This window comes from Arachis hypogaea, chromosome 13 (genome assembly GCF_003086295.3).
Source record: "Arachis hypogaea cultivar Tifrunner chromosome 13, arahy.Tifrunner.gnm2.J5K5, whole genome shotgun sequence".
Taxonomy (NCBI): domain Eukaryota; kingdom Viridiplantae; phylum Streptophyta; class Magnoliopsida; order Fabales; family Fabaceae; genus Arachis; species Arachis hypogaea.
Genome location: NC_092048.1, coordinates 135,902,129 through 135,963,076, shown reverse-complemented (window position 1 = coordinate 135,963,076; position 60,948 = coordinate 135,902,129). Strand labels below are relative to the sequence as shown.

The window sequence follows — 60,948 nt, the reverse complement described above, 5'->3', positions numbered from 1 at the left end:
TCTGTGTGCAAAGCATCTTGTAAGTCTTGATATAGTTCAACTCGAAGTTTCTGTTGTCTTTATCGAACCCATCTTAACTTGTCTGTTTTTATTTTCACATAGTTATCAACAACATATTGTTGAAGAAATCGTTCCGCTCGTAAAACTGTTGAGTAATAATCGAGACCAATCTATGAATTTTGAGAATATTAAAAAATGATTAAAAATTATAAAATGATGTATTGATTTAAATTATGATCTAAAACAGTCTATAAATTATATAGTAAATATGAGTTTATACATAGAGCATATAACTATAATATGTCTAGCATGATACTTAGTTTATATTTTGAGTTTGAGTATTCATATTACATCCATACGTTCGAAATGGAAAAAAATATGATATTGTAGTGGATGCATATACTAATTCGAGTATGCATATAGCTAGAATCATTATTAAAAAAAATTAAAAAAATATTATATCTTCGTAATTCATCGCGTATATATCCTTATTTTTATTATTATTTTATTTGCACCAGACCAAAAAATGGCTAACCGAAATCTAATTAGTTTCGGGCCATATTCAAAAGCTGGATTTGGATGCAAAATTTGAATAACTGCTGTTTAAAAGCTTTAAAGGTAAATTTTTTGAATTTTTGATTTATAAAAAATAATAATATTAATATTTAGTGTAATTTTTAAAATTAAATTATAATTTTTTAAGAAGTTATTTAAAAATTTATAAAGAAGTTAAAAAAATAACTTCTCTCATAATACTATTATTTTTTATCATATTTCTATAAAAATAAGTATTTTTAGAGTTAAAAATTCAAAAACAAGATAATTTATTTATAAATTACTTTTAATATAATTATTTATTATTTAAATTATTTTGTCAAAAGAAGTTTAATTAAGTTATTTATCCAAACTAGACCTAAAAACCGATGAATCGACTTAACTAAAAATCGGACAATTTTTCATTTTTCTGCACAGTAATTTTTTTTTTTGTTGTTTACTTGCTTCTGTAATTTCCTAATTTCCGTCCCTTCCTAAGATGTTTGGATGTCCAGTTACGAAAATCCAAACAATACAATAATCTGTGTGTGTGTTCTACTTTGAGATGAAAAAAATTTAGAAATAAAAATAAAATATGTGGTCAAATTAGAGGTTTTATTAGTGTTGAGGTAAATGGATTTCCACCATCTTAATGGATTATAATAAATAATAATTTTAGGTAATATCAAAATTAACAACACAGTTTGTCATTTTAAGTCGTTTCGTTTGTCAATTCAGCATTATTTTTTATTAATAGAGATGTGAGCAGTTCATGTTTAGTTATTCAGTAGTGCTACGTTACCAATTTTTTATCTGCCAAAATCTGCCAACTTGAGTTGGGCTGGACATGAAGCCCATCTACTAAATAAAGCCACATCTAAGTTAATCATGGTTTAATCCTAATTTATCACGTGTTGGTAATAGTTGGCAGATTCTCTTTTGGTAACGTATACTTTTCCTTAGTTATTTTTGTCAAATTTATACGTTTTTTGTCTTTTATGTCTTTTAAAATTATTTTATAGGTGGACCAAGAATAAATATGAAAGAACATTTAAAGATAGAAGTTCATACTTTATTCTTTAAAGTGAAATTCAAATTTTAGAGGATCTAAATCTATTTTTATCAGTATCAGAATTTTTTTAGGGATTTAGATCCTCTAAAGTTTGAATTTTACTTTAGAGAGTAAAGTATGATCTTCTATCCTTAAATAGTTTTTCTTTTATATTTATTGTTGGTCCCACTTATGAAATTAATGGTGAAAGATCACACTTTATTCTCTAAAGTAAAATTCAAACTTTAGAAGATCTAAATCATTTTTTTAGTATTGATTTAATAATTAACTCTTATTATTATTATTATTATTATTATTATTATTATTATTATTATTATTATTATTATTATTATTATTATTATTATTATTATTAAATGTTAGTCATCTTGCACATTTTTGGTCTTCTCATGGTTCCCATGTTGAATACTTTGAAGATAATAAGTCATCACACTAATGGACTTTGAAAAGATTGTTGAATAAAAATGGATGAAAAGTGGTATAATAATTAATGTGTAAAATAATTAATATATATATGGATAATACTTGAAGTAAAACGATTTCTAAATATGTTTATTAGATTCAGTGACATTTATTTTTTATAATATTCTACTCAAACAAAATATAAATATAAAATATTAAATAAACTTGTTATTATTCTAAACCATTTCCATTATTATTATTATAAATGCAAATTTTGTAGCAGGTCCTCACAAGTCACAACAACAAAAATTCTTCTTCTTCTTCGTAAAATCAAGCAATGGCTGGTGTTGTTGGAAGGCTTGAAGCAGAAATTGAGGTGAAATCAAATGCAGACAAGTTCTGGAATGCTATCAGGGATTTTGCAACCATACTCCCTAAGGTCTCACCATCTGTTTACAAAAGCATTCACATTATTCAGGGTGATGCCAAGGTGCCTGGCTCCATCATCAAATATACTTTAGACATGGGTATGTAACGCTTTTTCTTCTTAAATTCATTTTCATATATTTACATAACAAAGAATATTTTGCTGATTAATTAAGTTCTTATTAATCAGTTAAAAATAATCATTTTTATTTACATCATAATATATAATTAGAACCATATATAGTTATATACCACTAGGGCTGTTCAGGTGTCCTGCTCCAGATTCGATCTTAAATATATATCTCGGATCTATCTTTTAGATCCTAACTCAATGAAACCTAAACATTTGAGAGCTACAATTATATCGATTACAAACCGAGTGAAAATTGGGTATTTAAAAATTTAATAATAATTTATAAAAAAACTTATTTATGATGCATTTATTTATAAAGAAGAAACTTGTTACCGAAAAGTTGATATTTATACTTGAACTTGAATTTGTCCATAAAATTTAATTTGATACTTTTTTGATCTATTTTCTAATTTAATAAGTGTGATTAAAAATAAAACAATAAGTTTATAATTAATATAACATAATATTAAAATTAATTTAAAACATAAATATTTTTTTTTAGTTCCTTTATAGTGCATATGGATTAGGTGAAGCTGAGTTCGCCTTGACCCGGATCCGATCCGAAATAATGATCGAATTTATTTTTGAGACCCTTACTCAACCTTAAATGCGGTGAAATCACATCCAATTAGCCCTTAAAATTTTCAGGACAGGCCGGGCCGTTCAGAGCAGGCCGGGCCATGTGCACCCTTATATACAACATTTTTTAGATAAGTATTAATCAAAATAAGCAATAAAAATGAGTACCCATAATAACTATGAAATAAGACTATATATATATTTGTATTTTTCATAAATAATTTTTTTTTCCAGGCAATGAAGTTGTGACAGTCACAGAAAGGATTGAAGATGTTGATGATGGAAAGAGGACATTAATTTATAGTGTGATTGATGGTGACCTCCTTAAGTACTTTAAGAGTAATTACAAGGGATACATTAATGTAACACCAAAGGGGGATGATAATGGAAGCATTGTGAAATGGTCCTCTGAATATGAAAAGGTTAGCCAAGAAGTTCCTGAACCTATTTTCATCAAAGAATTTGCAACCAAGATGTTCCCAAAGATTGATGATTATCTTCTAAGCGCATAAATTTATAATGCGTTTTATATATGCAACTGTAAGAATAATGTTGCATTTTCATATATGCATGTAAAATACTGTGTTGATTTACATTATCTTATTTAGAAGAATAAAAGGTTTATTATCCTCTATGTTATGTCTTATGATTATTAGAGAAATTTATTGAGTCATCATAGTTAATATTAATAATCTCTCTTTAGCTTTGATCTGAGTTTGAATAACCCAATCAATCAATTAGAAGAGTAAAATAATATCTGTAAATCACAAGAATTTTTACAAAAATTCCATTTTGCTATTTCACCATTTTCTCCCCTAAACTACCAAATCCTTTAGTCTTTTCCAGTCCCAAAAGCAAAAAGATTGAAAAGAGAAGATTAACCATTGAATCAAATGTTCTTTGACCACACATATGTGTATGATTAATCCTTTTAATTATTTATTAATGATTGCAAGGGAACATTAAAACCATAAATTTTCACTATAAACGAATTAATTTCAAAAAAAAAAAAAGTTTCCACTCTCCAAAATCTATTTCTCAATGATACATATAACTTATCCAACCAAATTAGCGGCTAAAAGATTTGTGGTGGTTTAACGTGACAAATTTGATTCAAATCCAACGTTGATTTGTTTGAATTAGAATTTTGCCTGATTCACACATTTTTCTGGCAGAATAGACTGATAATATTGTTTAAGCAATTAATGGTTAATTCTAAGCAAGAAAAAATGAAGTTAAAAAATTTACTCTAATTGGCTATATATGATTATCCGAATTCTGGTTATGATGATTAATATTAGTTATGATAAATTAATAATTTTTGTTCAATAATTATAAAATATGTCATAGAAGATAATAAATTCTTTATTTATTAAGAGGAAGTCGGTTAGAATTCACCTAAAATTAAATATGATACGACATAATGTGTGATACAATATCTATTCACATATCCATTAGATGGTTCTTTCTTTTTTTTACAAATTTAATTGGTTTAGTTTATTATTCATAATGACCTGAACTAGAACTTAAATAGTTCGGCAAAGCACATTAAACTAGCTAAGCATATAACCGCTAAAGGGCAAAGCAATATTGGTTATTACTACTGCATGTGTAAAATCAAATCATGTTAATAAAGTTTGACAAATATCATTTTCTTATTTTGATTATTACATTTGAATGAATTTCTTTTTAAAAAGAATTGTTCAACAAGCTAGAGATTATTATTATTCATTATGGTTGAAATATAAATTACATAAAATAAAAGTTCCTCTAGTACATACTCAAGATACTTGATTCATAGTCATTCTTTTTAACGATTATTTAAACTCTTTGTTCTTCTATAAAATAATCCTGGTGATATGATTTGCAATGAATAGTTTTAGTACATCACTTAATAATTAATTAATCTCGCAAGCTAGAATTAAGAATTTCAACATAATTATTATTAATTTGTGATGACATGGTGTATCTATGTGAGTGTATATATAAATCTAAAGTCAAACCTCTTACAAAAAATAAAAAATGTTTGGTCATATTGAAATCCTTTGGAAAACTGAAACATCTCATATTTAGCGTTGAAAAAATAATTTATAGAAGAACAAAAATTTACTTGGTGCTATATACATTAAAAAATATTTATTTGAAAAATCTTCTATGGGTACTTTTTATAATAATTTATATTTTTTATAAATAATTGTACAAGTGACATAGTTTTGTATGATTAATTTTTATATTTAACCCTATAAATTATAGTAACTAACCTTATCGCCCGGCTGCTAGCTCTTCAATTATGCGTCACATTATGTTCTGAATCCATGCATTTTTTCTCTTTATATATTTGCAACATTTTTGTACCATAATTCAATGTAAGCTATGGCTGCTAGCGTTGGAAAGCTTGAGGCAGAAACTGAGGTAAAGTCCAATGCAGACAAGTTTTGGGGTGCTATTAGGGATTTTGTAACCATATTCCCTAAGGCCTCACCAACTGATTACAAAAGCATTCAAATTCTTGAGGGTGATGGCAAGGTTGTTGGCTCTGTCTACACAACAATTTCAGGAGATCAAGGTCCGTAAAGTTTTATTTTTCTTAGATTCATTTTTTACAAATAAATACTTATATTATTTCTTAAAAAATTTTAAATTGGATGTATTAGTTGTTAATAAATTTTTATTCTTTATATACCCATGTTGTTTCTTAAAAAAATTTAAATTGAACGTTTTGATTCTCAATAAGTCTTTAAAAATTATCCGAGTCGATTAGCTTAGTCTCTTCATTACATTGTTTTGAAGGAAATTAATTTGTTTTACATAATTATTTTATAATAAAATTTATTATGAACTTATTTATCTAATATCCATATTAAAAATTTAATTAAGGTATCCGTCCACGGATATCCACAAAAAATTTATTTAAATACTCTTATATTTATATATAAATCATAAAATTTATTTAAATACTCTTATATTTATATATAAATCATATAAGTAATCCTGATTCATTTTATTTTAATTTATATGCTAAAAAATTTATATATATGTTATTATGTTAAATTTGTGTTTGTCTATTTAAATTGTGTTTGATTTGATATATTTGATTAAATTGTATTAGATTTTATTATAGTTTGTATTGTGTTATTTTTTTATTTTTTAAAATTTAATATTCATGAATATCTTCGAATATCTCCATCCTTCGCAGAAAGAAATAAGTGATAAAATAGAAATGAAAACAAAAAAATATTTTATTAAAGAGTGATTCGTTCTCAATAGTTTGTACTAAATAAAAATTTATTAAAAGATCGAAGTATTTGATATGAAATTCTTTAAAATATATTTTCTTCTATTTAAACAGTGGATGTAAAAAGAATAATTATCTAGGCTTTTTTCCTCTTGAAGGAAATGAAGCTGTGAAGACGGTGACAGAGAAGATTGAAAGTGTTGATGATGAAAAGAGGACAATAATTTATAGTGTGATTGCTGGGGATCTTCTCAAGTACTATAAGCGTTACAAAGGATATGTGAATGTAACACCAAAGGGAGATGATAATGGAAGCTTGGTGAAATGGTGCTGTGAGTATGAAAAGGCTAGTCAAGACGTTCCTGAACCTAATTTCATGGGAGAAGCTGCAATCAACACCTTCCTAAAAGTTGATCACTACATTCTAAACGCATAATCCTTTAATTTGAAGGGCTTCTAGTTCTATGCATTCTAGTAGTTGGGTTATACATTATTAACATTAATGATGAATGATTAATGAAATACTACTAATATAAAAATAAGAAAAATGCTAAGAGTATATATATATATATATATATATATAATACATCATGTTTTCTCACATTTCATTTGTTCGGTGGGAGGATGAATGAAATGTGTCTGATAAATAAATTTTGTTTTGTAAATTATTTGTTTTAAAATAAATAAAATAGAAAAGAGTTTGAAATATAAACAATGGATTCTAAAAGGTACATGGAGCTCCAAGCAAGAGATTTGAATAATTTCTTCTCTGTGAATTATTCATATTGAAAAAAATTGAAAGAAAGTTAGAGGAGTAAAAAGCGTTTATAGTAAAGAGTAGAAGCTCTCATAATTTTTTTTTTTAGTGAAGACTTGCTTGTTTATTAAAAATTAAAAATGTATGAGGGATTTAGCACCATTATAATAATGCATAAAAGTATGAAATTAAAATTGCATGCCCATTATTATAGCAACGTATACACCTTACCTCCTTCAGTAAAACAAGCAAATAAATTAAAGGACATGCATGGCCACAAATAAAGCTACTTTATTTACAATTTATGGTGATTTATTTTCCCTTTATATTTATATGAGAGTATAGAATCACTGGCACTAGCTCATAGATTTTTTTAAAGGGTTTTGTTATGTAGATAATAAATTTTATAAACAATGTGAATAATAAGTTTTAGAATTGATCCAATAAAGTAAAAAACACACTTCATTTCAAATTACCTCCTAAATTTTAATATTAGAATAATCATATGCACACCTAATGAATTTAACATCTAGCCATTGTTAACTGTGCATGAGTAAATCAAATCAAAAGAAATAACCATCCAATTAAAAAAATAAACATAATTATCTGCATACCTATTAAATTGAACATCTGACATATTCATTATTCATATTGTTTAGTATTCTCATTGTCTACCTATACTTTTTCTTTTTAAAAAGTCTATGAAATTCGTTAGACTGGTTCGTCAAAATATTTTTTTTTAAAATAATTTATTCTTAGTTTAGACTTTCAATTATTCATTTGTATTAAATATAAAATAAAACTAAAAAAAATCAATAGTCAAGACTATCTAAAATTATAATTTTTTTATTCAGAAAAAAATCTATTTATGGACTGTAATTTGTAAGTATAGTTATAATATGTATGTGATTAACGGTTGTTATATAAATGAATTAAATTATATACTTTACAAACTATAAATTATAAATTTTAAAATGCATTTAATGTCGATTTAAATTTTTTAAGTTTATTATTTCATGTTGTAATTCACGAAATAATTTTTAAATAAGTTTGTGGACTTATCGAACTTTTAAACAAACCGAATTTGAACTTAAAAAAAGTCTATAAAAAATAACAGATTTAAATTTGAATCATTTACTTATAAGATAAATCAGATTCAACACAATTAAAACGCGATTCTACTCGACTTATTTTCATCCTAGCTACAACCTACCAAGTTTGTGAAAAAAAGATAATTTAATTTTACAAATATCAAGGTGAAAACAAAATAGGTATAGAAGACATTTTTTATTTGCTATGATATGTCAATTTGGAGTTCGGAAGTCTTCCCATTCTTCTCGATTTCCTAAATTTAATAAGGTTGGCAATCCACCTTAAGCAGCGCCAAAGTGTACGTAAATCAAATCAAAAGTAAATAAAGTTTGGGAAAAATCATTTTCTTATTTTTGTTAGTATATTTGAACGAAAATGTTTAAACTTATTTGCTCAAATTTACTGTAGCGACTAAGTTTCTGTATTAATTTTATCTATGAATTTTTAATTACACCATTTTAGTTCTTAAGATTGAATTCCAAACTCTATAAAAGTCCTCAAACCCATTTCCAGTCTGAGTCAGTAAATTGAAGTGCTGATCTGGTAAGTTACTGCCACGATGGATGTGAAAATGACTATATGACATGGACATGTGGTGACCATGCTCTAATGTAGTCTCTACCCCATTTATAAACTCTAAACCTAATGTGAACTCCTTCTTCATCTTCTTCTTCTTCCGACTATAGTACTGCTCGCAACGAACTTGTGACAAATGATGGGTGATGCTAGTCACACAGTAGGGAGTTCGAGCCGCTCCTTTTTAACCGGAAACTGGACAAGAACATCAGTACGAACTAGGCCTGAAAAGGTGTCGGAATAGTGTGGATGTTGCCCCATTCTTAGGTGGTCAGGGACTGAAACGTATCCTAACAAGCCGCTTTTGTGGGTGTCCTAATTATAATATAAGTAGGTTAAGCTCATTTATGTATGGTTGCTGTGTCTGTGTTCTGAATTGGTATGACCATTTTCTAGATTATTGCAGACCAGCAGAAAGAGATGGTGCAGATTATTTGTTTGGGCAGATTCTAAACAAGAAGATGTGGCTTGGAAAGCGAATAATGAGGAGGGTGAACTGAAAATGAACTTGGCTTGGAGGCTAGAAAAACTGGAAGCAATTGTGAGAACTTAGAACGTGTTAATCCAAGTCATGTGTTTAGTGTTGTTAGTAATTATTTTTGTGTTAATATTGTTGTTCAAAGTTTAAACATGACATGGATCATATAAGTGTATTCCTGATTATAACTTCATGAATGAAAAAATTTGGACATAATTGGATGAAAAGGTTTGACCTATTGTATTCTAGCATTTGATGTGAATACTTACAAAATAAAAATTAAAGACAAGACAACCATATGGTCAATAATTAAAGCACTGTCATATATATAATTGATCAAAATATCATAGTATGTATATCTTTAAAGTCTTGAGTGTTTTTCACATTACCAAATTGACAAAACAAACATAACAACAACAAACAAACATCTTTATCTATGACCATTGTCATAACAGTTCTCCAAAATAAAAATAGACTTACATTTAGAAATAACTAGCTAACATCATCCATTATATATTTATAAGAAATATTATCATTTTTTTTCTTGGTGACTTAAGTCTCGGAATTGGTACAAACTTCAACATGTTTGTCAATCTTAACGCTGTAGCTGAACTGGCTCCCTACATTGGATCCAAGTTTGCAAAAGTTGCTGGAGGAGATGATCTTCTTCTAGTTGCCAGTTTTGTAGATCTTGTTGGAAGCATCTAATTTGATTTAGGTAACTACAGCAATGTAAGGCCATAAGTAAATAAATAAATAATGATACACATGAGCACTGTAAGCAAAAAGTAAATAAATAAACTATGATACACATGAATGTTATATAAAGTAATTAAGATAGTTGGAGAAGATGTGGTCCCACCTTTTAAGTGTCTTCAGGTTTAGAGTATGTTGGCTGAGAGAGATCAATTTTAGCAGGTTGGACTTCGATTTCAACCTTATGGCTAGAATCAAACCCTACAACAGATATGTAATAGCATAGCCATATTGAGTGAAAACATAAAATACACATAATAACCCTTGTAATTTAATTCCGTGCATTATAATAGACCCTGACTTTTAAAAAAATGCACCATAACAGTCCTTGACTTGATCATCACCACAACTTCTTTCCCTTATAGAATCTCTGGTGTTGACACTTCATACTCAATGAATACATCCACAAGACAATTGTTTTTCTTAGCAAAGAAACACATATCCCTTAACTTCCCATCATTATTTAATCTCCTGAGTCCAACCTCTAGACTCCTACCCGAAACAAGCCACACATTCTTTCATCTTGTTGTACCCAAGTTCTTTATGGTAATTTTTAATATAAAAAACATCTAATGTATCTTCATCAATATCACCCAAATAATTTTTCGTATCAGGAGAATAAACCATCTTTTTTTCTTCATTTTTTTCAAAGCTACTCCCGTGATAGAACATAATGTCAATTAGATTTTTTATCTGCATCAGAAATAAAAATTGTACAAGTTAACTCAATGACCATGGTCAAAACCTGAAAAATCAATAAATTGTATTTCATGTCTGGTAAAAAAAATTGCCCCTGTTTCATTAAGCAAAAACAGAATATTTTTAAAACACATATTCTAACAGAACAATATATGAAACCCTAAACCTTTATCAACGATGAAAACACTTCCACCATAAATAAACAGAAGGTCAATTAAACCCTTGAAAATCAACCTATAATTGCCAAAAAACAAAAAATAATGGCATTGTGTACTCACCTCAATAACAACAACAATGGTATTTCTTCAATAAAAGCACTGTGAACTCCACGGCGACACTAGTAATTCCGCGAAACTGTCGAATTCGCAAACCCTAAACCACCACACTAAGCCTTTACCATTGTCAGAGGAAGAGGGAGTCTAAACATTCAGTGTTGGAGAAAGAAAAGAGAAGACTGTGAGTGATCAAAATACATATGCCTCCAACGTTTTGTTTTGTTCATTCATGTAAAACGGTGATGTTTTACTCTCCTTAGGCGCTAAAACCCTAAACAACGTTGTTTGGCACATCCACTGAGGTACAGAGACTTGCCAGATTAGCATTCTGATTTGTTGACTCAGATCAGAAATGGGTTTGAGAACTTTTATGGGGTCTGGAGTTCAATTTCAAGGACCAAAAATGGTACAATTGAAAACTCAAGGATGAAATTGGTGCAGGAGCCCAATCTAAAGGACTATTTTAAAGATTTAGTCCATCTGTATTTCTTTAACACCAAGTATGTACATTACTACATTTGATTAATTTAGATTGAATAAATATTAAATACTTTGGACTTATTAATTGAAAAAATAAATAAAAATTATCTAAACAGTAGTAGTTTTTTAAATTTTATTAGATTAAAATATTATGAAAAATTAATAGTTTCTTAAATTTTAATAATTATTATATAATTTTTTTATTAATATAACAATATAGTATAAATTATTTGTATAGTTTAGAATGTCTTATTTTTTATTCTCTTAGTGACATAAAATTATCAAATATCTACTTTTTTTAAATGAGAAAATAAAACGTGAAACATTTTTATTAATTATGATTTTATTTTTTTAAAAATTTATTTGTATATAATTTTTTAATTATGTTATATTTTTTATAATTATGTAAAATTTAATTATTTTAGTTTATTTATTAAGTATATTTTAATAAAAATTAATCATAATAACTATAAATACAACGGCTATTAAATGCATTCTCTCTCGTGAAATGAATATATTAAATGCATTATTTATTATATACTATTTAGACTTTTCTACTTAAATAAATTAAACAGGTTTCAAAATTACTCAAATCTCTTAAAGCAATTTTTAAAACGTAAATACCCTAATTCTAATAATATATAAATCGTGTTAGGAGAATGTGGGTTATCATTTATGTAATATTAGGAGTGAACGCGGATCAGATCGGATATATATGACCAAAATTTCGATATGATCCGCACTAAAATCATCGAATTGGATCTAATATCTGCAGTTTTTAAGTTTGGATCCGATATGATCCGATCCGCACAGATATATCTACAAAATACAAAAATATTTTTTAAAACTTATTTTTATTAAAAAATATTAATAAAATCTTTTTCTACTCTTTTAAATATGTTTACTCTTAAAATAATATTAAACATATTTTTTTTAAATAATAAAATTAAAATAATACAACATATATGATAATTATTAGTTAAAATAAAACATAAGAAGAATATTTACTTATTTATTTATTTATTTTTGCGAATATGCGGATCGGATATGCAGATACCTATATAAAATTTGCAATCCAATCCTATAAATGTGCGGATCGGATCCAATAGTCTTGCGGATCGGATCTATGTCTGCAATTTTCGGACCGAATTCAGATAAATACCGCAGATATGTGGACCATGAACACTCCTATGTAATATGTTAACCACTACAATCCAAGACGATTTATGAATGAATGGCTTTTGAGGAATAATACATAAATGATAAATCGTCCCAGGATGGTCAACTTTACCAATTGTATGTAAATCGTTCCAAGATGGGAGGATCTTGTGCTGGGGTTACAGTTGACAAATAAATTGTGGCAGGATGCTAGGGTTACAACTTACACATAAATAGTGGCAGGATCTTGTGTTTTTGCCTGAAACCACGTAAATTCTCCCAGTAGTCTGGGACGATTTACATACAATTGGTAAAGTTGGCCATCTTGGGATGATTTATGTGTTTTTTCTTAGAAGTCATTTATGCAAAAATCGTTTTGAGATATAGTGATTAACATACTATATAAGTCACATTCCTCTGTCACGATTTATATATTATTAAGATTAGGGTATTCACGTTTCAAAAATTGTTTAGGGGATTTAAGTAATTTTAGAACTTGTTTAATTTATTTAAGTAAAAAAAATCTACTATTTATTAGTTACATTTAATCTCAACCATTTAAATTAAGGGTTTAACTAATATGTGTTTTAGGACATATAATAAGCTAATTTACCACTAATAAAAAATTTTAAATATTTTTATTTAACAAATATAAAATAAATATATTAAAAATTTAAATTTTTTATTTTTTTAATAAAAAAATTTTTAATTTGTAAATTATCCATACAATATGTAAAACATCCAAATGTGTCCGTACTTGGACGTGCCATTATCCATAAAAAAAAATTGAAACTAATATTTTATTCATAAAAAATGAATATCTTATGATAAAAATATTCAAAAAAATCTAAAAAACCAACTAGAATATAAACTAACTAAACCAACAGCGTTATAATAATCGCCGATAAAAAATCTTTTTAATTGTCACATTTGAACCTTTTCCATTGTTATATATGTGCAAATCTTTTAGTAGGTTCTCATAAGTCACAACAATTCTCTCCCCTGGCACTCGCTCTCTCTCTCTTATTTTTCTTCTTGAGTTGATATAAGCAATGGCTGGTGTTGTTGGAAAGCTTGAGGCAGAAATGGAGGTGAAATCAAATGCAGACAAGTTCTGGAGTGCTATCAAGGATTTTGCAACCATATTCCCAAACACTTCACCATCTATTTACAAAGGCACACAGATTATTCAGTGTGATGGCAAGGCTCCGGGCTCCCTCATGAAAGTAACTTTAGACATAGGCATGTAATGTCTTCCTTTTTTTAATTAATTTTCATATATTTACATAACAAAGAATATTTTGCTTATTAACTTCTTATAATCAGTCAAACTTAATTATTTTATTTACATCATAATATATAATCATACGCTTAGAACCATATATATAAGCAATAAAATGAGTATCCATAAGTATGGAATATGACTAAGAGATTATGTTATTTGTATTTTGGTTTAATTACTGTCTGTCCCTATAGTTTTACTGAATTTTCAATTAGGTCTTTGTACCTTTTTCTTTTCGATTAAATAATTCCTATAACATATCAGATTTTGTAATTAAGTCTCTACTGTGACAAAAATAATGAAATTAACAGAATATTTCGTTAAACAAACCGAATATGCCTAACACTTTACTGAATATTCTGTATAGTTTAATAGAATATTCTGTTAATTTCAATATTTTTGTCACGGTAGGAACTTATTTACAAAATTTGATGTAATATAAGAGCCTCATTAAAAAAAATTATAGAGACCTAATTGCAGTAAAATTATAAGGATCGACAGAATAATTAAATCTTGTATTTTTCATCAATAATTCTCTTTTTTTTTTTCTCTTTTCAGGCCATGAACTTGATGTGAAGACAGTTACAGAAAGGATTGAAGATTTTGATGATGCAAAGAGGACAATAATTTATAGTGTGATTGACGGTGACCTCCTTAAGTACTTGAAAAGTTACAAGGGATATATTAGTGTAACACCAAAGGGGGATGATAATGGAAGCATTGTGAAATGGTCGTGCGAGTATGAAAAGGCTAGCCAAGAGGTTCCTGAACCTATTTTAATAAAAGAATTTGCTTACAAGATCTTCCCAAATGTTGATGACTATCTTCTTAGCAAATAAATTTATAACGGGTTATATATATATGCAACAATAATGTGATGTGTTCGTGTAAGAATAATGTTGCATTTACATATATCATATATGCGTGTGAAATATTGTGTTGATTTACATCTCATTCATCTAATAGGATCGTCGAAAATAATTATGTAGATGAATGGAATGAAATGTGATACGGTATAATATCTAATACAATATCTATTTACATAATCATGTGTCTTTTTTTTTTAAAGAAATATAAATTTAAATTATCATGAAAAATATTAAAATTAAATAAAAAATTATTTAAAATCTAAAAAATATATCCAAAATTTAGAAAAAGACTTTGTGTTGCATAACCGCGATAGTCACTCTCTCGTGTACTATCAACCATGAAAGATGTGTTGTTTCTGCCGATAGACGACTAATGTGTGGGCGATGGGACGAAGAGGAAGCAGAAGCCGACAGACAATTTGGTGCACGGGTGATGGGCGACGTGCCACACGACGGACAGTGATGACTTCTACAGAGCGGATTTGACAAAGAAAAAGAAGAAGAGAAAGAAAAAGAAGAAAAAGAGGAGAAAGAAAAAGACAAATTTGTGCAACACAAATATTAAAAAGTTTTTTGAAATTTAAAAGGTTAGCCCAAATTAGCTGCATATATAATTGGTTATTTATATATATTTTTTGAACTCCGCTAGAAAGATAATGAGGAATCTTGACCATGTGTACAATGTGTTTTAAATTTGGCCCAATACGAAGAAAAAAACCCAAAAATAATCATCCAGCATTTGTTAACAGTATATAATTAAACTGAATCAAACAAAATAACCATCCAATTAAGAATTAAAATAACCATCTACATAACTAGTAAATCGAACATCCAGCATCTAAATCAAAATACAACGACAGCAACAACCTGGACACGAAGTCCTCGATCCTCTTTATCAACCTCTTCACGAAATCTCCTCCCTTTGGAATCGTCAATCCGAACACGAATGCGCCAAAGATCGAGTAGATCCCGATCAGATCCGTCATGAATCCCGATATCATCACTCCAACGAGAGTTGCTGTGTAGCTGTGGCAACAACGGCACGTCCAACGGGTGTTGGGTAGGCAAGGATGTGGCTGCAAATGGATCCATCTCCGCTACGGATGAACCCCATGTATTAATTTCGGTTCACCGTGTTCATGGTTGAGGGTTTAGGGTTTAGGGGTCTAGGATTTAGGATTCAGGGTTCATGATTTTAGGGGTTTAGGATTTACAGTAGGGTTCAGGGTTTAGGGTTTAGGGTTTAGGGTTTAGCATTCAGGATTCGTTCACTCAGTACTATACAATTGTATTGTGTTCGGTTCACCAGAGTACTATGTTCGGTTCACCATGAGTACTGTGTTCGGTTCATTCTGCACTATTCAAAACTCTTCTTCCTCATCTTCTACTGCTTCTTCACCAGAGAGAGAAGGAGAAAAAGACAAAAAAAATATAGCAGCAACAACAACAAAAGAATGACGATAAGGAGAAAACACGTGAAGAAGAAGGAACGCGAAAAAGGAGGAGAAGGAGGAATGCGAAGAAGAAGGTGAAGAAGAAGAAGACACCCCGTGCGTAAACGAGCGTGAGAAGAAGAAGACGAAGAAGAAGCGCGGGAGAAGAAGAAGACGAAGCGTGGGGGAGAAGAAGCGTTGGGCAAGAGCGATTTCGTGTGTGTTGGGCACGTGCATTTCATGTTTTATTTAATGGTATTGGATTTTTTTGGTGTTGGGCCAACTTAATTACATGGTTACATGAATGTGTAGCATCCCCGATAAATTAAACCAACAGATTTTGTTAAAAAAATATGAGAAAGTTTGGGAAGCTAATGTATTTTGTGTACAACGTATATAATGGGTTTAAAAAGGAAAGTATTTTAAAAATTAAAAATCAGATTCTTAATTAATTATTTAATAATTATTTAAATTCAGATTTTAAAATTTAAAAAGTAGGATTAATAGTTAAATTCATTTACACTAAATATGCTAATCTCATAATAACGGTCGGATCCCCTCCTTCTCGTGACACCGCACCTTCACCTTTGTCATTCCACCCCCTCCACGCTGACCGTGCCGCCACCGCTGTCGGAGGAGACTGCCGACACCACCGAAGCCAACCCTCGTGAACTGAACATAGTACTCATGGTAAAACAATTGTATAGTATTGAGTGAACGAAATATAATCCATTATATAAAATCAAATTTAAATAACTCTGCCTACAATTTACATATTATCAATTCAATTCAATACACCTCCGTCCATTTAATTCAATTCAAATTAGCAGTTGCATTCTATTCAATTCGATTCAAAATTGAATAATCCAAACTTTGTCAGTTTGATTCGTTTTAGAAGAGTAATCCAAATCACTCTCCAGATTTGAAGTTGAGTCATTTATTGTTTCGATTCAGAAATGCAGATCAAAGAAGAAAACGAAGAAGAATAGGAAGAAGATAAATGCAACGTAACCAGATCGAAATAAGAAAACGAGAAGATGAACGCGACCAGAGGAGAACGACGAAGGCAATGCAAATCAATAAAGAAGAACGCGAGCAGAGAAGAAAAAGAAGAAGAAAAAGGAGGATGAGGTTTACGTTGCAGCAGAAGATTTACGTTGAGCAAAACTTTAGGTTACAATACGTTATATGTAGCGCGTGTATGACAAACGAGTGAGAAGTGAAGGATGCGCGTGTGAAAAAAATTACTTGATTAACATGTAAAAAATATATGAATGCAGAATTTTTCTATTAATTTATTAGACATAATGACCTGAACTAACACTTAATTAGATCAGCAAAGTACATTAACTAGCTAAACACGTAACAGCTAGAAATCAAATAATTATTATTGTATGCGTGATGAATGATGACTGATGACCTGGTATCGTACGTGAGTGTATATATAATATATGTAAAGTCAAGCCTCTAATAAAAATGTTTGGCCATACTTAACTCCTTTGGAAAAATGAAACATCTCATATTTTGCGTTGACCAAATAATTTATAGAAGTACAAAATTTTCGTGGGACTATATACAGTCAAAATAGAATAAATATCCTACTCGATTCCTGACAATTGTTTCGAAAGAACAACGAAGTTTCAAAAAAAAAATATTCAACTCAGTTTCTGATATTTAATTTTGGGATTGATTAGTCTCTGTTCTAAAAAAAACAACATTAATTTTTTTTGGCACAAAGACTAATCAGTCCTATAAAAATAAATTTCAGAAGCCGGATTGAATATTTATTTTTCTCAAGAACCTCGTTGTCTTTTGAAGTAATTGTCAGAGACTATTTTGAATTTTTCTAATAAAAATATTTGATTTATTTGACAAATATATATAAGAGGTGAGTAACTTGATCAGAGAAATGGTCTTCTATGGATTACTTTTATAATAATTTAAGCTTTGGTTTTTTTTTATAAATAATTGTATAAGCTAAGTGAGATATAGGCTGCACACGAATATGATCGAATCGGATATAGTTTATAGTGGTCTGCACTATATTCATCGGATCAGATCGGATACAATATTCGCATTTTTTTAAGTTGGATCCGATCCGATCCAATCAGCATATTTGCATATCAGATCGGATCGGATTGGATATCATGTATATTCGCATAATTTAAAAAAATTGTTATAAGGCCTTTTTTTGTTCTAGAAATCTATTTTTTCACCTGTTTAAGTCTATTTACTCTTAAAATATTATCGATAAAAGTTCTTTTGAATAACAAAAGAAAAATAATAACACAAGATCTAAGTTTAATTATTTAAGTTAAAGTACAACATAAAAAATTAAAAATAAGATATCATAAAATTCATAAAACAATACACTAAAATTCATATCACATTAAGATTTACTTTCTTAAACTATACTATTTATATGAGACGTGCGGATATACGGATCTGCGGATCGAATCCGCAAATATCACTGTCAAATCCGATCCGATAGCTCTGCGGATTGGATAATATCCGTAAAATTCGGATCGGATGCGGATAATTACCGTAGATATGCGGATATTATCCAATCCATGTACAGCCCTATGAGATAGCTTTGTATGATTAATTTTTATATTTAATCCTATAAATTATAGTAATTAACCTTGTCGTCCCGCAGCCAGGGGTGACAACGGGACGGGTAGGGCTGGATTTTTGCTCTACCTGACCTCATCCCGTCTTACAATAACCCGTTCGGCTCCTACCCGCGAGTAGTAAATGGTTGAACCCTAACCCGCGAGAGCGGGTACCCGCCCCGCCCTTATAATTATTAAAATCTAATAAATAAAATTAAATTTCAAAATTTATATAAACATCATCAAATATATAACATAAATTAAAGTAAAACTTTAAATATGATACAATATTATCAATCATTTTTTTAATTATTTTATATATATATATATATATATATATATATATATATATATATATATATATATATATATATATATATATATATATATATATATATATATACCGGAGCAGGTAGGGGTGGGTAATACCTAAAACCCGCCCCGAGCGGATAAAGACGGAGTGGGTACTCGCAAGTTCGGATGGTGTTGCCATTCCTACTCGCAGCTAGGTCTTCCATGATGTGTCACACTATGATTTGGCAAAATAATTAACGATTTTCAATTATCAACTTCGCATCAACACAGCTATATTGAAACTTATCCTAATGTTATTGGAACTAAAACTACTTTGACTTCTTGTATTAGCTAGTGATTGCAATACTATATTTGGAACACTTGAAGCGTTTCCATTATTAATTATATATAAGTGCAAAATTGTTGCAGGTTCTCATCATAAGTCACAACAATTCTGTCTCTTAATATAAGGAATGGCTGGTGTTGTTGGAAAGCTTGAGGCAGAAATTGAGGTGAAGTCAAAAGCAGACAAGTTCTGGAGTGCTATCAGAAATTTTGCAACCATATTCCCTAAGGCCTCACCATCTCGTTACAAAAGCATTCACATTATTCAGGGTGATGGCAAGGCTCCTGGCTCCTCCATGAAAGTAACTTTAGACACAGGTATGTAATGTTTTCTTTTTTTTTTTAATTCGTTTCGATATATATACATATACATAACAACGAATATTTTGCTAATTAAGTTCTTATAATCAGTTAAAAAAATAATTATTTTTGTTTACATGATAATATATAATTATACCGCTTGTATAAAAACTTTTTACATCCTGACCACAAAGAATTTAAGTTCATTTTCTTACATTATTATTATTATTATTATTATTATTATTATTATTATTATTATTATTATTATTATTATTGTTGTTACATGTCAATGAAATATATATAGGAGGCTCAAGAGCATTGGAACCATATATATATATATATATATATATATATATATATATATATACATTACCTTTTCTAGACAAGTATTAATCAAAATAAGCAATAAATTAGAATGAGTATCCATAAGCATGTAATAATTAAGACTAAGAGATTATGTTATTTGTATTTTTCATCAATAATTTTCTTTTTTTTTCCCCTCTCTCTCTCTTCTCTCTCTCTTGAGGCCATGAACTTGTGAACACAGCAACAGAAAGGATTGAAGATGTTGATGATGAAAAGAGGACATTGATTTATAGTGTGATTGATGGTGACCTTCTTAAGTACTTGAAAAGTTACAAGGGATATATTAGTGTAACACCAAAGGGGGATGATAATGGAAGCATTGTGAAATGGGTGTGTGATTATGAAACGGTTAGCCAAGAAGTTCCTGAACCTACTTTTATCAAAGAATTTGCAACCAAGATCTTCCCAGAGGTTGATGACTATCTTCTAAAAGCATAAATTTTTAATGGGTTTTATGCAACAATAATGTGATGTGTTCGTGTAAGAATAATGTTGCATTTACATATATCATATATGCGTGTGAAATACTGCGTTGATTTACATCTTATTCACCTAATTAATAGGATTATTGTCAAGAATAATTATGCAGATGAATGGAATGTAATGAAATGTAATAATACGATACAATATCTAATACAATATCTATTACATAACCATGAGATGGTTCTGTCCCTTTTTTTTTTTCAATTTTGTTAGATAACTAACTAATGATGCAGTGAACTATAATCAACTAATAAAAAAAAGTCCATTAAAAAAATAGGGACTAATTAAATTTTTTTAAATTGTGAATAATAAATTTGTCTTTTGAACATATAGTTTAGAGATTGGAAATAATATTTATTCGTAATTTTGTATCTATCACTTATAAATATATGATAGATTATAGACTAGGATTATGCCAATAAATTACAAATCTAATTTATTAAGGATGAAGTCTAACCTTAATCTAAAATAAAAGCATTAGAGATTTTGTAACCATATTCCCCAAGGTAAATGCATTGAGATTCTTCAGGGTGATGGTAAGATGGTTCAAGAGGTCGCAATGAGTAGGATAAGATAAGGTTTGGAGTCAACTCTAATCCTATCTGCGCGGGTTGAAATTTTTATATAAATTCAATTCTATTTTATCCGCAAGTTGAGAATATCCTAATCCTAACCCTACCCGTTCTTAATTTGGGATATCCAATCTTACTTGCAGGTTATATAAAAGATACAACATTATTATAGAATTTGATGATAATTTAAAAAAGAATTGACTTTTATGTAAAAAAAATGTATTAAATTATCAATTAATTATCTTTTTTTAGTGACTAAGAATTTTTTGTATTTAATCAAAGATATTTGGTTTAATATCCACTTGAAACAAATATATATATATATGATACGGATTGGTCGGATAAGATTGAGATTCAACATGTATCCTATCCAACCCGTACAAAAACTCTACCCACTGCGGATCAAATTGACAACCCTACACGATCGGAGGAGATTAAATTAAGTACCCGCCGGTAGGATGCATATTATCACCTAGATGGTTGGCTCTGATTACAAAATAATTTTAGGAGGCGAGGGTCCTTTTTTCCGTTAGTTATTTGATATGATTATTTAAGCAGTAGATATAAAAAATAATTAAATTATTAATGTGATACTACATAATTATCTACGGTGAGTGACAGAAGATTGAAGGTGTTGATGATGCCAAGAGGACAATAATTTATAGCGTGATTGATGGGGATCTTCTTATATTATGTACTATTAAGTATAAGCGTTACAACATATTACAAGTGAAATACATTGTCGACTCACATCTCATTCATCCACTGTGATCTATAAATTTAATTCAATGTATGAAATGTAAATTTGATCAAGAACATCATGTGGCAACTATCAACTTATACACCTTACCGAAATACAAGACATATCCACAATTTTAATATATATTATGATTATGATTATGACTAAAAATAATAAGTTAAAATTGTCTATGAAACCACTCTACTTCTATGCTGTCAACTGCTTCCAAAACAGAGAACATTAAATTGCTTCATCACGGTGTTGCTTATTTCAAATAATTGTCAAATGAAAAGAACAAGAAAATTCAGAAGCCATATCTATTTGCTGTTTTTCTGTACATTAGGCCTCACAACAGCACATCACCTATGAGATGTTGGGGGCATGGGGTATGCCACAGGACCCATGTTCATTGGAGCCCCGGGAACCGGAGCTCGGACACCATAAGCCATGTGTGCCGGGGGAGTAAGATTCACTGGCGTGCCAACTGCAGACACAAGGGGTCCTCCTCCTATCGGTTGTCCAATGGTTGGAGCACCAAACAGTCCTACAGTTGGAGGACCGGTTGGGGTTGGAGGGCCTTGTTTTGGTGACTTTCCGGTGGAGTTTCCAGCTGAACCATTCGTTTGACCGGTGATTGGTCCTTGAGGTGCCGACACGTCTCCATTGTTTACACTGGTGATATCGTGTATGCTTGATCGCCTTCGATCTTTGTTCATTGAGTTCAAACGAATGAAATATTTTTGGGCGTGGCTTGCTACTTGTGTAGGAGTTCTTGTCACCACAAAATTTCTCGATATACTTCGCCAGTCACCCTTTCCATACTTCTCCAATCCAAGAAGAAATAACCTGTTCAACCAAAATTGATGATGTTCAAAGAATAAAGATTAGACAAGCGAATGTTAGCATATGGAATAAGAGGAATAAAAATCAGCAACCACTACTCGAGATCAATTGCAGCTTTAATAGAACCGAAACAATCCATTGGTACAATAAGGGAGTTATTTGAGCGGTGGACCGGTAGGTATAAGCGGAAACAAGATCAGAAGAAATGGCTGCCGGGGTTCTTTGCAGTGATTTGGAACATTTGGATGGAACGCAATGCGAGAATCTTTAATAATCAGGAAACAAGTATGGAGTTTGTCATCAAGAAGACCGTGCTGAGTTACGACGAATGGACCAAGAGTGATTCATTTGGTGGTTGATGGCGTTGCCGGGAGCAGCAGGAATTTTATGGCTTTTATGAATTGGCTATGTATGTCTTTTGTTGCTCCACGTTAGTGTGTTGAGCTTATTTTCATTCAAAAAAAAATCCATCACAATTTTGAAGAATATAAGAACGCAATGACATTATAGAAGTGAGAGAATGAATTTCTCTGAAGGAGGGGATGCAGCCTCATTAGCAATTTAGTAAGCAGAAGAATGACAACATAACCAACTTAGCTATTAGATTTTGGATTTAGTCTGATGACCCACTTTATGGTCCCTACATGTATTCGATATTTCCGTCTGGTTTCTACACCCAAATAATTTTTGGTTTATGCCCCCAAGAATGTAACTTCGGCATTGGCATACATAAACTTCAATTAATGTCTCCCTAATATATGTCGGTATTTTCCTCCAAGGATTGGTTTTGGAACAAAGTACTGATGACTAATGAGGCTATCATATCACTATCTTAAAGATCATTGGTTTTGCTGTTAGAACTTAAAATCCTCAAGACTCAATACAAGCAAAATTTCTTAACCTCAGCTGCAGAATCTGCTATCTAAGGTTGTAAAAGATGCTGGGTTGTGGGTGACAGTACTTTATTATTGAGCCACAACTAATAAACCATAAACCGGATAACAGATATTTGACACGGAAACATTTCATTGATCACTAAATAGGTAAATTTTAAGCATGAAACCTATTTTTTGGTTGTACCATACTAAGGGCTAGAATAGAATTTCTTGCTTCATGAGAATGTTACAAAACTGTTCCTCCTTATAGAATGAAATCCACAGTCCTGATTCTGATGAAAGCTAAAAAGTCCATAGCATCCAAGATGTGGTCGTATTTCGAAAAAAAAAAACAATATGCGAAACATGTAGAACAAGAAAACATAACAGGAACCTACATCTTCTATCCCCACAAAGCATGCGTTAATGAGAGTTAGAGATCCAAGTTCAGAAATTTCAACGATCCATTAATTACATACACTATTCTTTGACAATTCCATGTCTAATGAAGATTTTGTACTAAGATTGAACTACATTTCACTTATGTGTAAGCAAAGTAACCATGCTTATGATACACACATATCACTTGACTGACTCCAGCCACCCAATAGCCTACATGCTAATTCACTAAATGATGCAAGAAACTAGTCTCCCTTATTAATTTCAGAGTGCTTTTGACATCTAAAAGAGTGTGAGAATGATTAATTGTTACTTTTTTACCGAAGAATGAATCCAGGGATAGGATTAAAATTGGAGGTTGTTCAACCCTATTAATTGAGCCAACCCAGAAGCAAATAAAGAAATGACCTGTCAAAGAAGTATTCTAGCAAATACCTCAAAACACATCAGAAGAAATTACTATTCGAAAATAATTAATAAACAAAGTGCTGTCGATTTCAACCTACTGGAAATCAATTATAACCAGAGCAATGGCAACCCTGCCAAAGGAGCACTACAAATTGTCTCAACAATTAAGAGTGAATGGAAACTAAACTAACAAGATTAGAAGAAACAATTTGTTATGGTGGAAAAGAACTCCTAAGCTGTCATGACACTCACAAAGATTGAGCAGGATATGGAAACTACAATCAGATAAAGCTCCAAAATGATATGGTTTAACACAACAAAATTGAGATGAAACGGTAACAAATTAAGATGGATAAACTACCTTATGAAGTTTACTACAGCCATATATAACCGTACCCAGGTTCTCTAAATCCTTAAGTAAACAATAAACTGACCTGTGTTCATCTTCTGTCCAAGCAATACCCTTACGCCGTTCCTGATCTGATCTTGAAGACTTAGATCCATTATTAGACTCGCTGTTCGAATTCCAAGGTTGGCCACCCTTCTTGCCACCTCCTTCGTCACTAGCATTGCCTGTTGAGCATTCTGAAGTAGAATTATAAGCTGGTAGAGTCACACGCCCAGATTCAATTAAGTTGACATCATCAACCAGAAGCTCATAGTGTTGTTTAACCTCTTCCAAAGTCTTCCCAGTTACATCGGCAGCAATCTTCTCCCATCGATCCGGATCGTCCTCAGGGTAAGTACCCAAGGCATTCTCAAATGCTTTATCCTGCTCAAAGCTCCACTCAGAGCTACTACCTACTTCATCACCAGCCATCTGGTTTTGTTAGATTCACAAAGGAGAGTAAAGGTCTGTATCCAACAGCTCCACAAATCTAGGTCAACACATGTTAAATGCCACAAACACTTTGGCTTGTTCTATCAATTGCTAAATTATTGGACCATACATGTTGGCCTACACTGTAAAGTTCTGAACCAGAGCCAACAGAAAATGCCAGGAATCTGACAGTGTTAAAAACCAATAAAAACCCCCAATACTCTCTTGATGTATGTGAATTTCAAGGGTGATTTTGCTCCAAGATTTTGTGAATTGCTTACCCTATTGATGAAAGAAAAGGCAGGAAAGAGTAAAGTTAGAACACGAGAAAAATCTGACTAGTGACAAGAATAATAAATACATAGATGAAATATATGGTGTTTTAAAGCAAGTGGAAAATAATAATAATGAAAAAGGGGGAAAAATCAGAAATTGATGTGAAGGTAATTAGGGTTGTAGAGTTATAAACTTATAATAGAGGACAGGGACCTCTCAGACACAAACAAACTAGAAAAACCGAGAAGACTGTAATGGATAACAATAGCATTCAATATTTGCCAATTCCCCCATTCCATAAAGGAAAAAAAAAATTCAATTTATCCAATTGCCCTATTGATAGGAACAGGTTTAACAGCATAGGACCACAAAAAAAAATAATTCTTTCAAACCATAACTGTGAGAGTATAACTGTTACAAAACTCTTTTTTCACATAACAGACATTCAGCATCCTAAAATCTTTGTTTTCCTATTCTTGTGATATATAAGAGAGAGCATTCAACACTCAAAAAGTTCAAAGTTTTCAACTAGAACATAAGAAACAAAGGCCAAAACAGCATCACTGACGTAGCTAAGGTTGAATTCTTAGAAGAAGAAATACATGGGTATGAATAAAACAGTGATGAAAAAAAATTGGTTTAAATGGGCCATACTTCACCTTAGACACATTCAATCTCTTTAAAGATGCCTAATCTCAAAATCCTTTGATCAAACACCTATGAATTACAGCTTAACATACCTCCAGAGTAAAACAACTGTAGGTTCAGAGTGATTACTGATTAGCATGTAATCACCTGAAAGAATAAAGTGTTAAAGAAAAAGAATAGGTACAAAAGCTAATCTTTTTTTTTTTCAGATTAAAAAAAAACAGAATCCTCCATACTCCAAAACATGGAAATTTTTAATGGTCCTAATCAAAATAGGAAGGGAAAAATAGAAAAGGAAATACATTAAAATTAATAATCAACTCAATTAGACCAGATAAAAAGAGAATCTACCTGAATAAAGAAAAAAAAAAGTAAAATCCAAAAAAAATCAATAGGGTTTAAGAGGAGGAAAAGCCCTAAACTTGAAATACACTTATGAGTGTAAAATCTTGAAAATAATCATATTAGATGATTAGATGATGACATTGATGGTTATCCTGAAATATCCCCAAAGAGATGTTTAGAAGGGGTCACTCAAAATTGGTCCCATCAATACAAATAGGACAACTGGGGTTTGAAAAAGCCACAAACACCAACTTGGAAACACCACTGGAATCTGCAGTGCCCCATTAATATCTGACATATGATGCTACCTAATACAATATGAAGAGAGAGGAAACAGGGAAAAGGAATTGAGGAATAAACACACCGAAAAAAGAAAAAGAAAGGATTTTTATCTACCCCTTTTGCTTTATACTTTTCCAATTTTTTCCATACCCAACCAAGATTAAATCTTTTAAAGAATTTTGATTGTTGTTATCATGATTTGTAGGAGCAACGAAGCGTATGAAAATAAAGAAGTAATCACCTTTATCTTCTTTCTTTCTCCCAGAAGCTGTAATGCTTCTTCTTCTTCAATCTGCTTTTGGCCGCAAAAACAAACTTCAGTTGTCAGTCACAAAAAAAGAGTCAAATAAAACTGTGTGGGTCTATATATATGTGTTGAAATTGGATCAGTGACAATCTTGAATCTTCTCTCTCATGATTTGATCCACTTTTTTTGTTCTATTAAACAATCAAAACCATACCCTTATCGAAACCAAATCAAATCAAATCAAAGCATTTGTATTACACAGTACTTAAGCTCTAATAAACTAATGATGAAATGTCTTATCATCGCCTATTTATGATTAATTCGAAATTTAGAACTGTATTTAAGTTTTAGATGTATAAAAAAATTTGATATTAAAAAATATAATTTATGTAAAACTTTTTATATCAAATAAATTAGAAATTTTCTGATAAATGGATAAAGCAATCATTGGTATAAAATTATCATATTAATTACTACCGCATAAAAGATTTTATTGATTTCAATAAAGAATATAAACGGTGAATATTTAGAAATAATAATAATATTTTTAATAATTAATCAGTTATCAATATAATTAAACATATTATAATCCAGAATAATCAAATTGTTTTATGAACACCAAATACATATTTTTGTATAACAACTAACTTTTATGTTTACTTAGCATAATTATATTATAATAGTCTAGTATATAATAGAAATTGAGAAAAAAATTATACAATTTTTTTTAACAAATATCCTTCACAGTATATATTTAAAATAAAAAGTATTTATCATCTTAATTAATTTTATATTTATTATAATTATTCATGATAAATAAAACAGCAAATTAATAAGAGTAATAATAATACTAGGAATGGATGAATGATTGAATTGTAATTATTTTTAAGATAAGATCATATAAGAATAAATAATTAAAGGGTTGTTACCTTTTTATTTTGGCTGTTTTGGATAAAGTCCACTTTATGCTCCAAGTTGCCTGCCACGCTTGCCGTGAAGTGAATCAATGATTGCATACCACCTCAGATGCACTTCAAATTTTGCACATGCATTTGCCATGCATAACTCCTCTTTTTCAAGTAACTCATATGCATAGACCTTTGTGCTCACAAAGCTAAGGATTCAATGTCCCAAAATGTTTGAACCATTAAATGATCTCATAATAAAATATATTTTTTAAATTTTTTAATAATAGTTAAATAGTTATTTTTTAATTTTAATTATAAATTAATTTTATATATTTTATTTAATTATAAAATTATTTTTTATTTTATAAATTATTATTTTATCATTCATTTTATTATGTTTATTAACCATCAAAATAAAAAATAATAACGATTAGATCTTCTATTAATCGTAATAAATTTTTTGGCCATTCCAATCGATTAAAAGTTTATATTTGATCCGTAACGTTCGTCCAAGGCTGTGAAATCGTGTTTCTTTGAAAATCAATCGATTGGATTATTAAAACAATCGATTGAATTTCAGGTTTCCCATAATAACTCAATCGATTAGACTACAGGTTATCACAAAATAATCGATTGAAAATTTCAAGGCAGCATGGTTTTTGCAAAAATCAATCGATTGATTATATTACCCGATCGGTTGAACGATGACTAAAATGTGGGTTTTTTAAAATTCAATCGATTGCTTATACTATCCAATCGATTGAATGCTTCAAAACAACTTGAGGTCTCACAATTCAATCGATTGGTTGTGTTACCCAAGCGATTAAAGTCATCAAAACAATATGGATTTGTACAATTCAATTGATTGGTTATGTTACCAATCGATTGAAAGCTTTTATAATTTTTCTCTATTTCTATGCACTATAGAGATATTTTAGTTTAAAAAACTCATATCTTTATGATGAAGTAATGTCATTTTCATTTATTATTTCAACAACAATACTATACAAATTTTATGTCTTGTGAATTATATTTTATTTTATATAATTAATTTATGTAAAAAAATTTATATCTTTTTATTTGTTTGCATTCTATTTTGTTCTTTTCATTTGTTCAAGATTTGACCTCTTTATTGAATCTTGACTAGAAAAAAAACACCATGCAATATATATCAAAGCATTTTAATAATCTGTTCATATATTACTAAAACATATATGAAGTATATATATGACAAATTTTTAATCAATTCTTTCTAAATTAACAATGGAAGCCCCATTCCCAATCTTCCATTAGAGCGATAGAACTTTTAGACTTATCATCTTCAGATTTTACAGTTTTCTCAAGAGGCACACCATCCATTATTTCCTCATTGTAAAGCTCTAATAACGTTACTTTCATATTGTGCTCTGCATTCTGAGCCTCCAATATATCAAACATCTGTTTTATAGCTCCGGAGATGGCACCAGCATCACTCGGTAATTCGCCATTCTGTACGATGAAGAGCAAGAGCACAGAAGGATAATTGGATTTCAATACAAAACATTTGAGTAGACATAAAAAGCAGTTAAAACAGGGGAATATTGAATATCTCCTGCACGGCCGATATCCCCTGCACCACCTGTATTTCCAGTTGGGGGTGTTTGATATGAATTTCTCAAAAATGAGGAACATTTCAAGCAACGAATTCCCTGTCAAAAATAAGAACATTCATTATCAGCCAATACATGATTTAAAAAAAGGATAAGTCAAGAAACATTATAACTACCCAGGCATCGAGTCATAAGCCTGCACCACTCTCTCATGATACATAAAGAGATTGATACACGATTCTAATGGTGGAATTGAATAATTGGTGATAGATTATTCACCAATTTATAATGTTAATATTAAAGAAAAGATAAGATTAGAGTATCTAAATTAAAATAAAGTCTTACAAATTGAAGATATAATAAGAAAATTGAAAATGGCGTAGTACACAATTCAATCGATTGGTAACACAACCAATCGATTGAATTGGGCAAATCCATATTGCTTTGATGACTTCAATCGATTGGTTTGTGAGACCTCAAGTTGCTTTGGAGCATTCAATCGATTGGGTAGTATAAGAAATCAATTGAATTTTAAAAAAACCAACATTTTAGTCATCGTTCAATCGATTAGGTAATATGACCAATCGATTGATTTTTGCGAAAACTATGCCGCCCTTGTAATTTTCAATCGATTGTTTTGTGATAAACTGTAGTCCAATCGATTGAGTTATAGGAACCTGAAATTCAATCGATTGTTTTGATAATCCAATCGATTGATTTTCAAATAAACACGATTTCACAGCCCTGACGAACGTCATGGATCAAATATAAACTTTTAATCGATTGGAATGGCCAAAAACTTTATTACGATCAATAGAAGATCTAATTTGTTATTGTTTTTTATTTTAATTTTTAATAAATATAATAGATAATGATAAAATAATAATTTATAAAATAAAAAATAATTTTTATAATTAAATAAAATATATGGGGTTAATTTATAATTAAAATTAAAAAAGAATTATTTAGCTGTTATTAAAAAAACTTAAAAAATATATTTTATTATGGTACCATTTAATGGTCCAAACGTTTTGCGACTATCAAATACAATGCCTGCTCACAAATTCAATTTAATTTTAAACTATTTCTAATTACGAAATATTTAAACGTTAATAAATTTATCTATGAAAAAATAAAACAAACAGTGTTTTAGTTTGTTGATTTTTTTTGTAAAGAATCTGTACATTTTAAAATTTTTTAAGTACTCTAGTGATTGGGACAATCTATTCTAACTCGTCGGGGAACGCTCCTTAGCAAAAAGGTGACGGGCGAGTTGATAGAGGACGATAAAATTAGAATTGTCAAATACTAAAGTTGAAGGCGAGTGCATTAGTGAAAGAAGAAAAGAAAGAGAGGTTGTAAAATTGAATTTCGTAAAAAAATGATAATTTAAAAGTTTTAAATTCTTTTTAGATTATTTTAGTTAATTTTATCAATTGAAATCTATATTTCATCTCGTGAATATAGTATTAATTTTGATTTTTCATAAGTAAATTTATCAGCACTTGAATTTTTCGTAATTAAAAATAAATATTTACTCTTTTAAACAATTTGAGAGAAAAGATCAGTTTATCCTATAAAAATATATATTTAGTGTTTATCAAATAATTTGATTATATTACTGAAAAGTTTAATTATTTTATTTGGTGAGATTTAATTATTTTGATAAATATATGGTGATTTATTTAGTAGTTGCTTTTTTTTTTTGGTGACTTCAGTAGTTGGTTTTTAATATTCATAAAATATTTTTTAATTTTCAAATACAAAATCCAAAAATACTTAAAAGTTATGATGACTCTTCAAGTTTTTCAAAATATAAAAATGCGCCTTCAAATGCGCTTAACGTCATCCATTGTACCATGTAATCAAGAAAATATATATATATATATGTTTCTTTAAGCATAAAAAACTCTTAGGGTATGTGGTTTAAATATTATTTTATTACAAAAATTTTATTTTTATAAAAATTAAAAATATTCAATGAAAAGATGAAAATTAAAATAATAATATTTTAATTCTTTGAAATCAAATTTACTTAAAAATAATTTTTTAAATTTTGAACTAAATATAAAAATATAATATTCTCATCTTAAAATTTCTAAGAATTATTTATAATTTCTTTAATACACACACCCTCATTTGTATTTTAGTGTTCACTATGAACTTCAAGCCATGGCCAGCTACATCAAAAGTTTTCTCATTGTCATAGCATTGTCAATGGCAAGCATAAGCTTTTTTTGTTTTTTGGTCAGAGGCAATTAAAAGTCATCAAATTCGAAAACCCATTTATAGCCCATTTAAACTACGTCCATTTTACTGTCACACATTTATTTGGACTTGCATTTCACTTTTAAAACATATCCGACCCGTTTAAACTGCGTTCTATTGGGCCCATATACTCGGTCCAACTGTATCACCTCCAGAATCCACACCAACATATAAGATGTATTTGGAAGAGAGAAAAAAATAAAGATAGAATGACAAAAAAAAAAAAGATAGAATGACAAAAATTGAAATATATTGTATTTGATATAAAATATATTATTAGATTGAATTATGTTTAAATATTATATTTGATTTAAAATAAATATAAAGATTAAATGATAAATTTAAAATTTAAAAAATTAAATAAAAATATTTTTAATTTTTTATAAAAAATATTATTAAAATTTTTTGTCTTACTTTTTAAAAATATTAAAAATATTAAAATTTTGTATCGCAGTATCAAATACAATAGTAAGTTTCAGTCCTCAGATTTTAACTTCAGTCTCTAAAACAAATATTATCATAGAGTATGGACAAAATTATACTCCGTTTTGGATTATATACCAAATAAATTACGATTATTATATGATTTTAGAATATAAAATATAATTGTTCTTATTTCAAAATATATAATTATCTAATTTGAACCAATAATTAATCTGATTAAGATATTGAATGATTGAGTCATTAATTTAATTAGTAGGTCAGAGTTGTACTATTTAAATTATAATTAATAAAATAATTTTTAAAAAATTAATTTAATTTCATATATGTTATATATTTAAAAGAAAGTAACATTTAATGACAAGTGATCTCTGAAATTAAAAATTACTCATATTAATCCCTGAAGTTATACTCCGAAATCAGACTTGTCCTTCCGATTAATTTCGTCTAGCTGGTGCAACCGGAAAGCTGACCTGGACTCGTTGGTGACACGTTGTCAGCACAACGGCTAGCTGACGTGGCGACGTAAACTATTTTGACTCAATTTGGTCCCGAAATTAAAGTTAAAAACCCTAACCCCCAATTGACTCTCTTCTCCATCGCACACTCTCTTCTTCTCTCTTCTCCATCGCACCAGAGGTGACTCTACTCTATTGCTTCTCCTACAGTGTCTTCTCCATCTTCGAAAATCACACGTTATGGCTAGCGCGAACAACGCAGTTAGGAGCTCGAACAATCTACGATCATTTAAAAGCACCATGAGGAGAATGAATAGAAACAGAGATGCACGTCTGCCAGAATGGTGTGAGTGCGGGTTGAGACCAGTGTTGTGATGGTCAGCGACGGATTCTAATCCAGGGAGACCGTTCGTGGGTTGCCCAAACTACAATGTAAGTGTTTGATGCTGCTGTTTGCTGTAATTCTGGATGTAAACTTGGTTGAATTACTTTCCAGGGTGCAGACTGCATGTAGAGGTGGTGTGGGTTATTTTTCTGGGTGGATAAAATTCTGGAAGAAGATGCAATAACATGTGATGGTAGAACAATCTCTTCAAATGACAACGAAGAATGTGATTATAAGCAAAATAAGCTTTGTTTCATATTAGATATGCAGAGAATCATATGTATGTGATTGTATATGCAATTGTCCCTGTTGAAAATATTAAAAACTAGAGGTGGTTCTTGGAATTACTTCATGAAGACTTGGGAGATTATAAGCAAAACAAGCTCTGTTTCATATCAGATAAGCAGAAGGTACGTTTTAGAAATTTATTTGTTGTTGTATAATTAGTATTGGCTGCTTTGATAATAGAATAAGTGAGAAGATATTCATTACAGGGTGGTTGGATCACTGCTTATATAATGAATTGCTGTGTATATAATGAACTACTGCTTTACTTAGTAGATTGACTAATGTTTGATGAACTGCTGTATATATAATGAACTGATTTGTATGTAAAGAATAGGGACCATTTTGATGTCACTTATAAAACTGAAGGGACCATTCTGATGTCACTTATGTAACTCTAGAGCTGCTAATGAGGATGTTGTTGTTCCTGCAGAGGCTGATGTTGCCCAACCCCTTGCTACTAATGGTGGTGAAGCCACCCTTGTCCCACAACCCCCACCGAAATTCAGCTTGAACTCAGTCAACCTCCCTTGTCACAAATCGATGATTCTCAATAGGTTCAAAAAATTAGATGACATTTATTTTATTATGTGCATGTTCTTATGCACTTTTACTAACTATTTTACATGTCTTCACTAATAGATTTTGCATTTTCCTGTGAGGCCACCAAAACTCCCTCCCAAAAGGAAGTCCCCCAAACAAGAAAAGGCCTCCAGGAAGCAACAATCAAGCAGCAACCACCCAACTAGCAATCAGTTAACCCGCAACGAATCATCTGCCTCATCCTATGCAAGGTGCATCACAGGGGACCGTTACAAGGCTTGCTAATTTCATGAAGTTTGTTCCCAACTTTGGATTCAGACTACGCAGAAATAAAAAATGAAGACCAGGATTATTACGTTTAGGAGAAGATTATTTTATTTATCTATTTTGATGAAGCAGCATGCTTTCTGAATTTTGAACTCAGTGTTGAAATTTTAGTGTTCAAAATTTGTGTTCTCAATATGTTGAGAACTTTGATATACTTGTTGAATATTACCCTGACTCTGTAATGCCTATTTTAAATATGTTTTCTGCATTATGAATATATGAATATGGATTATGACTCCCTTGAATTGAGTTGTGGCAGATTTTTTTTTTTGGTCTCTGATATGCAATTAAGATTAATTCCATTAGATAAATTCATTAGTAGTGCAAGAACAATTATTTACATATAACCTCTTGTTTATTCAAATTCCAAATTATTCTTACACAGTCATGTCAAACAGTTTAATCTTCCTTTCTTTCAACCAAAATGAAGGTACAAGTATATGAACATAACAACATATGCATATCCTATGTCACATATTTTTTTGCTAAATACAATTGACTCTGTTGCCTATCCAACCTTAAGACAAGCACAACAACTGTAATCAGTAGCAGCAGCATACATGTAAACAGCAAAATCCCCCCCCCCCATTTTGAGAACTCTAACTTCAGAATCTAATCTTCATCCTCCATTCTTTGTTGTCATTTGAAGAGCTTGTTCTACCATCACATGTTATCGCATCTTCTTCCAGAATTTTATCCACCCACAGAAATAACCCACACCACCTCTTACCTACAGTCTACACCCAGAAAAGTGAATCAACCAAGTTTACATCCAGAATTACAGCAAACAATAGCATCAAACACTTACGTTGTAGTTTGGGCAACTCACAAACTGTCTCCCTGGATTAGAATCCGTCGTTGACCATCGCAACACTGGTCTCGACCCGCAACCGCACCATTCTGGCAGACGCGCATCTTTGTTTCTATTCATTCTCCTCATGATGCTTCCAAATGATCGTGGGTTGTTCGATCTCCCAGTTGCGTTGCTCACGCTAGCCATAACGTGTGATTTTTGAAGATGGAGAAGACACTGTAGAGGATATCAAAGTCACCTCTGGTGCAATGAAAAAGAGAGGAGAAGAGAGTCAATTGGGGGTTAGGATTTTTAACCTCAATTTAGGGACCAAATTGAGTCAAAACAGTTTACGTCGCCACGTCAGCTAGCCGTTGTGCTGACAGCGTGTCACCAACGAGTCCAGGTCAGCTTTTCGGTTGCGCCAGCTGGACGAAATTGATCGGAAGGACGAGTCTGAGTTCTAGAGTGCTACTTCAGGGATGAAGGGATCACTATGAGACTCGAGGATAACTTCATGAACCACTTTGAGGCTTATCTCGTTATTGCTAGCACAATTTATGTGAGACAACTGCGTGAAGAATTATTATGAATATGAATTATAATATTGAATAAAATTTAAAAAATAATATTAGAGGATTAATATTTTTTTATGTTATTAAAATTAAAATTTAAAATTTATTATTTAAAATTTAAAATATTAATTAAAGAAAAAAATTTAAATGATTCTTGGTAATTACTTCGAAAAACCACGAGATTTTTAATAAAAAAAAATTCATTTTCCGTCATTGATTTTTATTTTTACGAGACTTGTTAGCTTTTCTATCAATATTTTTTTTGGTATTAACGTAATTAACTTATATGGCATGTTAAACTATTAATTTATTCATTAAAAGCTAATTAGGATTGACAAATTCTTTTTTATAAGAAATATCATTGTCTTTTAAGAATAATTATAAGAATTGTTTGAGTTAATACTCAGTTTGACCCTTCAAATTTGAAGTGAAACTCAAATTGATCTTTAAAATTACAATTGACTCAATTTGACCCCTAAAATTTATAATAGTAACTCACATTAGTCTCTGAGTTAATTTCCATAAATAATGTATTAATTTTGTACGTTAACTTGCTAAAATTTGGACTTTTCACCTAAATTCTATGTGACTAAGACCTATTAGACCTCCTAGAAGTTTGATTGGCTCCACAACACCTCTTGAAGAGGATAATAACAAGTTCAAATTGAAAATTTTGCGGCTTTGGGACAACAATCAAGGTTTTGAAGCTCTAATAAATGTTGATCACGTGAAACTTAGGTGAGAAATTCAAATCACAATAAGTTAATGTACCAAATCAACACGTCGCTAACGGAAATTAGTTCAAGGATTAATGTGAGTTACGATTATAAATTTTAGGGTTTAACTTGAGTCCATTAAAATTTGAAGAATCAAATTGAATCTGACTTTAAATTTCAGGACCAAATTGAGTGTTAACTCAAATTGTTTAGTTATTTTTTATTTTTTATTATCTTTTTTAAATATATTGACTAAATTTATTATGTAAAACTAAAAATATTAATAATTTTTAAATTATTTTTATTTATAAAAATTAAATAAAAGATATATTAATAATTAATATTTTACATAAACATATTTTAAAGAGAAATAATTAATAGAAGAACTAATTAGTTTCACAAAATTAAATATCGAAAATCAAAAATATTTTTTTATTAAAGACTTGGTAATTCTTTAAAAAAATAATCAGGGGTCAAGATGGTATATACTCTTAATTAAATATTATTAAAAAATAAATAATTTTATTAGTCATGTAATGTGAATCATAAAAGATTATTGGTAGTATGGTGAGTGTTAGAAACTTCTATGTCATTTGTATTTAACTATGGTTTTGTCGCATTATTTTGATATAATAATTTAAAGGAATGGTTTATAGATTTTTCTTATAGAAAAATAGTTAGGTATGCGTTTCTAAAGCAGAATTCATGTGCGGGTTGTAAAAGTAATTATAACAGCATAAATTTTTGGTGGCTTCCAATTTTTAGCAATTTTAGAGAATATTTTGTTAGTATAAATATTAAATTATTTTTAATAAATAAATTTTATTAATTTATATGTTGTCCAGCTTGTCGGTTGCTGGACTGTTCGGGTAAAGATGAGGGGGAGGCGCCTTGATCGTTGTGGCCGTGCGAGCGTTGGTGAACCGAGCTGTCGAGGTACCGATGTGTGAAGGAGGAAAAGAGGGTGCCACCTGCAAAGACACTCCGACGCCCTAGTCAGTGAGTGTACAGGTGAGTATAAGGTGTAGTATGTGACGTACCTTGGGGGAAGGACAGGTCCTTCACCATTTATACTGTGTCAGAGGTGGGCCCTGAGGGGATGGGCCCACTTTCCTTGAAGCTTCCTCACAGCTGTGTTGGGGGGGCTGGTGAGGACGCGTGTCCAGGCATCGTGGCGAGTGCGGAGTACCCGACCGCTCGGGTCGGATTCTCAAGGGGTCGGGTTGACCCGTATGTGTTTTAGGCCAGGCCGTAACAGTGCCCCCAACGCGCCGGCAATCAGTCACATGGGCTGTTGGTGGCGGGTTCCCTTTATTCGTAGTCGCTAGGTCGGCCGTTCGTGTGGGGGACGCGCCACTCGCGTGCGTGCCCGTTTGTTATTCGGGGCACTCGTTCGTCGCCTCGTTTCTCACGCAGGGCATTGAATGCTCATAATGGATTGAAAAAAACCCCATATGCAAAGACCATTTTGCCCCCAGGCCTTTCGCGCTCTCCCTAAGGCAGTTTTAAACAGTTTCGCATATTCTTCTTCCATTCTTGTTTCTCCTACCCATCTTCGCTCCTCCTTTTTCTTGTGTTCCCCATCATCCAGAAGCTCTTTTCAGCATTCTCGCGTGTTTCGCTCCTTGCCGAACTTTCTCAATAATCCAGGTAATTACCATCTTCCTTCTGCCTCAATGGTTTTTTGCATGCTTGTTATAGGTGTCTGTTGCTTTTTATTTCTGTGGGTAGATGTATTTTCTTTTTGTCGAGTATGGTGTGCCAAGGGGGTTACCATTCTGGACTTGGTCTTAATTGGTCTCCCCTTTAGCTACGCTTAGTTTGGGTTGTAGGATAGGTGATATGTGGGTTTTTTCTGGCTTTTGACCTCATGGACTAACCGAGCGGTGCCCCCACTGTAGGTATGCCTCGTGTTGTCGGCCGGGCTTCCACTTCCGCTTCGGGTTACGACCCGTATGCCTGGGTTGTTTCCGACCTCAGGGACTCCCCCAACCAGATGGGTGAGGAGGAACTCACGGAATTCCGTCAGGCCGAGTACCTGTGTGGGGGTACTGACGAGGAGGCTAATTATGACGTGTATGTTCCTGCTCCTCACGAGCGGTTGTATGAGATAAACTTCAACGCCCCCGGGTTACCGACTGGATCTGGTTTTACAAGGCCATGTTCACCCAAGTAGGGGTTCACATCCCTTTCTCTCCCTTCCAGATGGGCCTTCAATCCGGTGGCGCTATCACAGCTGCATCTGAACAGTTGGGCTTCAATCCGCTGCTTCGAGATGGTGTGCGAATATTTGGAGCTGCCGATCTCTGTCGACGTCTTCCTTTACTTTTTTAATCTTACGAACCCTTCGAAGGAAGGGAAACATAAAAAAGGGTTCATGTCCTTCCGGTCTGCCCAAGGTCGGAGGATTTTCAGCTTGTTTGAGGACTCTTATCATGGGTTCAAGGACAAGTATTTTAAAGTTCGGCCGGTTAAGGGTCGTCACCCTTTTTGGTTGTCGTTGGAAAGGGAGCACCTCATCCCAACGTACTGGAGCTTCAGGGCGGGGTCCAACCCTTTCATCAAGGTTACTTACAAAGGGATGTCGGCTGTGGATCGGAAGGTAGCCGACATACTGTGGGCCGTTCTTGGGAGAAATAATGTGAATCCCCATCTCCTTATGGGTAGCCGAGAGGTCGCCCGAGATTATATTCGTGAGTTGTCTTTGTCGTGTCGTCGTTTGTATGATTGTTTACCTTTGCCTTGCTGTACTGATTGCTAATTTGTTCATTTCTTGTTTGCAGTGGGACTATCTGCCGAAGTGACCGGCATGGAGAATTTGTTCCATACCTTCCTCCAGGAGGATGATGGCGAAGAGGCTGGGGGACAGTTGGTGGCGGTTCCTGAGGGCGAGGTGGCCCAGGCGGCACCCACGCCTCCCGACGTCACCACGACCACTAAGGTTGCCACTCCGACTTCCGCGTCCCCCATCTTTCAGGAAGTGGCTGTTCCCGGGCACTCGTCTTCGGTTCATCGGGAGGAAGATGAAGAGTTGTCTGTCATCCCCACCCCCAAGAGACAGAGGTCGCAGTCTAGTCCCGAGGGGGTCCTTACTGTCATGGAAAGGAACTTTGATGCTGGGGCGTTCATAGATGCTCAGTTGCTCCCTGGCACGGAGGAACATTTCCATGGTACCGACCTCTACGGGCAGGCGCGATGGATGTACCGCACCCTCCTTCGCGGCGCGCCCATAGCCCCAAAGGCTGAGTTCGAGCTTTCGAGTATAGCCTCGCTTCGTCGGAAGCTTGAGTCTGCGGTCGCCGCCAACAACAAGTTCAAAACTCAAGTTGAAACGCTTCAAGGGCAGCTGGTCGAGGCTGGGAACAAGCTCGAGGCCGCTGAGAAGAAGACTGCGTCGGCCGAGGAGAAGTTGAAAACTGCCGATGCGTCTGTGTCCCGTCTGACGGAGCAAGAGATAACCCTGAAGAGCCAGTTGAGTGCCGCACAAAATCGGGTGGCCGCGTTGGAGAAAGACCGGGATGACGCGGTTGCGGCCGCTAAGGTCGCTCGGGACGAGGCCGATGTGTTCAATAAAAAACACAAGGAGGTTAAGGAGCAGGGCAAGAATGCGATTTTCATGACCGAAGAGACCCTCAAAGCTCAAGTGAAGACTATTGCTCCTGATTTCGATATATCGGCAATTGGCGTCTTCAAAACCATCAAGGATGGGAAGGTTGTCGACATGCCGAAGAAGTGATTTTTGTAACTTTTGAACTTTTTGTAGAACTGTGTTTGCCCGTTTAGTGGGTTTGCTGGTTTGTACTTGCGTACGTTTGATTACCATGTAGATCTCGTTTCACTGTTTACTGGTTTACTTGTTTTTACCGTTAGCTCGGCATTTCTTTGAGGTTGCGTTTTCTTTTTGTTATGGCCGTTTGCCATGTCCTTGGCCTAGGGGCTCCCGGGGTGATCAGTCTCGGGACCGTGTATCCTCATTTGCACGGTGGTTGCTCAAAAAAGAGAAGAAAGTAAACACAAGATAGGAAAAATATGGGCAAGCATAACAATTGGTAATCAAGCAAATCTTATCATTGTAGCCAAGGTATTGAGGTGTTGTTACAAAGTAAATGACTTAGGAGTAAAACCTTCTTAAGTTATCTGCGTTCCATGTCCTCGGGATCTCTTTGCCATTGAGCTTTTCCAGCTTGTATGCGCCCTTATCGATCACCTCTTTGACTCTGTAGGGCCCTTCCCAGTTTGCTGCCAGTTTGCCCTCTCCCGGGGTCGGCAAGCCGATGTCGTTGCGCCTTAAGATGAGGTCGTTTGCTTCAAACTTTCTTTTGAGTGCTTTGGCGTTGTAGCGCAGGGCCATTCTTTGCTTTAGCGCTGTTTCAGCCAAGTGGGCCATCTCCCTGGCTTCATCTATCAGGTCCTTCTCTACAGCTTCCTCTACTCCCTTCAAAAGTAGTCGTGGGCTCGGTTCTCCGATTTCCACAGGTATTACCGCATCTAGCCCGTACGTTAACCGAAAGGGGGTCTCCTTAGTGGAAGATTGCTCGGTTGTACGGTAGGACCAGAGGACCGAGGCGAGCTCGTCGGCCCAAGCACCCTTCTTATTGTCCAGCCGCTTCTTAAGTCCTAGTAGGATGATCTTGTTTGCGGACTCGACCTGTCCGTTTGTTTGGGGGTGTTCCACCGAGGAGAACCTCTGTTTTATGCCCAGACCGGTGAGGAACTCCGTGAATTTCTTGTCGGTGAACTGTGTTCCATTGTCCGAGATGACGGCTTTCGGGATACCGAACCGTGTTATCACTTGCTTCCACATGAATTTTCTGCAATTAGACGAGGATATGCTGGCCAGCGGCTCGGCCTCTATCCATTTGGTGTAGTAGTCAATGGCGATTATAAGGTACTTGACTTGTCCGGGGCCAACCGGGAAGGGCCCTAAGAGGTCAACTCCCCATTGTAAGAATGGTCGGGAAGACGTTAGCAAGCTTAGCTCGGAGGACGGCGCTCTGTGGAAATTGGCATTTTCTTGGCATTTGACACACTTCCTAACGAATTCTTTCGAGTCTGCCATCATTGACGGCCAATAGTACCCTGCCCGGAATAATTTTCTTGCCAGGGCTTTGCCTCATATGTGATGGCCGCAGCACCCTTCATGGACTTCCCTGAGGACGTAGTCCGTTTGGTCGGGGTGCAGGCATTTCAGTAGGGGCTGGTTGAATCCTTTCCTGAACAACTGACCCTGGATGATCGCATACCTGGTTGCATCCCTTCTCAGCTTCTTAGCATCTTTTTCGTTGTCGGGAAGTTTGTCGTTTTCCAAGAAGTCGGTGATGGGGTCCAACCATGAGGGGCTTAGCTTTGAGAGGTGTAGAGTGACTACCGGCTCCTTCATCATTCCTTGGATGAGAGATCGGTTGCCTTCTCCCGGTTTTGTGCTAGTCAACTTCGATAGGAGGTCCGCCCGTGTGTTCCTTTTTCTCGGAACGTGGTGGATCGTGACCTCCTTAAACTTTCGACTCAGATCCTTGACTTTCTCCAAGTACTTTTGTAGTAGCGAGTCCCTAGCTTGGTAGCTCACGTTCACTTGGGAGGTGACGACTTGTGAATCATTGCATATTTCCAGCCTTGTCGCTCCGACTTCCGTTGCTAGGGCTAGGCCTCCTATGAGGGCTTCGTATTCTGCTTGGTTGTTCGAAACGGGGAATTCAAACTTGATCGACTGCTCGTATATGACCCCGGTCGGGCTTTCTAGGATGATCCCGGCGCCCCCGGATGTCTGATTGGAGGCCCCGTCCACGTGGAGCCTCCACCGTCTGCCCGTCTCTTCGGTTGGTTCTCCCGTTATCTCTACTAGAAAATCTGCCATCGCTTGCGCCTTGATCGCTTGTCGAGGCTCATACCGTATGTCGTATTGGGAGAGTTCGATGGACCAAGTCATCATCCTTCCTGCCAGATCGGGTTTCTGGAGTACTTGTCGGATTCCTTGGTCCGTCCTTACGACAATCCGGTGGCCTTGGAAGTATTGTTTTAACCTCCTCGAAGTGGTCAAGAGTGCCAAAGCTAGCTTTTTCAGTTTGTTGTACCTTATTTCCGCCCCTTGTAGGGCTCTGCTCACAAAATAGACTGGCTACTGAGCCCTTCCTTCTTCTCGTATCAAGACGGTAGCGAGGGCTTCTCTTGTTATAGCGAGGTACAGGTATAATGGCTCTCTGGCCTTTGGCTTTTCGAGTACAGGGGGTGTTGCTAGGATTTCCTTGAAGTGCTTGAAAGCTTCCTTGCACGCGGGCGTCCATTCGAACGCTATCCCTTTCCTCATGAGATTAAAGAAAGGTAGGGCTTTTGCTGCTGAAGCTCCGAGGAAATGGGATAATGAGGTTAGTCGACCTGCCAATCTTTGGACGTCCTTGACGCAACCGGGACTTTTCATCTGGAGTATTGCCTGACATTTCTCCGGGTTGGCCTCTACGCCTCTTTGCGTTATCATGAATCCTAGGAACTTCCCGACTTCCATGGCGAAGGCGCACTTCAGGGGATTGAGCCTCATGCCGTGCTTTTTTACTAGGACTATGTTCGAGAGCCAGGTCGAGTAGTCTAGTTCCCGTATGAAGCCTGCTTCGAGGAGGCTGGCCGTCTGCTTGGCCACCTCCTCCGCCCTTTCGCGTGACATCTTTCTCCTCCTCTGAGCCACCGGGCGGGCTTCCGTTTTGACGGCTAGGTGATGCGACATGACGTTGGGGTCTATGCCCGGCATGTCGGCTGGCGTCCAGGCGAACAAGTCCCCGTTGGCCCTGATCATTTCTACTAAGGGTCCCTTCAACTCCTGCGGTAGGTTTCTATTGACAAACGTGAACTTCTCCTCCATGTCACCGACCCTGAACTTCTCCAGGTCCCCCTCCGGTTCCGGCCTGGGCTTGTCGTCTATCCTGGCGTCTAAGTCGGCCAGGAACACCCCTGACGCCTCTTTTGATTTCTTTCTTAGGGAGAGGCTGGCGTTGTCGCAAGCGACTGCCGTCTTGAGGTCTCCTCTTATGGACCCTATAGATCTGTCATCGGTAACAAACTTCATGACTAGCAGCTTCGTGTTGATTATCGCTTCAACATCGTTAATCGTCTTTCTTCCTAAGATGATGTTGTAGGCGGTGGAATCTCGGAGGACCACGAACTCGGCCATCGCCGATCTTCGGCCTTGGGCCTGTCCCACTGAGACCGGCAGGGATATTACTCCATCGGGTTTGATGAAGTGGTCACCCAACCCAATGACCCCGTGCTGGTGAGTCGACAGGTCAGCGTCCCTTAGCCCCAGTGCGTCAAACACGTTGCGGAACATAATGTTTGAGTCTGCCCCCGTGTCGACAAGGATTCGTTTGACGAGACCGGTTCCCACTCTGGCCGTGATGACCATGGGTGGGTTTTCAGGGGCCTCGTCGAACCACTGGTCTTCCGGGCCGAAAGAGATGGAAGGGGGCTTCTTAGAGCTTCGCACCAGTGAGGAGGAGACCGCCAAGACCTTGGCATCTTTCTTGTGCGCCGATCACGACCTTGGCACGGCGTTTTTGGCTGTCACTACGTTTATCACGGTGAGGCCGTGATCTCTGTCTTCTGGCTCTTGTCGCCGCTTTGCCGACCGGGTTTTGCCTTCTTCGTCTTGGTCGCGATGACGCCTCCTCGGCTCCCTTATAAGATGGGAGAATTCTGTTAGTTTACCATCCCTTATCGCTTGTTCTAGTGCATCTTTCAGGTCAAAACAGTCCTGTGTTTGGTGACCATAGCCCTTGTGATAGTCACAATAGAAGTTTTTGTTTCCCCCCGTACGGTCCTTAAGTGGTCGGGGCTTCGATAGGATTCCTTTCTCGACAATTTGCTGATAAACTTCCATGATGGGAAGAGTGAGCGGAGTGTAGTTGGTGAATTTTCCGACCCGGGGGAATGGTCTGGGTGCCTTGCTGGCGCTCCCTCCCTGGCTTGTTCTTTTTGTCTTTCTCCATTACCTTGTTGCCTAGGTTGGTTGTAGCCGGAGTGTCGTTTATTGGCAGCCACGACTTGGCAGACTTCCTCATCATTTATGTACTCCTTGACTATCGTTTGGATCTCGTGCATCGTCCAAACTGGTTTCGTGGTAAGGTACTTTCGAAAGTCCTCGTTGAGGAGGTCATTCGTCAGGCAAAGGCTGGCCACCGAATTGGTTAGGCCGTCAATTTCCAACCATTCGTCGTTGAACCGGTCCAGGTATTTTCTGGTCGGCTCTCCTGGTCTCAAGGTTATCCCCAGAAGGTTGATCGGGTGCTTTGCCTTTGCTATTCGTGTTGTGAATTGGGCTAGGAAGGCACGGCTGATGTCCGAAAACCTGTAGATGGACCCCTGCGGGAGGCCGTTAAACCATCTGATCGCGGGTCCTGCCAGGGTCACCGGGAAGGCTCGGCATCTCACCTCGTCCCCTACTCCCTCCAGATTCATCCTAGCTTCGAAGGCTGTGAGGTGTTCCAGAGGGTCTTGGGTTCCATCGTACCTCATGTCCGTTGGTTTGTCGAAGTGCTTCGGCAACCGAACTTCGAGGATGGATCGATGGAATGGGGTGGCGCCCATTATCACGGGTCACCGTGACCTCTCATACCTCTCTTCCCCGTCTTTGCGATCTCGTCCCGTGTAACGTGTTTCCTTGCCTCGGGAGTAGATGATTGTCTCATTTCGTCTTCTCGGGATAGGTGACTCTTCTCGAGTGCTCTCCGCTTCTGTTCAGGATGCGGAGGCGTGTCGTAGACGACTTCGGTGGGAATCTCTCTCTCGGCTTTTAGGAGATGGGGAGTAGCTAGGATCGGTGGTTCGTCGGTCATGCTCCTGGTCGGCCAGCTGCCGTTCCAGGTTCTGGACCCTGTGGCGTAGCTCCTGCATTATTCTGGCGCTGTCGCCGCCAGTTCCTCCGAAGGGTTGCGTCCTTGTATGTGGTTCAGTGCGTTGTCGGGGGGACCTTCGCCGTCCTCTTGGCGAGGCGACGGAGGCTGCCCCCTCTGCACCCGCCCCTCGGCCTTGGTCTCCGGCGCCCGGCACGACGTCCATTTAGGCGTCCCCACAGACGGCGCCAATGTCCAGCTTGTCGGTTGCTGGACTGTTCGGGTAAAGATGAGGGGGAGGTGCCTTGATCGTTGTGGCCGTGCGAGCGTTGGTGAACCGAGCTGTCGAGGCACCGATATGTGAAGGAGGAAAAGGGGGGTGCCACCTGCAAAGACACTCCGACGCCCTAGTCAGTGAGTGTACAGGTGAGTATAAGGTGTAGTATGTGATGTACCTTGGGGGAAGGGCAGGTCCTTCCCCTTTTATACTGTGTCAGAGGTGGGCCCTGAGGGGATGGGCTCACTTTCCTCGAAGCTTCCTCACAGCTGTGTTGGGGGGCTGGTGAGGACGCGTGTCCAGGCATCGTGGCGAGTGCGGAGTACCCGACCGCTCGGGTCGGATTCTCAAGAGGTCGGGTCGACCCGTATGTGTTTTGGGTCAGGTCGTAACATATGTGTAAATTCTAATAAATATAAATTTAAATTATATTAATTTATGTATGTAAATTTTAATAAATATAAATACAAATTTTATATTTTTGTATAGAAATTAAATTTTTATAAATATAATATATAAATTATTGCTGATAAAATACTAATCTAAAGTAATAATATTTGTTGGTCATATAATATTGATTTTATAGTTTTGTATAATTTTTTATGATATTAAATGAACATAAGTGATTGTATTTGCTCAGGAAACACACATAAAATATATATGTTCTAAGATTATTCAATGAAATAGTTTAGGCAATTAATTTACAATGGAATAACAAAGTTACTTATAGATTTAGGGTAATTATGTGAAAAGAAAAAGATAAAGAAGAGAAACTATGGATAATAAAGGCCTATGTATAACTCTCTGGTCGCCTTCTCATTTTATTTTAGGATTTAACAAAACTCATTTTGTTTAGCAGTTCTAATTAACAGCGCGAGGAGTGTTTTTAAGGTAGCATTTGTTTTGAGATATTGGGATAGAGATTGGAAGATTGAGACATAATATTATGTTTGTTGACTCAGAGATTGGTACTAAAATTTTTGTCTCTATCTCTAAAATTTCAGTATTTCAATACCTCCAAAAAGTAGGGATTTTAGAGACGAAAACTGATATTTTAATAATATTTTATACCTAAAATACATTCATTTTAATTAATTAATTTCAATTTTATCCTTTGTGCAAATTAAATTAAAATTTTATTTTTGTTTCAATTTATGTCTCTCACTTTACACCAAACAAAATACTAAAATTTATTTCGATCTCTATCTCTTAGTATTTGTCTCTGAATCTCAATCTTTCAGTCTCTGTCTCTGTACCAAACGCTACCTAAAGGAGTTCTTACAAATGAAATTAAGAGAAGAGTCACTTAGTTTAGTTCAATTTCAACTATAAGACAGTTTTACAATTTTTATCAAGTTATTAGTTTTCATTTAAAAAAGTAGGTTCAACTTATTGGGAGCTCATTCCTTTAGCCGGACACCTGAGAACCTCAGTCCTCACACTCCTTTTAACCATACTTTAAAAAAATACATAATATATATGAAATTACCTTTAATTAAACAAGAAAATATATAGAACTATATGTTATTTATCTATCACAACTAAATTAAGAATGTCATTATATAAATTCACTGATGTTCTTTTGAGATAAAAAGAATAAACAATTATTCCGAAACTTCATTTAAAAAAAAATTATGAATACTAAAAGGGATGAAATATTTAAAAAAAAAATTATCGGACTATCAGAATTTATTATTTTTTGTCATCACTTAACCATCACTTAATTCTTTTAATTAGTGTAGTTATTTTAGACTAATAATCTAATAATATATTTTATTTCATAATTTTAAATATTAATAATTAAAAATAATAAATTCTGATGATTTTATAATTTTTCTCTTTTTTAAATATAGAATCTCAAAACGATGAAAGGGTGTGATGACTCTTCAAGTTCTCCAAAACCACATGGGCACTTCACATGCGTTTAACATCTATTTGGAGTATTAGTTTTTCATTTTTGTTAAATAAGATCAAGTACTATATATATATCACATCCCTTCACTTCTCATACAATTTATCTTAAAACATATAGACTCCTCCTTTGCACCTTAACCAAAACTCTTGAATACAATATATATATATCAAACCATGGCATATGGTCAATCCTTCATCAAAATTTTGTTAATTGTCGTAACATTGTCAAGCATGAGCTTGATCCTAGCACATCCTCACTTTGGGCCAAAAAAGCCCATCTCAATTAGAGAACTTCGTAGACCCAAGGTGTACTATTACAAACCCAACATGTACTATGGACAGAACCATATTCCACTCCGACTCATTCCTGTTATTCCAGTTGGAGACTCAGAATTGTTTGAAGACCCAAGAAGAAATGGACCCGCTATTTCAAAAGAATACTATGGTCCTATTCCAAGGGGATTCCCTTCTCATCTGAATTAGGGTTCAGTAATTAACATATCCTCCACACAGAAACAACCTCGGTTAATTAATATTAACTTATAAATAAACTAAATAAAGAAGAGCTTGAGGTGTGCATCATCTGCTATATGCCTATATCTCTAGTTTGCCACATCCCTATAATCCATAGTCTTGCACACTAGCAAGTGCATGGGGGTAAATGTGACCATGTGAGAAAGTTCCATGGCGTGGGGGATATTATATTAGTGTCAGAATTTTTTTTCTGGTTTGTATTTTTGTTTTCTATCATGAATTTGTTGTTGTTGCTTGTGTTTTTATAATAATAATAATAATAATAATAATAATAATAATAATAATAATAATAATAAAAAACCATCTTAATGTACATATAAGGTATATATTAATAAGGTTTGTGTGCATGACATATAATATAATTAATAGAACAATTTAATTAAATCATTTAAGGGTGTGTTTCGAAAGAGTTAAGCCCCACTTTGGTCCCTAAGATTGACGAGTTGCACTGATTTAGTCCTCGAGATCCCAATTGCACTAAATTAATCCCCCAGATTCGAAAAAGTGCACCACGTTAGTCCTTCTCCCAATTTCCGTCACCGGAGCACTAACGTCCTCAGTGACGTGGCCATTTGTTGCCACGCTGGACCCAATGAAACGACGTAGTTTCTAATTTGGCGCTAATCATCCCTTTGAACGACGTCGTTTATATGTAAAGGGAAATAAAACGTTAGGCACTCCTTTTTGTTTCTACTCTTCGTCTTCTGCTTCTCCATGAGTGTCGCAGAGAAAAAAAGCTTCTCTTCCATGAGTGACCAAAAATAGCAACTGGTGGCTGCAAAAGGATTTGTCGAGAACATTGGAACACAACGTTCGCTGTGCAACTATCGGAAGAGTTCGTTTGCCACTACAGAATTCTTCTGTGTCGTCACTGAGGTTAGTGAGGATAAGATTTTTTTTTTCAAATTTAATGGAATGCTGTGATGGTTGTTGATCATGATTAAGTGTTTTGTATATTGTCGGTTCACAAGTTTTAAAGCTAATTTTGTGTTAGGGTTTTGTTTTGATGTTTTGTGAAACTGTGTTTGGGGGTTTCTTTTTGTGCTCTGTTTCAATGGTGGAAGCATCAGCACCTTCGCATGAGTGATTATGTTTTTTTTATGATATTTTCTATGACTTTTATGACTGTTATTGATAAAAAGTGTCTAAAAGTTATCAGTGTGTGTTACTGTTGATTAAAATAAATTCTTTTGAACCATGCAGATGGATGTTGTATTAGATATTATGTTCCACCATGGGGGAAAGTTTCAAAAAGATGAGAATGGGATAACAATTTATTCCCCTGATAAGAAGGCTTGTGTTGGTGACATTAATCAAGATACTTTGGATGTATTCTGGGTGAGGAATTATTATAAAGGACTAGGATATGATAAGATAGAAGAATGTTGGTGGCATGTGCCTAGGAGGAGTCTAGACAGTGGTTTAAGAGCTCTGAATTCTAATGATGAATTAAGAGAGATGTGTTTCATGGCTCAAGAAAATGATGGACTGATTGATATTTACTTTGAGCATGCAGTGTCATCACCAGAATTAATAGAGGGGAAGGAGATTGTTTTGTATATTGAAGATGAGCATGATGAACCCAAAAAAGATAGCCCTGCCAAGCCTAATGAGAAAGATGTAACAATGTCTGGCAATGAACCCCTAGCAAGCAAGATCTATGAAGAAGCTACTTGCCCTCTGTCTGACAACAATGAATCCAGAACCACATCCAATTCTAATCCCAACAAAGGCAATAAGCCCGTTGCCCTGGCTGATAACACTTCACCACCCAACAACATAGAACCAACAAATCATGGTGCTAATAACCCAACACCCCACATCAAGGAATCCAGAACCAACAATAATGCTAACCAAACTGCTACTGCAAAGCCTAACATGAAGACTCCTCCAACTTGCCCAAAGACTAAGTCCAAGGAAAATACCATCTCAAATCCAAAATCCAGCAGTATAATACAAAGTATGAATTCAGAGAGGCAGTGAGGGAGTGAGGGAGTTTACAATTCCTATTCGGTTTGGTGATTTGAAACTTGAAGTAGGAATGAAGTTTAATACAAAGTATGAATTCAGAGAGGCAGTGAGGGAGTTTACAATTCAAGAAGGCAGACGAATTCAATTTATTAAGAATGATGCTGTCAGATGTAGGGCTGTGTGCAAGGTTGAGGAATGCAAATGGGTAGTTTATGCCTCAAGGGACCATGAGGAAACATGCTGGCAGATTAAAACATTCAACGACGATCACACATGTCCTAGAGAAGCCACTAACAGAGCTGCGAATAAGAATTGGTTGACTAACAAGTTAGTGAAAAAAGTTAGGAAGTATCCAAACTTTAGACAATGTGAGGCAACTGTGTATTTCATGTCTAAGTGTGACCTGGTGTTGAATAGAAATTCAATTTCTAGAGCATTGGCAGATGCTAGAGCTATTGTGTATGGAGATGAGAAGGCCCAATATGCAATGGTGAGGGACTATGGTGAAACACTTCTAAAGTGTAATCCGAGATCAACAATAAGAATTGGCACCATTCCACAACCAGATGGTACGGTGGTATTTCAGAAGATGTATGTTTGTCTTAGTGGGTGCAAGAATGGATTTAAGACGGGTTGTAGGCGACTGATTGGATTAGACGGGGCATTCCTCAAAACACAGATTGGTGGCCAGATTTTATCCGCAGTAGGTCAGGACGCAAATCATCACATATATGTTATAGCCTGGGCAATTGTAGATGTCGAGAATACGGAGAATTGGAAGTGGTTTCTGGAGCTGCTCCACGAGGACCTCGGAGACTATAAAGAAAACAAATGGTGCTTTATGAGTGACATGCAAAAGGTAATAATCTTTATTTCCTTCCATGTTAAGTAGTGTACATGAACTTGTCATTTTCTCTTGTATGATTTTCTGTTGGTAATAATCTGAATGGATTCTGGATGATAAATAGTGTACATGAACTTGTCATTTTCTTGTATGATTACTTGTTGGTAATAATCTGAATGGATTCTGGATGATAAATAGTGTCTATGAACTTGTTGATTTCTTGTATGATTACTTATTGGTAATAATCTGAATGGATTTTGGATTATAAATAGTGTACATGAACTTGTTAAATTCTGGATTATAAATAGTATACATGAACTTGTCTGAGAAGGTGTCAGTAATAATCTCAATAGATTCTGGATTGAGAATACTGTAAATAAACTTGTTGATTTCTTGTTAATTTGTTGTTTGCAAATAATCTAAATGGATTTTGAATGGTAACAAGTTAATGAAATTGTTAATCGATGTGAATAGGACTTGCCTTCTGCTAAGAAATTCTGGTATGGGATTGTCAGTATTAGGTGTGAGTAGTGTAATATAGGGACCAAAACAGGGCACGACGCAAATGTGGGGGACTATTATGTATTCATTAAAGAATTCTTAGGGACTATTATGGGTTCATTAAATGAATTTGAGGGACTATAATGTATCACGATAAAAGTGAAATAAGGTGTTGTCTTCGCATGCAGGGCCTTATCACTGCTGTCCAAGAGGTCATGCCACATGTCCATCATAGGTTCTGCGTGTGGCACCTATGGAGAAACTTTAACAAGCAGTGGAAAGATCTAGAGTTAAGAGGCTTACTCTGGGAATGCGCATTCAGTCATAGCCCAAAGCTTGATAACATATGCAATAATGCATGCGAGGTCTTCAATGCAAGAATTAAAGAAGCAAGGGCCAAGCCAATAATCACTCTACTTGAGGAGGTCAGGATGTTCATGATGAGAACGATAGCTAAAAACAAGGTTAAGCTGGCCAATCATGTAGGAAAACTTCCACCAGTGGTTCAAAGTAGACTGGACAAGATTAGAAAAGATTCTAAAATTTGGTTGCCAATCTGGACTGGAGATGATGAGTACGAGAAGTTTGAAGTGCATGGGTATCTAACAAACATGGTGGTGGACTTGGGCAAGCGGCTATACACATGTCAGTTCTGGATGTTAACAGGTAATTAGCTTTGGATTCACATCTGTTTTCTTCAGAATATTTGAATACTTTAATGATATCTTTGTTTGTTGTTTTCCTCAGGAATGCCTTGTGCGCATGCTTGTGCGGCTCTTGCAAGGGTGAATAGGAAACCTGAAGATTTCTGTCATAAATGGCTCACCATGGACGCCTACAGAGACACGTATGCCCATTACATAAATCCCTTACCTGGACAACATCTTTGGGAGAAATCTGAGTCCAACAGACCACAAGTATCAAAGGCCGAGAAAAAGACTAGACCACTCACAAAGAAGAGAAGAAAGGATGCAGACGAGGGCAGTGGAGGAAGCAAAAAAACGAAGTCTACTAGAGTCTTAAAGAGACAACTGAAACCCTTTACTTGTAGATATTGCCTACAGAAGGGGCACACAAAGAGGGGTTGCCCAAAGAAGAGAGCAGCTGATGTTGCTGCTGCAGCTGCTGCTGCTGCTGCTAAGGCTAAATCCAATCCCCAAGAAAATGCAGCATCAGGATCAACTGTTGATCCAAATACTGTCACACTGCCAAGTCAACCTCCTCCAGATTCTGCACCCCAGTCCGTTGATATGCAAGAAGTTGAGATCGACATTTCTCAACCCAACTTCTCAGATGCACAAGAGTCTCAAGAGGTAAATCATTTACTCTATCAGACTACATTTCAAATTATTGTGTACAATCAGCCTCATGTTGGATGTTATTTTATTGGAATAGGCACCACCTCAAAGGCCATCCAAGTTGCAGACCAGGAGGAAGTCCTCACCACCATCAGGATTGGTCACCATGGATCCACTGCAAGGAACAAGCTCAGCCACATCTTTCAGACTGGCCAACTTCTTGAAGTTTGTCCCAACACCCGGCTTCAAGCCCCCAAGAAAGAAGAAATGAAGATGTAGTTGAATTAGGAATCTTTTTGTGAATCATACTCTTGTTTTTTGACTTCAGTATATGACAGTAGACCAATTGTTATATTTGAAAATATTGTAAGGTTGATGACACTATCTGTCTTTGTTATTGGTGTATTTTGGATCAAGAACTAGCTTTTAATTAGGTTGGGGATGTGTCACTGATATGGCAGCTATTTTGCTTGTTAATACTCATGCTGGAAACTCATTGTTATGTTAGCATCTTATTATTATAATGACAAATTGTTCTACCTTTAGTTATGCTACTAACAGGTTCTTCTTTACAATATTTTTTTTTATCATTTTGTTGGATGACAAAAACAGAGTTCTTGGTTTATATTTATAGCAAGACTACCAACTTCAAACAATTCACAGTGACAATTTTTCTTTCGTCTACTTTACAATAACCCTAATCACATTAAAACATAATCAACCTCAAACCTTAAATACCAACATGAAAACAACAACAAACATTGTAAACAGAGCCAACAATAACATGTACAACTTATGAGTCCTAACTTCAGCTTCTAACTTTCCAATTCTCCAAGCCAAATTCACCTTCAGTTCATCAACATTTTTGGTAGCAGTCACCCTTCCACCGATGTCTTCTTTTCCAATGTCAGCCCAGACAAACAAACCACACCACATTTTTCCACTGACATTGTAATTAGGACACCCAAAGAATGGCTTGTTAGGGTTAGCCTCTGTTGTGGACCACCGGAGAACAGGGCGGCATCCACACCCATACCACTCTGGAACACTCGATGCTCTATTGGTTCCTCTGGAGATCCTTCTGTTTGACCGTATGGAAGTGTGGCTCCTACTTGCACTCATGATCTTAAACCCAAAAAGCTGCACAGCGAGGAAGAAGACGAAGAACTAGGAAAAGTAGGTAGAAGAAGAAGAGGAAGAAGTTAGGGCAGAAACTTGGTTATAAAAAGGGACAAGGACTACATTAGAGCTAATCAAATTTGAGTGCCATGTCATCTAACTGTTGTTGAGTCCAGCGTGGCAACAAATGACCACGTCACTGACGGCGTTAGTGCTCTGGTGACGGAAATTGGGAGAAGGACTAACGTGGTGCACTTTTTCGAATCTGGGGAACTAATTTAGTACAACTGGGATCTCGAGGACTAAATCAGTGCAACTCGTCAATCTCAGGGACCAAAGTGGGGCTTAACTCGTTTCAAAACGCAATGAAATCAAAATTATTTTTATTTCAACATGAAATTCTTTGTATTATTTAGGATGAAAATAATTTGGTGCGTTAAAAAAGTTAAACAAAAATATATTTTCATTTTTTAAATATTAATATAAAAAAGAAGTCATTGGAGATGCGACGAGATTCGATGTCTTGGTGAATGGTGGTCCAGTTATTTACAATGTGCGCTAGTGGCATAAGTATAGATGTATTTATAAAAATAGAGGTATATAACTTAGTCTTCTTTATTAGAAGTTATTGTTCGAAGATGGTGAGTAGTTATCCCTCCATTATATAGGCAATTACTAAATAATGGAGTATTTTCCCCTTTCTATACTATTAGGGGTGAATATAGATCGATTTAGTTTGAATTTATGGTAAAATTAGAATCGAATCGATTAAAATATAATTGATTTGATTTGGTTTAAATTTGTATTTTTTGTATATGTATCCGAACCAAACCAAACCGATTAAGAATGAATTAGTTCGGTTTAGATAATTGGGTACCCAATAATTTTGAAATTCATAAAAAAAATCAAATTTTTATTTTAAAAATTCAACAAGTACAATAAACATGTAACATCAATAGAAATAATCCAAACATGTTAACCACCAAATACATTAAAAACTAAACTCATTAAAATCCAAAAATATTAATAATGAATAATTATTGTCTAATGAAAAAGTCATATATATTTTTTTATTTAATTAATATATGATCGGATTCACGGGTTGGTTCGGTTCTGCACCTTCAAAATCGATATTCGAACCAATTACTAACAAAAGTCATCAATTTGGTTTAAACTAGACTCAATTATCCGTTAATTTCAAAATCAATTTAATTAGTTCGATCGAACAGGTAGTCACCCTTATCTACTATGTAACCATAATGGGAGCTTCCTACTGCTGGTTTTTTTATATTGGAAGATTAATTGTTTTTTATGTTAATATTATTATGTTTTTGTGGAATACGTTGACATGAAAGGTACTTGATGTAATTAGAAATCAAGGGTAACAATTTCATATAGGACAACGAGCTGTAAAAAGCTTCCCAAAATTGTCATCAGAGATTTTATAATAAAATTAATTTGTGACTTTCTACTTTTTTTTTTTTTGGTTTAATTTGTGACTTTCTACTTACTCTCAGAGTCTGGTCAAATATCATGTCATGAAACCCAGTTTGGGCCCTTTTTGGGTAGTTCAGCCCATCAGATAGGGACAATTTGTGTAGCATATTGAGCAAAATTTGGTGTGCTAGTCCAACTTGGCTATGCTCTATAAATTTGGGCCTTTTATATTTGGATTTATGTAGCATATGTATCATTAGTCAGTTTTTAAATAATATTAAAATTTAAAAATAGAATTATTCTAATGGGAGAATATTTTAATATTTATTCCATTTTCAAATATCTAATATTTTTCTATTTCTTCATATGGTATATAGTAACCGAACCGCAAAGGGTTGAATAATCTGTAGTACATCTTATTCTTTAATTTTACCTATCTGATCATTTCAGGAGATCAAAATTGTACATGCTGAAAGTTTGTGGATGAAGTGGACATGAATAGAAGTTTGGGTTTTATATTTGAAAAGTTTAGATAGACAATAAAAATATTAAATAATATGAATAATGAATATATCGTATATTTAATTTATTAGGTGTGTGGATGATTATTCTAATATTAAAATTTAGATAGATAATTTAAGGTGTAGTATATTTTTATTTTATTGGGTCAATTTTAAAATTTATTGTTCACATTATTAACAAAAGAGGTCAAAATCTATTATTTACCAAACAAAATCCTTTATCTTTTTGTCAAAATTTTATTTAGAATAAGTGTCTAACTTTTTTTTTTTAAAAGATAATGTTAAATACACAATTTTTATGATTAATAAACTAAAATATTCTTAAAAAGATGCATGTATCCCTAGCTAACCACATAGCCAGGTGTATATTGCCTTTAAAAAAATTAGACAACTAACATTTTAATAAACTATTTTCAAAAACACTACTCTTATTAATTTTCTAAGAGGAGTGCTATGACAACAATTTTTGTTATTTATAATTATAAAGCGTAGTTATCAATAATGTTTTTAATGATGTAGAATTTTATCCAATGATATAGAATTACTTATTTTTATTTTACTGGTTATATACTGATCAAAATTTAATAAAATTACTACCTCTAGACTTTTCTATTTTCTAAAATAGAATTTAAAAAAAAAACAAACAAAAAAATGCGACGACTCTTCAGCTTCTCCAATACCATAAATACCACTTCAAAGACATCAAATGTCTCATTATATTTTTATTAGATATATGTCTGGTGGCTTTTCATCATGCATATATACAACCTTAAATAAAATTGCTTCTTTATTTGCACATTATTAACTAAAACTCTTGAAATTATATCATCGATCAAGCCATGGCCTATGGCCAATCCATGGTGACAACTCTTTTAATTGTTGTAACATTGTTAAACACCAGCTTCAAGCTAGAAGCTCGTCATGATCCTACGGACACAACTGAACCGCAGCTATTAAATATGTACAACTGGAACTACATTCCATTCCCAACAGCATCAAATATGTACCACCTCAACCACCAACAGCCGCCGCGCCTTGCGGCTACGACCGGTGACTCTCCTCCAAGTCTATACGTGATTTACCCAAAAGACCCTCCTATTACTGGCCGTCATCGTCCCATTCTTCCCCGACCGCCGCAACCGCGTCTGCTTCCATCACTTCCGTATCCACGTCCGCGTGTGCCGCAACCAGGGTGGCCACGGTCAACTTGGCCACCACCACTACCTAACCATGGCTTTTATTTTGAAAGAAACTAAAATGAAAACCCTAAGGTGTTCACCATGTGACTATATAATGAAAATTCAGGTGCAACTTCACATTTTTATAACTGAATATTATTAAATAATTAATGACCGTCAGTTATCAACTTTACTTGAAATTGACTAAACTTAAATTTTTATCACTAAACAAATAAATATATACATGCACTATTATGTAATAATAATTTGGTCATGTGTGAGCACGTGCTAGTCCTAATTATAAATAATGGGTGATTATTTATCATTATATATATCTTTGCCTTCTCTCCCGTTGTGATAAAAACCTATTGTAGTTTGTGTTTTCTTATTGATTATAATTAATTATGTTGCTATTGATATTCTTATTATATATACTTATTCTATTCTACATGATGACCTTGATTTGTAAACATATTTAAGAACCTAATAATCATGAAGAAATCAAGTTCATCCACCTATGTGCTTATTCATACTTGCATTGCACGCAGGGAGAGCGTTAATTATTAATAAAAATGTTTACTAAAAAGCCTCGTTTATTTGCGCTGCTTAGATTGTTTGATTAAGGGCTAACAAATTTCAAACTGTGACAGTTGGTAGTTATAACTGTCTTAGCTGCTTGGCTCATATAATTTAAGCTGTGCCTCTTTATTTGTAATAATATGATACAATGAAAAAATTTAAGAGGTGTTTTATTAAAATTTGGCCACTGTTTAATCAACAAAAGAAAAGTGATTAATCCTACACCATTAAATTTGCTGCTGAACAGAAACCATAACAATTGTGTTGTTCATGAGAATTTTAAATTAAGTGCTACTACCTAAGGGAAGAAAATGCTTGGGTTCAAAATAGAATAATAATACTAGCTATAATAGTTAAGTCTCCGATGAATCACTATATCCTTACAAGTTACAACAATAATAGGTATCATAGTTAATTTTTCTACCAACACTACTTAAATTATCAACAAATTGTTTTATGTTGTTTAGTTGCCACATTGTACTTTACATTGTCAATAGTGTATCCAAAATAACTTAATTCAATTATTAATTTTCCATTTATCATTAATAATAAGTAATAATGAGCGATCAAATTTTGAATAAAATGTTTTTTGAACCAAACTAAAATTCCAACCATATACATTATTTCAAAATGAGGAAATTAAAAAAAAAAATCACACAAATTTTGTAACTGCGTAAGTTCCTTTATTGCTGCTCAAGTGTCATCAAGTTTGGAAGATCTATTCTTTAGTGGGATAAAAGCTAAAATTGAACCAATGGTTTTTTTCCGCTACAATATACAAGACAGGTTGCAACAGTTCTTTTATGATTTGGCAGCTATTTTCGAAACAGCAACAAATAAACTACTGTTATCTATCAATTTTCATATATATTGATTTTGTTGTCCACTTTTTTTACAACAAAAATATTTATAAGAGACTTCGATACTTTGTTTTAGTAGAATTTTTTAAGAAAATAGATAATCTTTTATCTGAAATGTAGATGTATTTATAAAGATAGAGTGTAGATAACTTGGTCTTTTTTATATTATTACAAGTTATTGTTCGAAGATGGTGAGTGTTATCCCTCCATTATATAGGCAATTACTAAATACTGGAGTATTTTCCCCTTCCTCTACTATGTAACCATAATGGGAGTTTCCTCTGGCTGATTTTTTTATATTGGAAGATTAATTATTTTTAATTTATGTTAATATTATTATGTTTTTGTGCAATACTTAACATAGAGGGAACTCGATGTAATTCACTACCACAAAAACGAGGTTTAACCACTAAATTTTAACTACGAATGTGAGAAAAATAAATGAGCTGTATCTTCTATTTACTACAAAACATTGTTAGAGTGACTAAAATTTAATTTTTTGCCGTATAATATTTTTAGTAGTTGTATTTTCTGTTTACATTAATGTGTCATGGCTATCTGATCTTGAATAAATTAATTTTTTAAATAAATTTATTAATGTATAGTATCATTTTTTTAAATAGTCTGACATTAGTATATATTTATGAAATTAATTTTAAAATATTAAAAAATAAATTTAGATAAAATAAAAAATTATAAAAATAAAGATAATATTATAATATTTAAGTTAATTATAAAGATAAAATTTATTTAGCTAAAATAATATAATTTGAATAGATAATAAAAAGTTTAATAATTTTTAAGTATAAAATTTTTTTCAGCTTTTATTAAAAATAAATTATTTTATATTTTTAATTTAAAAAAATGAGGATAAGTTAAAAAAATTTAGTCTTTATTTATATGGTTTAGTACTCACTATATATTTTTGTGAGTACTGTACTCTTATTACATGCATAACTATCTTTTTAAAAATTATTTGGTAAAATTATGAATTAAATTTTTTATTTATACTATTATTTAATTAGTATATTCCATTAATTAATTATTTTATAATTATTTTTAGTTATAAAAAAAATTAATACTAATTAATTTATGAGTCACTTATATAAAAGTTTGCAATTTTATTAAGTAACAAAGAAATTAATTTGTAAAATTTCTTATAACAATTTTATGTAATAATTAATTTGTCTAATGTAATAAAATTTTAATAACTAATTTAGTAATTAAAATTTATTAAACATTAAAATTTTCAGGTAAAAATATTTATAAAACTTACTTAAATGTATAATTCTTATTATAATGTTTCATGTATAATAGGTAAATAATTAAAGGATAGTGCATTGTTTAAATCATCAACTATCAACGGCATGAAATGAGAGATTGTGAAGTTCATATATTTATTAAAGTAGTTTTTTGGTTATTTATTGTTATTATAATAAAAATTAAAGATAGAAATATTACTGACTCAAAATTTAAATTTAAATTTAAAATTTTAATCATATTTGACCATTAAAAAATAAATAAATAACTATTGTATCAAAAATTAAATAATTTAAAGTATATTTAGTAGATAATAAATAGTAGAATAGAAAAAAATATTTTTAAGATTAAAGAAAGTTAAAAAATTTAAATAACAATTATCAAACTGAATTTTTTTAATTTAAAATTTTAATGTGCGCTTAACTTTTCAGGTAGTTTTTGGCGAAAAGTTAAAGTAATCATGGACAAATTCCAATATAACTTCCCATCATTCACGTTGTCTTTTAACTGCTACTTTTTTGCAGCACCTAAAAGCACTTTCTTTAACCACACTATATGAACTCTTATATGATAAGGTATCTTCCAAACTCAAAATACCGATTTTTTCTTTCTTTATTTTGGTGTTATTTGTTAGTTTTTTAGCAGATTTTTTCGTGAAACCAAAACGTAATAATTCAGGAGAGGCCCTTTTAGTAGAACTACGGTAACCACAGAATATCAACAACAATGAAAAATTTGTAGAAGGTTTGGACGAAACTGTACCTACCAAAGAAGATTATAATGACCCTTTAGTTGTGAATGTCAAAGGTATATGAAATTTCAATTTTTTTTACGTGATTTTTTGAGTTCTAATATTTAGTTTATTTATTTTATTTAATTTTATATTCAGTTGTGGACACTTCTACAGGAGAAATCACAACAGGCAAAAGGATAACAATTCAAGTTTGGCATTTAAAAAATGATGAAAAAGACATCATAAAATTTGATGGATATGGACAAAATTGAGATAACGATGCAAGTTTATTGGTACGATTTCTGGGTGTAATGGCCCGTAAAGCAACGCTATAAATTGAAAAGATCTTTGGTGCTGAAAATGTATGACGTGTGATAAATTTAGAGAAGCTGGTTGAAACTTTAGAGAAAAAACTATGAAAATGAAGAAATCAAAATTCAGTTTACAGCTCTGTACAAATTTTTGTTATCAAAATATAGGGATAAAGTATATAGTTTATCCTGTGATATACCAGACATTTAATTGGTGTATTTAATAAGTAATAGTTGAAATTTTAAATATATTTATTCTAGAAGGGATTAAAATTTATTTTATTTATGTTAAATTTTTTTTATTTCTTATTATATATAAGTTTAGACTTTTATTATTATTATTATTATTATATTGAATTCTTATTAATATTTTTTTATAAAAAATGTTAGATATTATATGTTTAAAAAGTTTGATTTTTG

General features: G+C 33.5%; 7 protein-coding genes across 11 annotated transcripts; 4 read left to right on the top strand and 3 right to left on the bottom strand.

Annotated features, from left to right (window-relative positions):
• Positions 1-2,342: 2,342 nt before the first annotated feature.
• LOC112771502 (MLP-like protein 423) lies at positions 2,343-3,655 on the top strand. The gene is made up of 2 exons (XM_025816269.2): positions 2,343-2,532; positions 3,378-3,655. Exons 1-2 carry the CDS (start codon positions 2,343-2,345, stop codon positions 3,653-3,655), a joined length of 468 nt encoding a protein of 155 aa, XP_025672054.1.
• Positions 3,656-5,516: 1,861 nt separating this feature from the next.
• LOC112783086 (MLP-like protein 423) lies at positions 5,517-6,832 on the top strand. Its single transcript, XM_025825855.2, has 2 exons — positions 5,517-5,709; positions 6,537-6,832. Exons 1-2 carry the CDS (start codon positions 5,517-5,519, stop codon positions 6,812-6,814), a joined length of 471 nt encoding a protein of 156 aa, XP_025681640.1. The 3' UTR covers positions 6,815-6,832.
• A 6,869-nt stretch (positions 6,833-13,701) lies between these two features.
• LOC140177765 (MLP-like protein 423) lies at positions 13,702-14,770 on the top strand. The gene is made up of 2 exons (XM_072210927.1): positions 13,702-13,891; positions 14,490-14,770. The coding sequence occupies exons 1-2, from the start codon at positions 13,702-13,704 to the stop codon at positions 14,768-14,770; spliced, it is 471 nt and encodes a 156-aa protein (XP_072067028.1).
• A 4,740-nt stretch (positions 14,771-19,510) lies between these two features.
• On the top strand, positions 19,511-20,803 carry LOC112783079 (MLP-like protein 423). Of its 2 annotated transcripts, none has more exons than XM_072213428.1 (2): positions 19,511-19,802; positions 20,332-20,803. In XM_072213428.1, exons 1-2 carry the CDS (start codon positions 19,613-19,615, stop codon positions 20,586-20,588), a joined length of 447 nt encoding a protein of 148 aa, XP_072069529.1. In that variant the 5' UTR covers positions 19,511-19,612; the 3' UTR covers positions 20,589-20,803. The 2 variants fall into 2 exon arrangements, with proteins under 2 accessions (XP_072069529.1, XP_072069528.1); XM_072213427.1 differs by having other exon boundaries at positions 19,528-19,802; positions 20,311-20,803.
• A 1,266-nt stretch (positions 20,804-22,069) lies between these two features.
• LOC112791822 (transcription factor SRM1) lies at positions 22,070-27,901 on the bottom strand. Of its 4 annotated transcripts, none has more exons than XM_025834807.3 (3): positions 27,082-27,901; positions 24,904-25,571; positions 22,070-22,790 (listed from the first exon to the last, which is right to left on the bottom strand). In XM_025834807.3, exons 2-3 carry the CDS (start codon positions 25,287-25,289, stop codon positions 22,304-22,306), a joined length of 873 nt encoding a protein of 290 aa, XP_025690592.1. In that variant the 5' UTR covers positions 25,290-25,571; positions 27,082-27,901; the 3' UTR covers positions 22,070-22,303. The 4 variants fall into 4 exon arrangements, with proteins under 4 accessions (XP_025690592.1, XP_029153074.1, XP_029153075.1 ...); XM_029297241.2 differs by lacking the exon at positions 27,082-27,901 and adding an exon at positions 26,225-26,940; XM_029297242.2 differs by lacking the exon at positions 27,082-27,901 and adding an exon at positions 26,565-26,920.
• Positions 27,902-42,490: 14,589 nt separating this feature from the next.
• Positions 42,491-43,765, bottom strand: LOC140177764 (uncharacterized). The gene has a single exon (XM_072210926.1). It carries the CDS (start codon positions 43,763-43,765, stop codon positions 42,491-42,493), a length of 1,275 nt encoding a protein of 424 aa, XP_072067027.1.
• Positions 43,766-43,894: 129 nt separating this feature from the next.
• Positions 43,895-44,946, bottom strand: LOC112783072 (uncharacterized). The gene is made up of 2 exons (XM_025825832.1): positions 44,352-44,946; positions 43,895-44,232 (listed from the first exon to the last, which is right to left on the bottom strand). The coding sequence occupies exons 1-2, from the start codon at positions 44,944-44,946 to the stop codon at positions 43,895-43,897; spliced, it is 933 nt and encodes a 310-aa protein (XP_025681617.1).
• Positions 44,947-60,948: the final 16,002 nt, after the last annotated feature.

Coding starts and splice junctions, on each gene's coding strand:
- LOC112771502 (XM_025816269.2), top strand. CDS start 2,343: ATGGCTGGTGTTGTTGGAAGGCTTGAAGCAGAAATTGAGGTGAAATCA. Junction 2,533..3,377: donor CAAATATACTTTAGACATGG/GTATGTAACGCT, acceptor TTTTTTTTCCAG/GCAATGAAGTTGTGACAGTC.
- LOC140177764 (XM_072210926.1), bottom strand. CDS start 43,765: ATGGTCATCACGGCCAGAGTGGGAACCGGTCTCGTCAAACGAATCCTT.
- LOC112783072 (XM_025825832.1), bottom strand. CDS start 44,946: ATGGGCGCCACCCCATTCCATCGATCCATCCTCGAAGTTCGGTTGCCG. Junction 44,233..44,351: donor CAACCAACCTAGGCAACAAG/GTAATGGAGAAA, acceptor CCATCATGGAAG/TTTATCAGCAAATTGTCGAG.
- LOC112783086 (XM_025825855.2), top strand. CDS start 5,517: ATGGCTGCTAGCGTTGGAAAGCTTGAGGCAGAAACTGAGGTAAAGTCC. Junction 5,710..6,536: donor AACAATTTCAGGAGATCAAG/GTCCGTAAAGTT, acceptor TTCCTCTTGAAG/GAAATGAAGCTGTGAAGACG.
- LOC140177765 (XM_072210927.1), top strand. CDS start 13,702: ATGGCTGGTGTTGTTGGAAAGCTTGAGGCAGAAATGGAGGTGAAATCA. Junction 13,892..14,489: donor GAAAGTAACTTTAGACATAG/GCATGTAATGTC, acceptor TTCTCTTTTCAG/GCCATGAACTTGATGTGAAG.
- LOC112791822 (XM_025834807.3), bottom strand. CDS start 25,289: ATGGCTGGTGATGAAGTAGGTAGTAGCTCTGAGTGGAGCTTTGAGCAG. Junction 22,791..24,903: donor TGGACAGAAGATGAACACAG/GTCAGTTTATTG, acceptor TTGGTTGAACAG/GTTATTTCTTCTTGGATTGG.
- LOC112783079 (XM_072213427.1), top strand. CDS start 19,613: ATGGCTGGTGTTGTTGGAAAGCTTGAGGCAGAAATTGAGGTGAAGTCA. Junction 19,803..20,310: donor GAAAGTAACTTTAGACACAG/GTATGTAATGTT, acceptor CTCTCTCTTGAG/GCCATGAACTTGTGAACACA.